Source organism: Somniosus microcephalus, chromosome 6 (genome assembly GCF_052327205.1).
Source record: "Somniosus microcephalus isolate GS21.2 chromosome 6, FLI_Smic_1.0, whole genome shotgun sequence".
NCBI lineage: Eukaryota > Metazoa > Chordata > Chondrichthyes > Squaliformes > Somniosidae > Somniosus > Somniosus microcephalus.
The window spans coordinates 125,481,633-125,546,364 of NC_140992.1; positions in this window are offsets into that span (position 1 = coordinate 125,481,633).

The following is a 64,732-nucleotide window of genomic DNA, read 5'->3' on the forward strand; positions in this document are numbered from 1 at the left end:
GTCGGTGTTTGTGTGTGTAGGTGTTTGTGTGTGTAGATGTTTGTGTGTGTAGGTGTATGTGTGTGACGGTGTGTGTGTGTGTGTGTAGGTGTTTGTGTGTGTCGGTGTTTGTGTGTGTTGGTGTTTGTGTGTGTCAGTGTCTGTGTGTGTCGGTGTTTGTGTGTGTCGGTGTTTGTGTGTGTCTGTGTTTGTGTGTGTAGGTGTTTGTGTGTGTAGCTGTTTTTGTTTGTAGGTGTTTGTGTGTGTTGGTGTTTGTGTGTGTAGGTGTTTGTGTGTGTTGGTGTAGTGTGTGTCGGTGTTTGTGTGTGTCGGTGTTTGTGTGTGCAGGTGTTTGTTTGTGTATTTGTTTGTCTGTGTCGGTGTTCATGTCTGTCGATGTTTGTGTGTGTAGGTGTTTGTGTGTGTCGGTGTTTGCGTGTGTTGGTGTTTGTGTGTGTCGGTGTCTGTGTGTGTCGGTGTTTGTGTGTGTCGGTGTTTGTGTGTGTCGGTGTTTGTGTGTGTAGCTGTATGTGTGTGTAGGTGTTTGTGTCTGTCGGTGTTTGTGTGTGTAGGTGTTTGTGTGTGTAGGTGTTTGTGTGTGTAGGTGTTTGTGTGTGTAGCTGTTTTTGTGTGTAGGTGTTTGTGTGTGTCGGTGTTTGTGTGTGTAGGTCTTTGAGTGTGTCGGAGTTTGTGTGTGTCGGTGTTTGTGTGTGTAGGTGTTTGTGTGTGTCGGTGTTTGTGTGTGTCGGTGTTGGTGTGTGTAGGTGTTTGTGTGTGTAGCTGTTTTTGTGTGTAGCTGTTTGTGTGTGTTGGTGTTTTTGTGTGTAGGTGTTTGTGTGTGTTGGTGTAGTGTGTGTCGGTGTTTGTGTGTGTCAGTGTGTGAGGGTGTAGGTGTGTGTGTGTCGGTGTGTGTGTGTGTAGGTATTTGTGTGTGTAGGTGTTTGTGTGTGCTGGTGTTTGTGTGTGTAGATGTTTGGTTGTGTAGGTGTTTGTGTGTGTCGGTGTTTGTGTGTGTCGGTGTTTGTGTGTGTAGGTGTTTGTGTGTGAAGGTGTTTCTGTCTGTCGGTGTTTGTGTGTGTAAGTGTTTGTGTGTGTAGGTGTTTGTGTGTGTACCTGTTTGTGTGTGTATGTGTTTGTGTGTGTCGGTGTTTGTGTGTGTAGGAGTTTGTGTGCATTGTTGTTTGTGTGTGTCGGTGTTTGTGTGTGTAGGTTTTTGTGTGTGTTGGTGTTTTTGTGTGTAGGTTTTTATGTGTGTCGGTGTTCATGTGTGTCGGTGTTTGCGTGTGTAGGTGTTTGTGTGTGTCGGTGTTTGTGTGTGTTTGTGTTTGTGTGTGTCGGTGTCTGTGTGTGTCAGTGTTTGTGTGTGTCGGTGTTTGTGTGTGTTGGTTTTTGTGTGTGTAGGTGTTTGTGTGTGTCGGTGTTTGTGTGTGTCGGTGTTTGTGTGTGTCGGTGTTTGTATGTGTCGGTGTTTGTGTGTGTCGGTGTTTGTGTGTGTCGGTGCTTGTGTGTGTAGTTGTTTGTGTGTGTCGGTGTTTGTGTGTGTTGGTGTTTGTGTGTGTCGGTGTTTGTGTGTGTAGGATTTTGTGTGTGTAGGTGTTTGTGTGTGTAGGTGATTGTGTGTGTAGGTGTTTGTGTATGTTGGTGTTTTTGTGTGTTGGTGTTTTTGTGTGTCGGTGTTTGTGTGTGTTGGTGTTTGTGTGTGTCGTTGTTTGTGTGTGTCGGTGTTTGTGTGTGTCGCTGTTTGTGTATGTAGGTGTTCGTGTGTGTCGGTGTTTGTGTGTGTCGGTATTAGTGTGTGTTGGTTTTTGTGTGTGTAGCTGTTTGTGTGTGTAGGTGTTTGTGTCTGTCGGTGTTTGTGTGTGTCGGTGTTTGTGTGTGTAGGTGTTTGTGTGTGTCGGTGTTTGTGTGTGTAGTTGTTTGTGTGTGTCGGTGTTTGTGTGTGTCGGTGCTTGTGTGTGTAGTTGTTTGTGTGTGTCGGTGTTTGTGTGTGTTGGTGTTTGTGTGTGTCGGTGTTTGTGTGTGTAGGATTTTGTGTGTGTAGGTGTTTGTGTGTGTAGGTGATTGTGTGTGTAGGTGTTTGTGTATGTTGGTGTTTTTGTGTGTTGGTGTTTTTGTGTGTCGGTGTTTGTGTGTGTTGGTGTTTGTGTGTGTCGCTGTTTGTGTATGTAGGTGTTCGTGTGTGTCGGTGTTTGTGTGTGTCGGTATTTGTGTGTGTTTGTGTTTGTGTGTGTCGGTGTTTGTGTGTGTAGGTGTTCATGAGTGTTGGTGTCTGTGTGTGTTGGTTTTTTGTGTGTCGGTGTTTTTGTGTGTAGTTGTCCATGTGTGTAGGTGTTTGTGTGTGTCGGTGTTTGTGTGTGTAGGTGTTTGTGTGTGTAGATGTTTGTGTGTGTAGGTGTATGTGTGTGTCGGTGTGTGTGTGTCTGCAGGTGTTTGTATGTGTCAGTGTGTGAGGGTGTAGGTGTGTGTGTGTCGGTGTGTGTGTGTGTAGGTATTTGTGTGGGTAGGTGTTTGTGTGTGTCGGTGTTTGTGTGTGTAGGTGTTTGTTTGTGTATGTGTTTGTGTGTGCCGGTGTTTGTGTGTGTCGGTGTTTGTGTGTGTAGCTGTTTGTGTGTGTAGGTGTTTGTGTCGGTCGGTGTTTGTGTGTGTAGGTGTTGGTGTGTGTAGGTGTGTGAGGGTGTAGGTGTGTGTGTGTCGGTGTGTGTGTGCGTAGGTATTTGTGTGTGTAGGTGTTTGTGTGTGTCGGTGTTTGTGTGTGTTGGTGTTTGTGTGTGTCGTTGTTTGTGTGTGTCGGTGTTTGTGTGTGTCGGTGTTGGTGTGTGTAGGTGTTTGTGTGTGTTGCTGTTTGTGTGTGTAGGTGTTCGTGTGTGTCGGTGTTGGTGTGTGTAGGTGTTTGTGTGTGTTGGTGTAGTGTGTGTCGGTGTTTGTGTGTGTCAGTGTGTGAGGGTGTAGGTGTGTGTGTGTCGGTGTGTGTGTGTGTAGGTATTTGTGTGTGTAGGTGTTTGTGTGTGCTGGTGTTTGTGTGTGTAGGTGTATGTGTGTGTCGGTGTGTGTGTGTGTGTGTAGGTGTTTGTATGTGTCAGTGTGTGAGGGTGTAGGTGTGTGTGTGTCGGTGTGTGTGTGTGTAGGTATTTGTGTGTGTAGGTGTTTGTGTGTGTCGGTGTTTGTGTGTGTAGGTGTTTGTTTGTGTATGTGTTTGTGTGTGTCGGTGTTTGTGTGTGTCGGAGTTTGTGTGTGTCAGTGTTTGTGCGTGTCAGTGCTTGTGTGTTTAGTTGTTTGTGTGTGTTGGTGTTTGTGTGTGTTGGTGTTTGTGTGTGTCGGTGTTTCTGCGTGTAGGTGTTTGTGTGTGTAGGTGTTTGTTTGTGTAGGTGATTGTGTGTGTAGGTGTTTGTGTATGTTGGTGTTTGTGTGTGTTGGTGTTTTTGTGTGTCGTTGTTTGTGTGTGTCGGTGTTAGTGTGTGTCGGTGTTTGTGTGTGTCAGTGTGTGAGGGTGTAGGTGTGTGTGTGTCGGTGTGTGTGTGTGTAGGTATTTGTGTGTGTAGGTGTTTGTGTGTGCTGGTGTTTGTGTGTGTAGGTGTATGTGTGTGTCGGTGTGTGTGTGTGTGTGTAGGTGTTTGTATGTGTCAGTGTGTGAGGGTGTAGGTGTGTGTGTGTCGGTGTGTGTGTGTGTAGGTATTTGTGTGTGTAGGTGTTTGTGTGTATCGGTGTTTGTGTGTGTAGGTGTTTGTTTGTGTATGTGTTTGTGTGTGTCGGTGTTTGTGTGTGTCGGAGTTTGTGTGTGTCGGTGTTTGTGCGTGTCAGTGCTTGTGTGTGTAGTTGTTTGTGTGTGTTGGTGTTTGTGTGTGTTGGTGTTTGTGTGTGTCGGTGTTTCTGTGTGTAGGTGTTTGTGTGTGTAGGTGTTTGTTTGTGTAGGTGATTGTGTGTGTAGGTGTTTGTGTATGTTGGTGTTTGTGTGTGTTGGTGTTTTTGTGTGTCGTTGTTTGTGTGTGTCGGTGTTAGTGTGTGTCGGTGTTTGTGTGTGTTGGTTTTTGTGTGTGTCGGTGTTTGTGTGTGTAGTTGTTCATGTGTGTAGGTGTTTGTGTGTGTCGGTGTTTGTGTGTGTAGGTGTTTGTGTGTGTAGACGTTTGTGTGTGTAGGTGTATATGTGTGACGGTGTGTGTGTGTGTGTAGGTGTTTGTATGTGTCAGTGTGTGAGGGTGTAGGTGTTTGTGTGTGTCGGTGTGTGTGTGTAGGTATTTGTTTGTGTAGGTGTTTGTGTGTGTCGGTGTTTGTGTGTGTAGGTGTTTGTTTGTGCATGTGTTTGTGTGTGTCGGTGTTTGTGTGTGTCGGTGTTAGTGTGTGTAGCTGTTTGTGTGTGTAGGTGTTTGTGTCTGTCGGTGTTTGTGTGTGTAGGTGTTTGTGTGTGTAGGTGTTTGTGTGTGTAGGTGTTTGTGTGTGTCGGTGTTTGTGTGTGTCGGTGGTTGTGTGTGTAGGTGTTTGTGTGTGTCGGTGTTTGTGTGTGTCGGTGTTTGTGTGTGTTGGTGTTTGTGTGTGTCGGTGCTTGTGTGTGTAGTTGTTTGTGTGTGTCGGTGTTTGTGTGTGTTGTTGTTTGTGTGTGTCGGTGTTTGTGTGTGTAGGATTTTGTGTGTGTAGGTGTTTGTGTGTGTAGGTGATTGTGTGTGTAGGTGTTTGTGTATGTCGGTGTTTGTGTGTGTCGGTGTTTGTGTGTGTAGGTGTTTGTGTGTGTCGGTGTTTGTGTGTGTCGGTGTTTGTGTGTGTCGGTGTTTGTGTGTGTCGGTGCTTGTGTGTGTAGTTGTTTGTGTGTGTCGGTGTTTGTGTGTGTTGGTGTTTGTGTGTGTCGGTGTTTGTGTGTGTAGGATTTTGTGTGTGTAGGTGTTTGTGTGTGTAGGTGATTGTGTGTGTAGGTGTTTGTGTATGTTGGTGTTTTTGTGTGTTGGTGTTTTTGTGTGTCGGTGTTTGTGTGTGTTGGTGTTTGTGTGTGTCGTTGTTTGTGTGTGTCGGTGTTTGTGTGTGTCGGTGTTTGTGTGTGTAGGTGTTTGTGTGTGTCGCTGTTTGTGTATGTAGGTGTTCGTGTGTGTCGGTGTTTGTGTGTGTCGGTATTTGTGTGTGTTTGTGTTTGTGTGTGTCGGTGTTTGTGTGTGTAGGTGTTCATGAGTGTTGGTGTCTGTGTGTGTTGGTTTTTTGTGTGTCGGTGTTTGTGTGTGTAGTTGTCCATGTGTGTAGGTGTTTGTGTGTGTCGGTGTTTGTGTGTGTAGGTGTTTGTGTGTGTAGATGTTTGTGTGTGTAGGTGTATGTGTGTGTCGGTGTGTGTGTGTCTGCAGGTGTTTGTATGTGTCAGTGTGTGAGGGTGTAGGTGTGTGTGTGTCGGTGTGTGTGTGTGTAGGTATTTGTGTGGGTAGGTGTTTGTGTGTGTCGGTGTTTGTGTGTGTAGGTGTTTGTTTGTGTATGTGTTTGTGTGTGCCGGTGTTTGTGTGTGTCGGTGTTTGTGTGTGTAGCTGTTTGTGTGTGTAGGTGTTTGTGTCGGTCGGTGTTTGTGTGTGTAGGTGTTGGTGTGTGTAGGTGTGTGAGGGTGTAGGTGTGTGTGTGTCGGTGTGTGTGTGCGTAGGTATTTGTGTGTGTAGGTGTTTGTGTGTGTCGGTGTTTGTGTGTGTTGGTGTTTGTGTGTGTCGTTGTTTGTGTGTGTCGGTGTTTGTGTGTGTCGGTGTTGGTGTGTGTAGGTGTTTGTGTGTGTTGCTGTTTGTGTGTGTAGGTGTTCGTGTGTGTCGGTGTTGGTGTGTGTAGGTGTTTGTGTGTGTTGGTGTAGTGTGTGTCGGTGTTTGTGTGTGTCAGTGTGTGAGGGTGTAGGTGTGTGTGTGTCGGTGTGTGTGTGTGTAGGTATTTGTGTGTGTAGGTGTTTGTGTGTGCTGGTGTTTGTGTGTGTAGGTGTATGTGTGTGTCGGTGTGTGTGTGTGTGTGTAGGTGTTTGTATGTGTCAGTGTGTGAGGGTGTAGGTGTGTGTGTGTCGGTGTGTGTGTGTGTAGGTATTTGTGTGTGTAGGTGTTTGTGTGTGTCGGTGTTTGTGTGTGTAGGTGTTTGTTTGTGTATGTGTTTGTGTGTGTCGGTGTTTGTGTGTGTCGGAGTTTGTGTGTGTCAGTGTTTGTGCGTGTCAGTGCTTGTGTGTTTAGTTGTTTGTGTGTGTTGGTGTTTGTGTGTGTTGGTGTTTGTGTGTGTCGGTGTTTCTGCGTGTAGGTGTTTGTGTGTGTAGGTGTTTGTTTGTGTAGGTGATTGTGTGTGTAGGTGTTTGTGTATGTTGGTGTTTGTGTGTGTTGGTGTTTTTGTGTGTCGTTGTTTGTGTGTGTCGGTGTTAGTGTGTGTCGGTGTTTGTGTGTGTCAGTGTGTGAGGGTGTAGGTGTGTGTGTGTCGGTGTGTGTGTGTGTAGGTATTTGTGTGTGTAGGTGTTTGTGTGTGCTGGTGTTTGTGTGTGTAGGTGTATGTGTGTGTCGGTGTGTGTGTGTGTGTGTAGGTGTTTGTATGTGTCAGTGTGTGAGGGTGTAGGTGTGTGTGTGTCGGTGTGTGTGTGTGTAGGTATTTGTGTGTGTAGGTGTTTGTGTGTATCGGTGTTTGTGTGTGTAGGTGTTTGTTTGTGTATGTGTTTGTGTGTGTCGGTGTTTGTGTGTGTCGGAGTTTGTGTGTGTCGGTGTTTGTGCGTGTCAGTGCTTGTGTGTGTAGTTGTTTGTGTGTGTTGGTGTTTGTGTGTGTTGGTGTTTGTGTGTGTCGGTGTTTCTGTGTGTAGGTGTTTGTGTGTGTAGGTGTTTGTTTGTGTAGGTGATTGTGTGTGTAGGTGTTTGTGTATGTTGGTGTTTGTGTGTGTTGGTGTTTTTGTGTGTCGTTGTTTGTGTGTGTCGGTGTTAGTGTGTGTCGGTGTTTGTGTGTGTTGGTTTTTGTGTGTGTCGGTGTTTGTGTGTGTAGTTGTTCATGTGTGTAGGTGTTTGTGTGTGTCGGTGTTTGTGTGTGTAGGTGTTTGTGTGTGTAGACGTTTGTGTGTGTAGGTGTATATGTGTGACGGTGTGTGTGTGTGTGTAGGTGTTTGTATGTGTCAGTGTGTGAGGGTGTAGGTGTTTGTGTGTGTCGGTGTGTGTGTGTAGGTATTTGTTTGTGTAGGTGTTTGTGTGTGTCGGTGTTTGTGTGTGTAGGTGTTTGTTTGTGCATGTGTTTGTGTGTGTCGGTGTTTGTGTGTGTCGGTGTTAGTGTGTGTAGCTGTTTGTGTGTGTAGGTGTTTGTGTCTGTCGGTGTTTGTGTGTGTAGGTGTTTGTGTGTGTAGGTGTTTGTGTGTGTAGGTGTTTGTGTGTGTCGGTGTTTGTGTGTGTCGGTGGTTGTGTGTGTAGGTGTTTGTGTGTGTCGGTGTTTGTGTGTGTCGGTGTTTGTGTGTGTTGGTGTTTGTGTGTGTCGGTGCTTGTGTGTGTAGTTGTTTGTGTGTGTCGGTGTTTGTGTGTGTTGTTGTTTGTGTGTGTCGGTGTTTGTGTGTGTAGGATTTTGTGTGTGTAGGTGTTTGTGTGTGTAGGTGATTGTGTGTGTAGGTGTTTGTGTATGTCGGTGTTTGTGTGTGTCGGTGTTTGTGTGTGTAGGTGTTTGTGTGTGTCGGTGTTTGTGTGTGTCGGTGTTTGTGTGTGTCGGTGTTTGTGTGTGTCGGTGCTTGTGTGTGTAGTTGTTTGTGTGTGTCGGTGTTTGTGTGTGTTGGTGTTTGTGTGTGTCGGTGTTTGTGTGTGTAGGATTTTGTGTGTGTAGGTGTTTGTGTGTGTAGGTGATTGTGTGTGTAGGTGTTTGTGTATGTTGGTGTTTTTGTGTGTTGGTGTTTTTGTGTGTCGGTGTTTGTGTGTGTTGGTGTTTGTGTGTGTCGTTGTTTGTGTGTGTCGGTGTTTGTGTGTGTCGGTGTTTGTGTGTGTAGGTGTTTGTGTGTGTCGCTGTTTGTGTATGTAGGTGTTCGTGTGTGTCGGTGTTTGTGTGTGTCGGTATTTGTGTGTGTTTGTGTTTGTGTGTGTCGGTGTTTGTGTGTGTAGGTGTTCATGAGTGTTGGTGTCTGTGTGTGTTGGTTTTTTGTGTGTCGGTGTTTGTGTGTGTAGTTGTCCATGTGTGTAGGTGTTTGTGTGTGTCGGTGTTTGTGTGTGTAGGTGTTTGTGTGTGTAGATGTTTGTGTGTGTAGGTGTATGTGTGTGTCGGTGTGTGTGTGTGTGCAGGTGTTTGTATGTGTCAGTGTGTGAGGGTGTAGGTGTGTGTGTGTCGGTGTGTGTGTGTGTAGGTATTTGTGTGGGTAGGTGTTTGTGTGTGTCGGTGTTTGTGTGTGTAGGTGTTTGTTTGTGTATGTGTTTGTGCGTGCCGGTGTTTGTGTGTGTCGGTGTTTGTGTGTGTAGCAGTTTGTGTGTGTAGGTGTTTGTGTCTGTCGGTGTTTGTGTGTGTAGGTGTTGGTGTGTGTAGGTGTGTGAGGGTGTAGGTGTGTGTGTGTCGGTGTGTGTGTGCGTAGGTATTTGTGTGTGTAGGTGTTTGTGTGTGTCGGTGTTTGTGTGTGTTGGTGTTTGTGTGTGTCGTTGTTTGTGTGTGTCGGTGTTTGTGTGTGTCGGTGTTGGTGTGTGTAGGTGTTTGTGTGTGTTGCTGTTTGTGTGTGTAGGTGTTCGTGTGTGTCGGTGTTGGTGTGTGTAGGTGTTTGTGTGTGTTGGTGTAGTGTGTGTCGGTGTTTGTGTGTGTCAGTGTGTGAGGGTGTAGGTGTGTGTGTGTCGGTGTGTGTGTGTGTAGGTATTTGTGTGTGTAGGTGTTTGTGTGTGCTGGTGTTTGTGTGTGTAGGTGTATGTGTGTGTCGGTGTGTGTGTGTGTGTGTAGGTGTTTGTATGTGTCAGTGTGTGAGGATGCAGGTGTGTGTGTGTCGGTGTGTGTGTGTGTAGGTATTTGTGTGTGTAGGTGTTTGTGTGTGTCGGTGTTTGTGTGTGTAGGTGTTTGTTTGTGTATGTGTTTGTGTGTGTCGGTGTTTGTGTGTGTCGGAGTTTGTGTGTGTCGGTGTTTGTGTGTGTCGGTGTTTGTGCATGTCGGTGTTGGTGTGTGTTGGTGTTTGTGTGTGTCGGTGTTTGTGTGTGTCGGTGTTTGTGCGTGTCGGTGTTTGTGTGTGTTGGTGTTGGTGTGTGTCGGTGTTTGTGTGTGTAGGTGATTGTGTGTCTAGTTGTTTGTGTGTGTTGGTGTTTGTGTGTGTCGGTGATTGTGTGTGTTGGTGTTTGTGTGTGTCTGTGTTTGTGAGTGTTGGTGTTTGTGTGTGTCGGTGTTTGTGTGTATAGGTGTTTGTGTGTGTCGCTGTTTGTGTGTGTAGGTGTTCGTGTGTGTCGGTGTTTGTGTGTGTCGGTGTTTGTGTGTGTAGGTGTTTGTGTGTGTCGGTGTTTGTGTGTGTAGGAGTTTGTGAGTGTCGGTGTTTGTGTGTGTCGGTGTTTGTGTGTGTCGGTGTTTGTGTGTGTCGGTGTTTGTGTGTGTTGGTGTTTGTGTGTGTCGTTGTTTGTGTGTGTCGGTGTTTGTGTGTGTCGGTGTTTGTGTGTGTCGGTGTTTGTGTATGTTGGTGTTTGTGTGTGTTGGTGTTTGTGTCTGTCGGTGTTTGTGTGTGTTGGTGTTTGTGTGTGTCGGTGTTTGTGTGTGTCGGTGCTTGTGTGTGTCAGTGTTTGTGTGTGTCGGTGTTTGTGTGTGTCGGTGTTTGTGTGTGTAGGTGTTTGTGTGTGTAGGTGTTTGTGAGTGTCGGTGTTTGTGTGTGTTGGTGTTTGTGTGTGTAGGTGTTTGTGTGTGTCGGTGTTTGTGTGTGTCAGCGTTTGTGTGTGTCGGTGTTTTTGTGTGTAGGTGTTTGTGTGTGTAGGTGTTTGTGTATGTAGTTGTTTGTGTGTGTCGGTGTTTGTGTGTGTAGGTGTTTGTTTGTGTTTGTGTTTGTGTGTGTCGGTGTTTGTGTGTGTCGGTGTTTGTGTGTGTAGCTGTTTGTGTGTGTAGGTGTTTCTGTCTGTCGGTGTTTGTGTGTGTAGGTGTTTGTGTGTGTAGGTGTATGTGTGTGTAGCTGTTTTTGTGTGTAGGTGTTTGTGTGTGTCGGTGTTTGTGTGTGTAGGTGTTTGTGTGTGTTGGTGTAGTGTGTGTCGGTGTTTGTGTGTGTAGATGTTTGTGTCTGTCGGTGTTTCTGTGTGTCGGTGTTTGTGTGTGTCGGTGTTCGTGTGTGCTGGTGTTTGTGTGTGTAGGTATTTGTGTGTGTCGGTGTTTGTGTGTGTTGGTGTTTATGTGTGTCGGTGTTTGTCTGTGTCGGTGTTTGTGCATGTCGGTGTTTGTGTGTGTTGGTGTTTGTGTGTGTCGGTGTTTGTGTGTGTCGGAGTTTGTGCGTGTCGGTGTTTGTGTGTGTAGGTGATTGTGTGTCTAGTTGTTTGTGTGTGTTGGTGTTTGTGTGTGTCGGTGATTGTGTGTGTTGGTGTTTGTGTGTGTCTGTGTTTGTGTGTGTTGGTGTTTGTGTGTTTCGGTGTTTGTGTGTATAGGTGTTTGTGTGTGTCGCTGTTTGTGTGTGTAGGTGTTCGTGTGTGTCGGTGTTTGTGTGTGTCGGTGTTTGTGTGTGTAGGTGTTTGTGTGTGTCGGTGTTTGTGTGTGTAGGTGTTTGTGAGTGTCGGTGTTTGTGTGTGTCGGTGTTTGTGTGTGTCGGTGTTTGTGTGTGTCGGTGTTTGTGTGTGTTGGTGTTTGTGTGTGTCGTTGTTTGTGTGTATAGGTGTTTGTGTGTGTCGGTGTTTGTGTGTGTCGGTGTTTGTGTATGTTGGTGTTTGTGTGTGTTGGTGTTTGTGTCTGTCGGTGTTTGTGTGTGTTGGTGTTTGTGTGTGTCGGTGTTTGTGTGTGTCGGTGTTTGTGTGTGTCAGTGTTTGTGTGTGTCGGTGTTTGTGTGTGTCGCTGTTTGTGTGTGTAGGTGTTTGTGTGTGTCGGTGTTTGTGTGTGTAGGTGTTTCTGTGTGTCGGTGTTTGTGTGTGTGTAGGTGTTTGTGTGTGTCAGTGTGTGAAGTTGTACGTGTGTGTGTGTCGGTGTGTGTGTGTGTGTAGGTATTTGTCTGTGTAGGTGTTTGTGTGTGTCGGTGTATGTGTGTGTAGGTGTTTGTTTGTGTCGGTGTTTGTGTGTGTCGGTATTTGTGTGTGTCGGTGTTTGTGTATGCAGCTGTTTGTGTGTGTAGGTGTTTCTGTGTGTAGGTGTTTGTGTGTGTCGGTGTTCGTGTGTGTCAGTGTTTGTGTGTGTAGCTGTTTGTGTGTGTCGATGTTTGTGTGTGTTGGTGTTTGTGTGTGTCGGTGTTTGTGTGTGTCGGTGTTTGTGTGTGTCGGTGTTTGTGTGTGTTGGTATGTTTGTGTGTCGATGTTTGTGTGTGTCGGTGTTTGTGCGTGTCAGTGTTTGTGTGTCTGGGTGTTTGTGTGTGTCGCTGCTTGTGTGTGTAGGTGATTGTGTGTGTAGGTTGTTGTGTGTGTTGGTGTTTGTGTGTGTCGGTGTTTGTGTGTGTCGGTGTTTGTTTGTGTCGGTGTTTGTGTGTGTTGGTGTTTGTGTGTGTCGGTGTTTGTGTGTATAGGTGTTTGTGTGTGTCGGTGTTTGTGTGTGTAGGTTATTGTTTGTGTAGGTGATTGTGTGTGTCGGTGTTTGTGTGTGTCGGTGTTTGTGTGTGTCGGTGTTTGTGCGTGTCGGTGTTTGTGTGTGTTGGTGTTTGTGTGTGTCGCTGTTTGTGTGTGTAGGTGATTGTGTGTGTAGGTATTTGTGTGTGTTGGTGTTTGTGTTTGTCGGTGTTTGTGTGTGTCGGTGTTTGTGTGTGTCGGTGTTTGTGTGTGTTGGTGTTTGTGTGTGTCGTTGTTGGTGTGTATAGGTGTTTGTGTGTGTCGGTGTTTGTGTGTGTCGGGTATTGTTTGTGTAGGTGTATGTGTGTGTCAGTGTTTGTCTGTGTAGGTGTTTGTGTCTGTCGGTGTTTGTGTGTGTTGGTGTTTGTGTGTGTCGGTGTTTGTGTGTGTCAGTGTTTGTGTGTGTCGGTGTTTGTGTGTGTTTGTGTTTGTGTATGGCGGTGTTTGTGAGTGTCGGTGTTTGTGCGTGTCGGTGTTTGTGTGTGTTGGTGTTTGTGTGTGTCGGTGTTTATGTGTGTAGGTGATTGTGTGTGTAGGTGTATGTGTGTGTTGGTGTTTGTGTGTGTCGGTGTTTGTGTGTGTTGGTGTTTGTGTGTGTCGGTGTTTGTGTGTGTTGGTGTTTGTGTTTGTCGGTGTTTGTGTGTGTAGGTGTTTGTGTGGGTCGCTGTTTGTGTGTGTAGGTGTTCGGGTGTGTCGGTGTTTGTATATGTCGATGTTGGTGTGTGTAGGTGTTTGTGTGTGTTGGTGTTTGTGTGTGTAGGTGTTTGTGTGTGTAGGTGTTTGGGTGTGTCGGTGTTTGTGTGTGTTGGTGTTTGTATGTGTAGGTGTTTGTGTGTGTCGGTGTTTGTGTGTGTCAGCGTTTGTGTGTGTCGGTGTTTTTGTGTGTTTGTGTTTGTGTGTGTAGGTGTTTGTGTGTGTAGTTGTTAGTGTGTGTCGGTGCTTGTGTGTGTCGGTGTTTGTGTGTGTTGGTGTTTCTGTGTGTCGCTGTTTGTGTGTGCAGGTGTTTGTGCATGTAGGTGATCGTGTGTGTACGTGTTTGAGTGTGTCGGTGTTTGTGTGTGTCGGTGTTTGTGTGTGTCGGTGTTTGTGTGTGTCGGTGTTTGTGCGTTCGGTGTTTGTGTGTGTCGGTGTTTGTGTGTGTAGGTGTTTGTGTGTGTCGGTGTTTGTGTGTCAGTGTTTGTGTGTATCGGAGTTTGTGTGTGTCGGTGCTTCTGTGTGTAGGTGTTTGTGTGTGTCGGTGTTTGTGTGTGTTGGTGTTTGTGTGTGTCGGTGTTTGTGTGTGTCGGTGTTTGTGTGTGTAGGTGTTTGTGTGTGTAGGTGTTTGTGTGTGTAGGTGTTTGTGTATGTTGGTGTTTGTGTGTCTTGGTGTTTGTGTGTGTCGGTGTTTGTGTGTGTTGGTGTTTGTGTGTGTCAGTGTTTGTGTGTGTAGGTGTTTGTGTGTGTCGGTGATTGTGTGTGTAGGTGTTTGTGTGTGTTGGTGTTTGTGTGTGTCGGTGTTTGTGTGTGTCGGTGTTCGTGTGTGTAGGTGTTTGTGTGTTTAGATGTTTGTGTGTGTAGGTGTATGTGTGTGTCGGTGTGTGAGTGTGTGTAGGTGTTTGTATGTGTCAGTGTGTGAGGGTGTAGGTGTGTGTGTGTCGGTGTGTGTGTGTGTAGGTATTTGTGTGTGTTGGTGTTTGTGTGTGTCAGTGTTTGTGTGTGTAGGTGTTTTTTTGTGTTTGTGTTTGTGTGTGTCGGTGTTTGTGTGTGTCGGTGTTTGTGTGTGTCGCTGTTTGTGTGTGTAGATGTTCGTGTGTGTCGGTGTTTGTGTGTGTCGGTGTTTGTGAGTGTAGGTGTTTGTGTGTGTCGGTGTTTGTGTGTGTAGGTGTTCGTGTGTGTCGGTGTTTGTGTGTGTCGGTGTTTGTGTGTGTAGGTGTTTGTGTGTGTAGGTGTTTTTGAGTGTCGGTGTTTGTGTGTGTTGGTGTTTGTGTGTGTTGGTGTTTGTGTGTGTCGGTGTTTGTGTGTGTCAGCGTTTGTGTGTGTCGGTGTTTTTGTGTGTAGGTGTTTGTGTGTGTAGGTGTTTGTGTATGTAGTTGTTTGTGTGTATCGGTGTTTGTGTGTGTAGGTGTTTGTTTGTGTTTGTGTTTGTGTGTGTCGGTGTTTGTGTGTGTCGGTGTTTGTGTGTGTAGCTGTTTTTGTGTGTAGGTGTTTGTGTGTGTCGGTGTTTGTGTGTGTAGGTGTTTGTGTGTGTTGGTGTAGTGTGTGTCGGTGTTTGTGTGTGTAGATGTTTGTGTGTGTCGGTGTTTCTGTGTGTCGGTGTTTGTGTGTGTCGGTGTTCATGTGTGCTGGTGTTTGTGTGTGTAGGTATTTGTGTGTGTCGGTGTTTGTGTGTGTTGGTGTTTGTGTGTGTCGGTGTTTGTGTGTGTCGATGTTTGTGCATGTCGGTGTTTGTGTGTGTTGGTGTTTGTGTGTGTCGGTGTTTGTGTGTGTCGGTGTTTGTGCGTGTCGGTGTTTGTGTGTGTTGGTGTTGGTGTGTGTCGGTGTTTGTGTGTGTAGGTGATTGTGTGTCTAGTTGTTTGTGTGTGTTGGTGTTTGTGTGTGTCGGTGATTGTGTGTGTTGGTGTTTGTGTGTGTCTGTGTTTGTGTGTGTCGGTGTTTCTGTGTGTCGGTGTTTGTGTGTATAGGTGTTTGTGTGTGTCGCTGTTTGTGTGTGTAGGTGTTCGTGTGTGTCGGTGTTTGTGTGTGTCGGTGTTTGTGTGTGTAGGTGTTTGTGTGTGTCGGTGTTTGTGTGTGTAGGAGTTTGTGAGTGTCGGTGTTTGTGTGTGTCGGTGTTTGTGTGTGTCGGTGTTTGTGTGTGTCGGTGTTTGTGTGTGTTGGTGTTTGTGTGTGTCGTTGTTTGTGTGTGTCGGTGTTTGTGTGTGTCGGTGTTTGTGTGTGTCGGTGTTTGTGTATGTTGGTGTTTGTGTGTGTTGGTGTTTGTGTCTGTCGGTGTTTGTGTGTGTTGGTGTTTGTGTGTGTCGGTGTTTGTGTGTGTCGGTGCTTGTGTGTGTCAGTGTTTGTGTGTGTCGGTGTTTGTGTGTGTCGGTGTTTGTGTGTGTAGGTGTTTGTGTGTGTAGGTGTTTGTGAGTGTCGGTGTTTGTGTGTGTTGGTGTTTGTGTGTGTAGGTGTTTGTGTGTGTCGGTGTTTGTGTGTGTCAGCGTTTGTGTGTGTCGGTGTTTTTGTGTGTAGGTGTTTGTGTGTGTAGGTGTTTGTGTATGTAGTTGTTTGTGTGTGTCGGTGTTTGTGTGTGTAGGTGTTTGTTTGTGTTTGTGTCTGTGTGTGTCGGTGTTTGTGTGTGTCGGTGTTTGTGTGTGTAGCTGTTTGTGTGTGTAGGTGTTTGTGTGTGTAGGTGATTGTGTGTGTAGGTGTTTGTGTATGTTGGTGTTTTTGTGTGTTGGTGTTTTTGTGTGTCGGTGTTTGTGTGTGTTGGTGTTTGTGTGTGTCGTTGTTTGTGTGTGTCGGTGTTTGTGTGTGTCGGTGTTTGTGTGTGTAGGTGTTTGTGTGTGTCGCTGTTTGTGTATGTAGGTGTTCGTGTGTGTCGGTGTTTGTGTGTGTCGGTATTTGTGTGTGTTTGTGTTTGTGTGTGTCGGTGTTTGTGTGTGTAGGTGTTCATGAGTGTTGGTGTCTGTGTGTGTTGGTTTTTTGTGTGTCGGTGTTTGTGTGTGTAGTTGTCCATGTGTGTAGGTGTTTGTGTGTGTCGGTGTTTGTGTGTGTAGGTGTTTGTGTGTGTAGATGTTTGTGTGTGTAGGTGTATGTGTGTGTCGGTGTGTGTGTGTGTGCAGGTGTTTGTATGTGTCAGTGTGTGAGGGTGTAGGTGTGTGTGTGTCGGTGTGTGTGTGTGTAGGTATTTGTGTGGGTAGGTGTTTGTGTGTGTCGGTGTTTGTGTGTGTAGGTGTTTGTTTGTGTATGTGTTTGTGCGTGCCGGTGTTTGTGTGTGTCGGTGTTTGTGTGTGTAGCAGTTTGTGTGTGTAGGTGTTTGTGTCTGTCGGTGTTTGTGTGTGTAGGTGTTGGTGTGTGTAGGTGTGTGAGGGTGTAGGTGTGTGTGTGTCGGTGTGTGTGTGCGTAGGTATTTGTGTGTGTAGGTGTTTGTGTGTGTCGGTGTTTGTGTGTGTTGGTGTTTGTGTGTGTCGTTGTTTGTGTGTGTCGGTGTTTGTGTGTGTCGGTGTTGGTGTGTGTAGGTGTTTGTGTGTGTTGCTGTTTGTGTGTGTAGGTGTTCGTGTGTGTCGGTGTTGGTGTGTGTAGGTGTTTGTGTGTGTTGGTGTAGTGTGTGTCGGTGTTTGTGTGTGTCAGTGTGTGAGGGTGTAGGTGTGTGTGTGTCGGTGTGTGTGTGTGTAGGTATTTGTGTGTGTAGGTGTTTGTGTGTGCTGCTGTTTGTGTGTGTAGGTGTATGTGTGTGTCGGTGTGTGTGTGTGTGTGTAGGTGTTTGTATGTGTCAGTGTGTGAGGATGTAGGTGTGTGTGTGTCGGTGTGTGTGTGTGTAGGTATTTGTGTGTGTAGGTGTTTGTGTGTGTCGGTGTTTGTGTGTGTAGGTGTTTGTTTGTGTATGTGTTTGTGTGTGTCGGTGTTTGTGTGTGTCGGAGTTTGTGTGTGTCGGTGTTTGTGTGTGTCGGTGTTTGTGCATGTCGGTGTTGGTGTGTGTTGGTGTTTGTGTGTGTCGGTGTTTGTGTGTGTCGGTGTTTGTGCGTGTCGGTGTTTGTGTGTGTTGGTGTTGGTGTGTGTCGGTGTTTGTGTGTGTAGGTGATTGTGTGTCTAGTTGTTTGTGTGTGTTGGTGTTTGTGTGTGTCGGTGATTGTGTGTGTTGGTGTTTGTGTGTGTCTGTGTTTGTGAGTGTTGGTGTTTGTGTGTGTCGGTGTTTGTGTGTATAGGTGTTTGTGTGTGTCGCTGTTTGTGTGTGTAGGTGTTCGTGTGTGTCGGTGTTTGTGTGTGTCGGTGTTTGTGTGTGTAGGTGTTTGTGTGTGTCGGTGTTTGTGTGTGTAGGAGTTTGTGAGTGTCGGTGTTTGTGTGTGTCGGTGTTTGTGTGTGTCGGTGTTTGTGTGTGTCGGTGTTTGTGTGTGTTGGTGTTTGTGTGTGTCGTTGTTTGTGTGTGTCGGTGTTTGTGTGTGTCGGTGTTTGTGTGTGTCGGTGTTTGTGTATGTTGGTGTTTGTGTGTGTTGGTGTTTGTGTCTGTCGGTGTTTGTGTGTGTTGGTGTTTGTGTGTGTCGGTGTTTGTGTGTGTCGGTGCTTGTGTGTGTCAGTGTTTGTGTGTGTCGGTGTTTGTGTGTGTCGGTGTTTGTGTGTGTAGGTGTTTGTGTGTGTAGGTGTTTGTGAGTGTCGGTGTTTGTGTGTGTTGGTGTTTGTGTGTGTAGGTGTTTGTGTGTGTCGGTGTTTGTGTGTGTCAGTGTTTGTGTGTGTCGGTGTTTTTGTGTGTAGGTGTTTGTGTGTGTAGGTGTTTGTGTATGTAGTTGTTTGTGTGTGTCGGTGTTTGTGTGTGTAGGTGTTTGTTTGTGTTTGTGTTTGTGTGTGTCGGTGTTTGTGTGTGTCGGTGTTTGTGTGTGTAGCTGTTTGTGTGTGTAGGTGTTTCTGTCTGTCGGTGTTTGTGTGTGTAGGTGTTTGTGTGTGTAGGTGTATGTGTGTGTAGCTGTTTTTGTGTGTAGGTGTTTGTGTGTGTCGGTGTTTGTGTGTGTAGGTGTTTGTGTGTGTTGGTGTAGTGTGTGTCGGTGTTTGTGTGTGTAGATGTTTGTGTCTGTCGGTGTTTCTGTGTGTCGGTGTTTGTGTGTGTCGGTGTTCGTGTGTGCTGGTGTTTGTGTGTGTAGGTATTTGTGTGTGTCGGTGTTTGTGTGTGTTGGTGTTTATGTGTGTCGGTGTTTGTCTGTGTCGGTGTTTGTGCATGTCGGTGTTTGTGTGTGTTGGTGTTTGTGTGTGTCGGTGTTTGTGTGTGTCGGAGTTTGTGCGTGTCGGTGTTTGTGTGTGTAGGTGATTGTGTGTCTAGTTGTTTGTGTGTGTTGGTGTTTGTGTGTGTCGGTGATTGTGTGTGTTGGTGTTTGTGTGTGTCTGTGTTTGTGTGTGTTGGTGTTTGTGTGTTTCGGTGTTTGTGTGTATAGGTGTTTGTGTGTGTCGCTGTTTGTGTGTGTAGGTGTTCGTGTGTGTCGGTGTTTGTGTGTGTCGGTGTTTGTGTGTGTAGGTGTTTGTGTGTGTCGGTGTTTGTGTGTGTAGGTGTTTGTGAGTGTCGGTGTTTGTGTGTGTCGGTGTTTGTGTGTGTCGGTGTTTGTGTGTGTCGGTGTTTGTGTGTGTTGGTGTTTGTGTGTGTCGTTGTTTGTGTGTATAGGTGTTTGTGTGTGTCGGTGTTTGTGTGTGTCGGTGTTTGTGTATGTTGGTGTTTGTGTGTGTTGGTGTTTGTGTCTGTCGGTGTTTGTGTGTGTTGGTGTTTGTGTGTGTCGGTGTTTGTGTGTGTCGGTGTTTGTGTGTGTCAGTGTTTGTGTGTGTCGGTGTTTGTGTGTGTCGCTGTTTGTGTGTGTAGGTGTTTGTGTGTGTCGGTGTTTGTGTGTGTAGGTGTTTCTGTGTGTCGGTGTTTGTGTGTGTGTAGGTGTTTGTGTGTGTCAGTGTGTGAAGTTGTACGTGTGTGTGTGTCGGTGTGTGTGTGTGTAGGTATTTGTCTGTGTAGGTGTTTGTGTGTGTCGGTGTATGTGTGTGTAGGTGTTTGTTTGTGTCGGTGTTTGTGTGTGTCGGTATTTGTGTGTGTCGGTGTTTGTGTATGCAGCTGTTTGTGTGTGTAGGTGTTTCTGTGTGTAGGTGTTTGTGTGTGTCGGTGTTCGTGTGTGTCAGTGTTTGTGTGTGTAGCTGTTTGTGTGTGTCGATGTTTGTGTGTGTTGGTGTTTGTGTGTGTCGGTGTTTGTGTGTGTCGGTGTTTGTGTGTGTCGGTGTTTGTGTGTGTTGGTATGTTTGTGTGTCGATGTTTGTGTGTGTCGGTGTTTGTGCGTGTCAGTGTTTGTGTGTGTGGGTGTTTGTGTGTGTCGCTGCTTGTGTGTGTAGGTGATTGTGTGTGTAGGTTGTTGTGTGTGTTGGTGTTTGTGTGTGTCGGTGTTTGTGTGTGTCGGTGTTTGTTTGTGTCGGTGTTTGTGTGTGTTGGTGTTTGTGTGTGTCGGTGTTTGTGTGTATAGGTGTTTGTGTGTGTCGGTGTTTGTGTGTGTAGGTTATTGTTTGTGTAGGTGATTGTGTGTGTCGGTGTTTGTGTGTGTCGGTGTTTGTGTGTGTCGGTGTTTGTGCGTGTCGGTGTTTGTGTGTGTTGGTGTTTGTGTGTGTCGCTGTTTGTGTGTGTAGGTGATTGTGTGTGTAGGTATTTGTGTGTGTTGGTGTTTGTGTTTGTCGGTGTTTGTGTGTGTCGGTGTTTGTGTGTGTCGGTGTTTGTGTGTGTTGGTGTTTGTGTGTGTCGTTGTTGGTGTGTATAGGTGTTTGTGTGTGTCGGTGTTTGTGTGTGTCGGGTATTGTTTGTGTAGGTGTATGTGTGTGTCAGTGTTTGTCTGTGTAGGTGTTTGTGTCTGTCGGTGTTTGTGTGTGTTGGTGTTTGTGTGTGTCGGTGTTTGTGTGTGTCAGTGTTTGTGTGTGTCGGTGTTTGTGTGTGTTTGTGTTTGTGTATGGCGGTGTTTGTGAGTGTCGGTGTTTGTGCGTGTCGGTGTTTGTGTGTGTTGGTGTTTGTGTGTGTCGGTGTTTATGTGTGTAGGTGATTGTGTGTGTAGGTGTATGTGTGTGTTGGTGTTTGTGTGTGTCGGTGTTTGTGTGTGTTGGTGTTTGTGTGTGTCGGTGTTTGTGTGTGTTGGTGTTTGTGTTTGTCGGTGTTTGTGTGTGTAGGTGTTTGTGTGGGTCGCTGTTTGTGTGTGTAGGTGTTCGGGTGTGTCGGTGTTTGTATATGTCGATGTTGGTGTGTGTAGGTGTTTGTGTGTGTTGGTGTTTGTGTGTGTAGGTGTTTGTGTGTGTAGGTGTTTGGGTGTGTCGGTGTTTGTGTGTGTTGGTGTTTGTATGTGTAGGTGTTTGTGTGTGTCGGTGTTTGTGTGTGTCAGCGTTTGTGTGTGTCGGTGTTTTTGTGTGTTTGTGTTTGTGTGTGTAGGTGTTTGTGTGTGTAGTTGTTAGTGTGTGTCGGTGCTTGTGTGTGTCGGTGTTTGTGTGTGTTGGTGTTTCTGTGTGTCGCTGTTTGTGTGTGCAGGTGTTTGTGCATGTAGGTGATCGTGTGTGTACGTGTTTGAGTGTGTCGGTGTTTGTGTGTGTCGGTGTTTGTGTGTGTCGGTGTTTGTGTGTGTCGGTGTTTGTGCGTTCGGTGTTTGTGTGTGTCGGTGTTTGTGTGTGTAGGTGTTTGTGTGTGTCGGTGTTTGTGTGTCAGTGTTTGTGTGTATCGGAGTTTGTGTGTGTCGGTGCTTCTGTGTGTAGGTGTTTGTGTGTGTCGGTGTTTGTGTGTGTTGGTGTTTGTGTGTGTCGGTGTTTGTGTGTGTCGGTGTTTGTGTGTGTAGGTGTTTGTGTGTGTAGGTGTTTGTGTGTGTAGGTGTTTGTGTATGTTGGTGTTTGTGTGTCTTGGTGTTTGTGTGTGTCGGTGTTTGTGTGTGTTGGTGTTTGTGTGTGTCAGTGTTTGTGTGTGTAGGTGTTTGTGTGTGTCGGTGATTGTGTGTGTAGGTGTTTGTGTGTGTTGGTGTTTGTGTGTGTCGGTGTTTGTGTGTGTCGGTGTTCGTGTGTGTAGGTGTTTGTGTGTTTAGATGTTTGTGTGTGTAGGTGTATGTGTGTGTCGGTGTGTGAGTGTGTGTAGGTGTTTGTATGTGTCAGTGTGTGAGGGTGTAGGTGTGTGTGTGTCGGTGTGTGTGTGTGTAGGTATTTGTGTGTGTTGGTGTTTGTGTGTGTCAGTGTTTGTGTGTGTAGGTGTTTTTTTGTGTTTGTGTTTGTGTGTGTCGGTGTTTGTGTGTGTCGGTGTTTGTGTGTGTCGCTGTTTGTGTGTGTAGATGTTCGTGTGTGTCGGTGTTTGTGTGTGTCGGTGTTTGTGAGTGTAGGTGTTTGTGTGTGTCGGTGTTTGTGTGTGTAGGTGTTCGTGTGTGTCGGTGTTTGTGTGTGTCGGTGTTTGTGTGTGTAGGTGTTTGTGTGTGTAGGTGTTTGTGAGTGTCGGTGTTTGTGTGTGTTGGTGTTTGTGTGTGTTGGTGTTTGTGTGTGTCGGTGTTTGTGTGTGTCAGCGTTTGTGTGTGTCGGTGTTTTTGTGTGTAGGTGTTTGTGTGTGTAGGTGTTTGTGTATGTAGTTGTTTGTGTGTATCGGTGTTTGTGTGTGTAGGTGTTTGTTTGTGTTTGTGTTTGTGTGTGTCGGTGTTTGTGTGTGTCGGTGTTTGTGTGTGTAGCTGTTTTTGTGTGTAGGTGTTTGTGTGTGTCGGTGTTTGTGTGTGTAGGTGTTTGTGTGTGTTGGTGTAGTGTGTGTCGGTGTTTGTGTGTGTAGATGTTTGTGTGTGTCGGTGTTTCTGTGTGTCGGTGTTTGTGTGTGTCGGTGTTCATGTGTGCTGGTGTTTGTGTGTGTAGGTATTTGTGTGTGTCGGTGTTTGTGTGTGTTGGTGTTTGTGTGTGTCGGTGTTTGTGTGTGTCGATGTTTGTGCATGTCGGTGTTTGTGTGTGTTGGTGTTTGTGTGTGTCGGTGTTTGTGTGTGTCGGTGTTTGTGCGTGTCGGTGTTTGTGTGTGTTGGTGTTGGTGTGTGTCGGTGTTTGTGTGTGTAGGTGATTGTGTGTCTAGTTGTTTGTGTGTGTTGGTGTTTGTGTGTGTCGGTGATTGTGTGTGTTGGTGTTTGTGTGTCTGTGTTTGTGTGTGTCGGTGTTTCTGTGTGTCGGTGTTTGTGTGTATAGGTGTTTGTGTGTGTCGCTGTTTGTGTGTGTAGGTGTTCGTGTGTGTCGGTGTTTGTGTGTGTCGGTGTTTGTGTGTGTAGGTGTTTGTGTGTGTCGGTGTTTGTGTGTGTAGGAGTTTGTGAGTGTCGGTGTTTGTGTGTGTCGGTGTTTGTGTGTGTCGGTGTTTGTGTGTGTCGGTGTTTGTGTGTGTTGGTGTTTGTGTGTGTCGTTGTTTGTGTGTGTCGGTGTTTGTGTGTGTCGGTGTTTGTGTGTGTCGGTGTTTGTGTATGTTGGTGTTTGTGTGTGTTGGTGTTTGTGTCTGTCGGTGTTTGTGTGTGTTGGTGTTTGTGTGTGTCGGTGTTTGTGTGTGTCGGTGCTTGTGTGTGTCAGTGTTTGTGTGTGTCGGTGTTTGTGTGTGTCGGTGTTTGTGTGTGTAGGTGTTTGTGTGTGTAGGTGTTTGTGAGTGTCGGTGTTTGTGTGTGTTGGTGTTTGTGTGTGTAGGTGTTTGTGTGTGTCGGTGTTTGTGTGTGTCAGCGTTTGTGTGTGTCGGTGTTTTTGTGTGTAGGTGTTTGTGTGTGTAGGTGTTTGTGTATGTAGTTGTTTGTGTGTGTCGGTGTTTGTGTGTGTAGGTGTTTGTTTGTGTTTGTGTCTGTGTGTGTCGGTGTTTGTGTGTGTCGGTGTTTGTGTGTGTAGCTGTTTGTGTGTGTAGGTGTTTCTGTCTGTCGGTGTTTGTGTCTGTAGGTGTTTGTGTGTGTAGGTGTATGTGTGTGTAGCTGTTTTTGTGTGTAGGTGTTTGTGTGTGTCGGTGTTTGTGTGTGTAGGTGTTTGTGTGTGTTGGTGTAGTGTGTGTCGGTGTTTGTGTGTGTAGATGTTTGTGTGTGTCGGTGTTTCTGTGTGTCGGTGTTTGTGTGTGTCGGTGTTCGTGTGTGCTGGTGTTTGTGTGTGTAGGTATTTGTGTGTGTCGGTGTTTGTGTGTGTTGGTGTTTATGTGTGTCGGTGTTTGTCTGTGTCGGTGTTTGTGCATGTCGGTGTTTGTGTGTGTTGGTGTTTGTGTGTGTCGGTGTTTGTGTGTGTCGGTGTTTGTGCGTGTCGGTGTTTGTGTGTGTAGGTGATTGTGTGTCTAGTTGTTTGTGTGTGTTGGTGTTTGTGTGTGTCGGTGATTGTGTGTGTTGGTGTTTGTGTGTGTCTGTGTTTGTGTGTGTTGGTGTTTGTGTGTTTCGGTGTTTGTGTGTATAGGTGTTTGTGTGTGTCGCTGTTTGTGTGTGTAGGTGTTTGTGCGTGTCAGTGTTTGTGTGTGTGGGTGTTTGTGTGTGTCGCTGCTTGTGTGTGTAGGTGATTGTGTGTGTAGGTTGTTGTGTGTGTTGGTGTTTGTGTGTGTCGGTGTTTGTGTGTGTCGGTGTTTGTTTGTGTCGGTGTTTGTGTGTGTTGGTGTTTGTGTGTGTCGGTGTTTGTGTGTATAGGTGTTTGTGTGTGTCGGTGTTTGTGTGTGTAGGTTATTGTTTGTGTAGGTGATTGTGTGTGTCGGTGTTTGTGTGTGTCGGTGTTTGTGTGTGTCGGTGTTTGTGCGTGTCGGTGTTTGTGTGTGTTGGTGTTTGTGTGTGTCGCTGTTTGTGTGTGTAGGTGATTGTGTGTGTAGGTATTTGTGTGTGTTGGTGTTTGTGTTTGTCGGTGTTTGTGTGTGTCGGTGTTTGTGTGTGTCGGTGTTTGTGTGTGTTGGTGTTTGTGTGTGTCGTTGTTGGTGTGTATAGGTGTTTGTGTGTGTCGGTGTTTGTGTGTGTCGGGTATTGTTTGTGTAGGTGTATGTGTGTGTCAGTGTTTGTCTGTGTAGGTGTTTGTGTCTGTCGGTGTTTGTGTGTGTTGGTGTTTGTGTGTGTCGGTGTTTGTGTGTGTCAGTGTTTGTGTGTGTCGGTGTTTGTGTGTGTTTGTGTTTGTGTATGGCGGTGTTTGTGAGTGTCGGTGTTTGTGCGTGTCGGTGTTTGTGTGTGTTGGTGTTTGTGTGTGTCGGTGTTTATGTGTGTAGGTGATTGTGTGTGTAGGTGTATGTGTGTGTTGGTGTTTGTGTGTGTCGGTGTTTGTGTGTGTTGGTGTTTGTGTGTGTCGGTGTTTGTGTGTGTTGGTGTTTGTGTTTGTCGGTGTTTGTGTGTGTAGGTGTTTGTGTGGGTCGCTGTTTGTGTGTGTAGGTGTTCGGGTGTGTCGGTGTTTGTATATGTCGATGTTGGTGTGTGTAGGTGTTTGTGTGTGTTGGTGTTTGTGTGTGTAGGTGTTTGTGTGTGTAGGTGTTTGGGTGTGTCGGTGTTTGTGTGTGTTGGTGTTTGTATGTGTAGGTGTTTGTGTGTGTCGGTGTTTGTGTGTGTCAGCGTTTGTGTGTGTCGGTGTTTTTGTGTGTTTGTGTTTGTGTGTGTAGGTGTTTGTGTGTGTAGTTGTTAGTGTGTGTCGGTGCTTGTGTGTGTCGGTGTTTGTGTGTGTTGGTGTTTCTGTGTGTCGCTGTTTGTGTGTGCAGGTGTTTGTGCATGTAGGTGATCGTGTGTGTACGTGTTTGAGTGTGTCGGTGTTTGTGTGTGTCGGTGTTTGTGTGTGTCGGTGTTTGTGTGTGTCGGTGTTTGTGCGTTCGGTGTTTGTGTGTGTCGGTGTTTGTGTGTGTAGGTGTTTGTGTGTGTCGGTGTTTGTGTGTCAGTGTTTGTGTGTATCGGAGTTTGTGTGTGTCGGTGCTTCTGTGTGTAGGTGTTTGTGTGTGTCGGTGTTTGTGTGTGTTGGTGTTTGTGTGTGTCGGTGTTTGTGTGTGTCGGTGTTTGTGTGTGTAGGTGTTTGTGTGTGTAGGTGTTTGTGTGTGTAGGTGTTTGTGTATGTTGGTGTTTGTGTGTCTTGGTGTTTGTGTGTGTCGGTGTTTGTGTGTGTTGGTGTTTGTGTGTGTCAGTGTTTGTGTGTGTAGGTGTTTGTGTGTGTCGGTGATTGTGTGTGTAGGTGTTTGTGTGTGTTGGTGTTTGTGTGTGTCGGTGTTTGTGTGTGTCGGTGTTCGTGTGTGTAGGTGTTTGTGTGTTTAGATGTTTGTGTGTGTAGGTGTATGTGTGTGTCGGTGTGTGAGTGTGTGTAGGTGTTTGTATGTGTCAGTGTGTGAGGGTGTAGGTGTGTGTGTGTCGGTGTGTGTGTGTGTAGGTATTTGTGTGTGTTGGTGTTTGTGTGTGTCAGTGTTTGTGTGTGTAGGTGTTTTTTTGTGTTTGTGTTTGTGTGTGTCGGTGTTTGTGTGTGTCGGTGTTTGTGTGTGTCGCTGTTTGTGTGTGTAGATGTTCGTGTGTGTCGGTGTTTGTGTGTGTCGGTGTTTGTGAGTGTAGGTGTTTGTGTGTGTCGGTGTTTGTGTGTGTAGGTGTTCGTGTGTGTCGGTGTTTGTGTGTGTCGGTGTTTGTGTGTGTAGGTGTTTGTGTGTGTAGGTGTTTGTGAGTGTCGGTGTTTGTGTGTGTTGGTGTTTGTGTGTGTTGGTGTTTGTGTGTGTCGGTGTTTGTGTGTGTCAGCGTTTGTGTGTGTCGGTGTTTTTGTGTGTAGGTGTTTGTGTGTGTAGGTGTTTGTGTATGTAGTTGTTTGTGTGTATCGGTGTTTGTGTGTGTAGGTGTTTGTTTGTGTTTGTGTTTGTGTGTGTCGGTGTTTGTGTGTGTCGGTGTTTGTGTGTGTAGCTGTTTTTGTGTGTAGGTGTTTGTGTGTGTCGGTGTTTGTGTGTGTAGGTGTTTGTGTGTGTTGGTGTAGTGTGTGTCGGTGTTTGTGTGTGTAGATGTTTGTGTGTGTCGGTGTTTCTGTGTGTCGGTGTTTGTGTGTGTCGGTGTTCATGTGTGCTGGTGTTTGTGTGTGTAGGTATTTGTGTGTGTCGGTGTTTGTGTGTGTTGGTGTTTGTGTGTGTCGGTGTTTGTGTGTGTCGATGTTTGTGCATGTCGGTGTTTGTGTGTGTTGGTGTTTGTGTGTGTCGGTGTTTGTGTGTGTCGGTGTTTGTGCGTGTCGGTGTTTGTGTGTGTTGGTGTTGGTGTGTGTCGGTGTTTGTGTGTGTAGGTGATTGTGTGTCTAGTTGTTTGTGTGTGTTGGTGTTTGTGTGTGTCGGTGATTGTGTGTGTTGGTGTTTGTGTGTGTCTGTGTTTGTGTGTGTCGGTGTTTCTGTGTGTCGGTGTTTGTGTGTATAGGTGTTTGTGTGTGTCGCTGTTTGTGTGTGTAGGTGTTCGTGTGTGTCGGTGTTTGTGTGTGTCGGTGTTTGTGTGTGTAGGTGTTTGTGTGTGTCGGTGTTTGTGTGTGTAGGAGTTTGTGAGTGTCGGTGTTTGTGTGTGTCGGTGTTTGTGTGTGTCGGTGTTTGTGTGTGTCGGTGTTTGTGTGTGTTGGTGTTTGTGTGTGTCGTTGTTTGTGTGTGTCGGTGTTTGTGTGTGTCGGTGTTTGTGTGTGTCGGTGTTTGTGTATGTTGGTGTTTGTGTGTGTTGGTGTTTGTGTCTGTCGGTGTTTGTGTGTGTTGGTGTTTGTGTGTGTCGGTGTTTGTGTGTGTCGGTGCTTGTGTGTGTCAGTGTTTGTGTGTGTCGGTGTTTGTGTGTGTCGGTGTTTGTGTGTGTAGGTGTTTGTGTGTGTAGGTGTTTGTGAGTGTCGGTGTTTGTGTGTGTTGGTGTTTGTGTGTGTAGGTGTTTGTGTGTGTCGGTGTTTGTGTGTGTCAGCGTTTGTGTGTGTCGGTGTTTTTGTGTGTAGGTGTTTGTGTGTGTAGGTGTTTGTGTATGTAGTTGTTTGTGTGTGTCGGTGTTTGTGTGTGTAGGTGTTTGTTTGTGTTTGTGTCTGTGTGTGTCGGTGTTTGTGTGTGTCGGTGTTTGTGTGTGTAGCTGTTTGTGTGTGTAGGTGTTTCTGTCTGTCGGTGTTTGTGTCTGTAGGTGTTTGTGTGTGTAGGTGTATGTGTGTGTAGCTGTTTTTGTGTGTAGGTGTTTGTGTGTGTCGGTGTTTGTGTGTGTAGGTGTTTGTGTGTGTTGGTGTAGTGTGTGTCGGTGTTTGTGTGTGTAGATGTTTGTGTGTGTCGGTGTTTCTGTGTGTCGGTGTTTGTGTGTGTCGGTGTTCGTGTGTGCTGGTGTTTGTGTGTGTAGGTATTTGTGTGTGTCGGTGTTTGTGTGTGTTGGTGTTTATGTGTGTCGGTGTTTGTCTGTGTCGGTGTTTGTGCATGTCGGTGTTTGTGTGTGTTGGTGTTTGTGTGTGTCGGTGTTTGTGTGTGTCGGTGTTTGTGCGTGTCGGTGTTTGTGTGTGTAGGTGATTGTGTGTCTAGTTGTTTGTGTGTGTTGGTGTTTGTGTGTGTCGGTGATTGTGTGTGTTGGTGTTTGTGTGTGTCTGTGTTTGTGTGTGTTGGTGTTTGTGTGTTTCGGTGTTTGTGTGTATAGGTGTTTGTGTGTGTCGCTGTTTGTGTGTGTAGGTGTTCGTGTCTGTCGGTGTTTGTGTGTGTCGGTGTTTGTGTGTGTAGGTGTTTGTGTGTGTCGGTGTTTGTGTGTGTCGGTGTTTGTGTGTGTCGGTGTTTGTGTGTGTAGGTGTTTGTGTGTGTCGGTGTTTGTGTATGCAGCTGTTTGTGTGTGTAGGTGTTTCTGTGTGTAGGTGTTTGTGTGTGTCGGTGTTCGTGTGTGTCAGTGTTTGTGTGTGTAGCTGTTTGTGTGTGTCGATGTTTGTGTGTGTTGGTGTTTGTGTGTGTCGGTGTTTGTGTGTGTCGGTGTTTGTGTGTGTCGGTGTTTGTGTGTGTTGGTATGTTTGTGTGTCGATGTTTGTGTGTGTCGGTGTTTGTGCGTGTCGGTGTTTGTGTGTGTGGGTGTTTGTGTGTGTCGCTGCTTGTGTGTGTAGGTGATTGTGTGTGTAGGTTGTTGTGTGTGTTGGTGTTTGTGTGTGTCGGTGTTTGTGTGTGTCGGTGTTTGTTTGTGTCGGTGTTTGTGTGTGTTGGTGTTTGTGTGTGTCGGTGTTTGTGTGTATAGGTGTTTGTGTGTGTCGGTGTTTGTGTGTGTAGGTTATTGTTTGTGTAGGTGATTGTGTGTGTCGGTGTTTGTGTGTGTCGGTGTTTGTGTGTGTCGGTGTTTGTGCGTGTCGGTGTTTGTGTGTGTTGGTGTTTGTGTGTGTCGCTGTTTGTGTGTGTAGGTGATTGTGTGTGTAGGTATTTGTGTGTGTTGGTGTTTGTGTTTGTCGGTGTTTGTGTGTGTCGGTGTTTGTGTGTGTCGGTGTTTGTGTGTGTTGGTGTTTGTGTGTGTCGTTGTTGGTGTGTATAGGTGTTTGTGTGTGTCGGTGTTTGTGTGTGTCGGGTATTGTTTGTGTAGGTGTATGTGTGTGTCAGTGTTTGTCTGTGTAGGTGTTTGTGTCTGTCGGTGTTTGTGTGTGTTGGTGTTTGTGTGTGTCGGTGTTTGTGTGTGTCAGTGTTTGTGTGTGTCGGTGTTTGTGTGTGTTTGTGTTTGTGTATGGCGGTGTTTGTGAGTGTCGGTGTTTGTGCGTGTCGGTGTTTGTGTGTGTTGGTGTTTGTGTGTGTCGGTGTTTATGTGTGTAGGTGATTGTGTGTGTAGGTGTATGTGTGTGTTGGTGTTTGTGTGTGTCGGTGTTTGTGTGTGTTGGTGTTTGTGTGTGTCGGTGTTTGTGTGTGTTGGTGTTTGTGTTTGTCGGTGTTTGTGTGTGTAGGTGTTTGTGTGGGTCGCTGTTTGTGTGTGTAGGTGTTCGGGTGTGTCGGTGTTTGTATATGTCGATGTTGGTGTGTGTAGGTGTTTGTGTGTGTTGGTGTTTGTGTGTGTAGGTGTTTGTGTGTGTAGGTGTTTGGGTGTGTCGGTGTTTGTGTGTGTTGGTGTTTGTATGTGTAGGTGTTTGTGTGTGTCGGTGTTTGTGTGTGTCAGCGTTTGTGTGTGTCGGTGTTTTTGTGTGTTTGTGTTTGTGTGTGTAGGTGTTTGTGTGTGTAGTTGTTAGTGTGTGTCGGTGCTTGTGTGTGTCGGTGTTTGTGTGTGTTGGTGTTTCTGTGTGTCGCTGTTTGTGTGTGCAGGTGTTTGTGCATGTAGGTGATCGTGTGTGTACGTGTTTGAGTGTGTCGGTGTTTGTGTGTGTCGGTGTTTGTGTGTGTCGGTGTTTGTGTGTGTCGGTGTTTGTGCGTTCGGTGTTTGTGTGTGTCGGTGTTTGTGTGTGTAGGTGTTTGTGTGTGTCGGTGTTTGTGTGTCAGTGTTTGTGTGTATCGGAGTTTGTGTGTGTCGGTGCTTCTGTGTGTAGGTGTTTGTGTGTGTCGGTGTTTGTGTGTGTTGGTGTTTGTGTGTGTCGGTGTTTGTGTGTGTCGGTGTTTGTGTGTGTAGGTGTTTGTGTGTGTAGGTGTTTGTGTGTGTAGGTGTTTGTGTATGTTGGTGTTTGTGTGTCTTGGTGTTTGTGTGTGTCGGTGTTTGTGTGTGTTGGTGTTTGTGTGTGTCAGTGTTTGTGTGTGTAGGTGTTTGTGTGTGTCGGTGATTGTGTGTGTAGGTGTTTGTGTGTGTTGGTGTTTGTGTGTGTCGGTGTTTGTGTGTGTCGGTGTTCGTGTGTGTAGGTGTTTGTGTGTTTAGATGTTTGTGTGTGTAGGTGTATGTGTGTGTCGGTGTGTGAGTGTGTGTAGGTGTTTGTATGTGTCAGTGTGTGAGGGTGTAGGTGTGTGTGTGTCGGTGTGTGTGTGTGTAGGTATTTGTGTGTGTTGGTGTTTGTGTGTGTCAGTGTTTGTGTGTGTAGGTGTTTTTTTGTGTTTGTGTTTGTGTGTGTCGGTGTTTGTGTGTGTCGGTGTTTGTGTGTGTCGCTGTTTGTGTGTGTAGATGTTCGTGTGTGTCGGTGTTTGTGTGTGTCGGTGTTTGTGAGTGTAGGTGTTTGTGTGTGTCGGTGTTTGTGTGTGTAGGTGTTCGTGTGTGTCGGTGTTTGTGTGTGTCGGTGTTTGTGTGTGTAGGTGTTTGTGTGTGTAGGTGTTTTTGAGTGTCGGTGTTTGTGTGTGTTGGTGTTTGTGTGTGTTGGTGTTTGTGTGTGTCGGTGTTTGTGTGTGTCAGCGTTTGTGTGTGTCGGTGTTTTTGTGTGTAGGTGTTTGTGTGTGTCGGTGTTTGTGTGTGTAGGTGTTTGTTTGTGTTTGTGTCTGTGTGTGTCGGTGTTTGTGTGTGTCGGTGTTTGTGTGTGTAGCTGTTTGTGTGTGTAGGTGTTTCTGTCTGTCGGTGTTTGTGTCTGTAGGTGTTTGTGTGTGTAGGTGTATGTGTGTGTAGCTGTTTTTGTGTGTAGGTGTTTGTGTGTGTCGGTGTTTGTGTGTGTAGGTGTTTGTGTGTGTTGGTGTAGTGTGTGTCGGTGTTTGTGTGTGTAGATGTTTGTGTGTGTCGGTGTTTCTGTGTGTCGGTGTTTGTGTGTGTCGGTGTTCGTGTGTGCTGGTGTTTGTGTGTGTAGGTATTTGTGTGTGTCGGTGTTTGTGTGTGTTGGTGTTTATGTGTGTCGGTGTTTGTCTGTGTCGGTGTTTGTGCATGTCGGTGTTTGTGTGTGTTGGTGTTTGTGTGTGTCGGTGTTTGTGTGTGTCGGTGTTTGTGCGTGTCGGTGTTTGTGTGTGTAGGTGATTGTGTGTCTAGTTGTTTGTGTGTGTTGGTGTTTGTGTGTGTCGGTGATTGTGTGTGTTGGTGTTTGTGTGTGTCTGTGTTTGTGTGTGTTGGTGTTTGTGTGTTTCGGTGTTTGTGTGTATAGGTGTTTGTGTGTGTCGCTGTTTGTGTGTGTAGGTGTTCGTGTCTGTCGGTGTTTGTGTGTGTCGGTGTTTGTGTGTGTAGGTGTTTGTGTGTGTCGGTGTTTGTGTGTGTCGGTGTTTGTGTGTGTCGGTGTTTGTGTGTGTAGGTGTTTGTGTGTGTCGGTGTTTGTGTATGCAGCTGTTTGTGTGTGTAGGTGTTTCTGTGTGTAGGTGTTTGTGTGTGTCGGTGTTCGTGTGTGTCAGTGTTTGTGTGTGTAGCTGTTTGTGTGTGTCGATGTTTGTGTGTGTCGGTGTTTGTGTGTGTCGGTGTTTGTGTGTGTTGGTATGTTTGTGTGTCGATGTTTGTGTGTGTCGGTGTTTGTGCGTGTCGGTGTTTGTGTGTGTGGGTGTTTGTGAGTGTCGCTGCTTGTGTGTGTAGGTGATTGTGTGTGTAGGTTGTTGTGTGTGTTGGTGTTTGTGTGTGTCGGTGTTTGTGTGTGTCGGTGTTTGTTTGTGTCGGTGTTTGTGTGTGTTGGTGTTTGTGTGTGTCGGTGTTTGTGTGTATAGGTGTTTGTGTGTGTCGGTGTTTGTGTGTGTAGGTTATTGTTTGTGTAGGTGATTGTGTGTGTCGGTGTTTGTGTGTGTCGGTGTTTGTGTGTGTCGGTGTTTGTGCGTGTCGGTGTTTGTGTGTGTTGGTGTTTGTGTGTGTCGCTGTTTGTGTGTGTAGGTGATTGTGTGTGTAGGTATTTGTGTGTGTTGGTGTTTGTGTTTGTCGGTGTTTGTGTGTGTCGGTGTTTGTGTGTGTCGGTGTTTGTGTGTGTTGGTGTTTGTGTGTGTCGTTGTTGGTGTGTATAGGTGTTTGTGTGTGTCGGTGTTTGTGTGTGTCGGGTATTGTTTGTGTAGGTGTATGTGTGTGTCAGTGTTTGTCTGTGTAGGTGTTTGTGTCTGTCGGTGTTTGTGTGTGTTGGTGTTTGTGTGTGTCGGTGTTTGTGTGTGTCAGTGTTTGTGTGTGTCGGTGTTTGTGTGTGTTTGTGTTTGTGTATGGCGGTGTTTGTGAGTGTCGGTGTTTGTGCGTGTCGGTGTTTGTGTGTGTTGGTGTTTGTGTGTGTCGGTGTTTATGTGTGTAGGTGATTGTGTGTGTAGGTGTATGTGTGTGTTGGTGTTTGTGTGTGTCGGTGTTTGTGTGTGTTGGTGTTTGTGTGTGTCGGTGTTTGTGTGTGTTGGTGTTTGTGTTTGTCGGTGTTTGTGTGTGTAGGTGTTTGTGTGGGTCGCTGTTTGTGTGTGTAGGTGTTCGGGTGTGTCGGTGTTTGTATATGTCGATGTTGGTGTGTGTAGGTGTTTGTGTGTGTTGGTGTTTGTGTGTGTAGGTGTTTGTGTGTGTAGGTGTTTGGGTGTGTCGGTGTTTGTGTGTGTTGGTGTTTGTATGTGTAGGTGTTTGTGTGTGTCGGTGTTTGTGTGTGTCAGCGTTTGTGTGTGTCGGTGTTTTTGTGTGTTTGTGTTTGTGTGTGTAGGTGTTTGTGTGTGTAGTTGTTAGTGTGTGTCGGTGCTTGTGTGTGTCGGTGTTTGTGTGTGTTGGTGTTTCTGTGTGTCGCTGTTTGTGTGTGCAGGTGTTTGTGCATGTAGGTGATCGTGTGTGTACGTGTTTGAGTGTGTCGGTGTTTGTGTGTGTCGGTGTTTGTGTGTGTCGGTGTTTGTGTGTGTCGGTGTTTGTGCGTTCGGTGTTTGTGTGTGTCGGTGTTTGTGTGTGTAGGTGTTTGTGTGTGTCGGTGTTTGTGTGTCAGTGTTTGTGTGTATCGGAGTTTGTGTGTGTCGGTGCTTCTGTGTGTAGGTGTTTGTGTGTGTCGGTGTTTGTGTGTGTTGGTGTTTGTGTGTGTCGGTGTTTGTGTGTGTCGGTGTTTGTGTGTGTAGGTGTTTGTGTGTGTAGGTGTTTGTGTGTGTAGGTGTTTGTGTATGTTGGTGTTTGTGTGTCTTGGTGTTTGTGTGTGTCGGTGTTTGTGTGTGTTGGTGTTTGTGTGTGTCAGTGTTTGTGTGTGTAGGTGTTTGTGTGTGTCGGTGATTGTGTGTGTAGGTGTTTGTGTGTGTTGGTGTTTGTGTGTGTCGGTGTTTGTGTGTGTCGGTGTTCGTGTGTGTAGGTGTTTGTGTGTTTAGATGTTTGTGTGTGTAGGTGTATGTGTGTGTCGGTGTGTGAGTGTGTGTAGGTGTTTGTATGTGTCAGTGTGTGAGGGTGTAGGTGTGTGTGTGTCGGTGTGTGTGTGTGTAGGTATTTGTGTGTGTTGGTGTTTGTGTGTGTCAGTGTTTGTGTGTGTAGGTGTTTTTTTGTGTTTGTGTTTGTGTGTGTCGGTGTTTGTGTGTGTCGGTGTTTGTGTGTGTCGCTGTTTGTGTGTGTAGATGTTCGTGTGTGTCGGTGTTTGTGTGTGTCGGTGTTTGTGAGTGTAGGTGTTTGTGTGTGTCGGTGTTTGTGTGTGTAGGTGTTCGTGTGTGTCGGTGTTTGTGTGTGTCGGTGTTTGTGTGTGTAGGTGTTTGTGTGTGTAGGTGTTTGTGAGTGTCGGTGTTTGTGTGTGTTGGTGTTTGTGTGTGTCGGTGTTTGTGTGTGTCAGCGTTTGTGTGTGTCGGTGTTTTTGTGTGTAGGTGTTTGTGTGTGTAGGTGTTTGTGTATGTAGTTGTTTGTGTGTATCGGTGTTTGTGTGTGTAGGTGTTTGTTTGTGTTTGTGTTTGTGTGTGTCGGTGTTTGTGTGTGTCGGTGTTTGTGTGTGTAGCTGTTTTTGTGTGTAGGTGTTTGTGTGTGTCGGTGTTTGTGTGTGTAGGTGTTTGTGTGTGTTGGTGTAGTGTGTGTCGGTGTTTGTGTGTGTAGATGTTTGTGTGTGTCGGTGTTTCTGTGTGTCGGTGTTTGTGTGTGTCGGTGTTCATGTGTGCTGGTGTTTGTGTGTGTAGGTATTTGTGTGTGTCGGTGTTTGTGTGTGTTGGTGTTTGTGTGTGTCGGTGTTTGTGTGTGTCGATGTTTGTGCATGTCGGTGTTTGTGTGTGTTGGTGTTTGTGTGTGTCGGTGTTTGTGTGTGTCGGTGTTTGTGCGTGTCGGTGTTTGTGTGTGTTGGTGTTGGTGTGTGTCGGTGTTTGTGTGTGTAGGTGATTGTGTGTCTAGTTGTTTGTGTGTGTTGGTGTTTGTGTGTGTCGGTGATTGTGTGTGTTGGTGTTTGTGTGTGTCTGTGTTTGTGTGTGTCGGTGTTTCTGTGTGTCGGTGTTTGTGTGTATAGGTGTTTGTGTGTGTCGCTGTTTGTGTGTGTAGGTGTTCGTGTGTGTCGGTGTTTGTGTGTGTCGGTGTTTGTGTGTGTAGGTGTTTGTGTGTGTCGGTGTTTGTGTGTGTAGGAGTTTGTGAGTGTCGGTGTTTGTGTGTGTCGGTGTTTGTGTGTGTCGGTGTTTGTGTGTGTCGGTGTTTGTGTGTGTTGGTGTTTGTGTGTGTCGTTGTTTGTGTGTGTCGGTGTTTGTGTGTGTCGGTGTTTGTGTGTGTCGGTGTTTGTGTATGTTGGTGTTTGTGTGTGTTGGTGTTTGTGTCTGTCGGTGTTTGTGTGTGTTGGTGTTTGTGTGTGTCGGTGTTTGTGTGTGTCGGTGCTTGTGTGTGTCAGTGTTTGTGTGTGTCGGTGTTTGTGTGTGTCGGTGTTTGTGTGTGTAGGTGTTTGTGTGTGTAGGTGTTTGTGAGTGTCGGTGTTTGTGTGTGTTGGTGTTTGTGTGTGTAGGTGTTTGTGTGTGTCGGTGTTTGTGTGTGTCAGCGTTTGTGTGTGTCGGTGTTTTTGTGTGTAGGTGTTTGTGTGTGTAGGTGTTTGTGTATGTAGTTGTTTGTGTGTGTCGGTGTTTGTGTGTGTAGGTGTTTGTTTGTGTTTGTGTTTGTGTGTGTCGGTGTTTGTGTGTGTCGGTGTTTGTGTGTGTAGCTGTTTGTGTGTGTAGGTGTTTCTGTCTGTCGGTGTTTGTGTGTGTAGGTGTTTGTGTGTGTAGGTGTATGTGTGTGTAGCTGTTTTTGTGTGTAGGTGTTTGTGTGTGTCGGTGTTTGTGTGTGTAGGTGTTTGTGTGTGTTGGTGTAGTGTGTGTCGGTGTTTGTGTGTGTAGATGTTTGTGTGTGTCGGTGTTTCTGTGTGTCGGTGTTTGTGTGTGTCGGTGTTCGTGTGTGCTGGTGTTTGTGTGTGTAGGTATTTGTGTGTGTCGGTGTTTGTGTGTGTTGGTGTTTATGTGTGTCGGTGTTTGTCTGTGTCGGTGTTTGTGCATGTCGGTGTTTGTGTGTGTTGGTGTTTGTGTGTGTCGGTGTTTGTGTGTGTCGGTGTTTGTGCGTGTCGGTGTTTGTGTGTGTAGGTGATTGTGTGTCTAGTTGTTTGTGTGTGTTGGTGTTTGTGTGTGTCGGTGATTGTGTGTGTTGGTGTTTGTGTGTGTCTGTGTTTGTGTGTGTTGGTGTTTGTGTGTTTCGGTGTTTGTGTGTATAGGTGTTTGTGTGTGTCGCTGTTTGTGTGTGTAGGTGTTCGTGTGTGTCGGTGTTTGTGTGTGTCGGTGTTTGTGTGTGTAGGTGTTTGTGTGTGTCGGTGTTTGTGTGTGTAGGTGTTTGTGAGTGTCGGTGTTTGTGTGTATCGGTGTTTGTGTGTGTCGGTGTTTGTGTGTGTCGGTGTTTGTGTGTGTTGGTGTTTGTGTGTGTCGTTGTTTGTGTGTATAGGTGTTTGTGTGTGTCGGTGTTTGTGTGTGTCGGTGTTTGTGTATGTTGGTGTTTGTGTGTGTTGGTGTTTGTGTCTGTCGGTGTTTGTGTGTGTTGGTGTTTGTGTGTGTCGGTGTTTGTGTGTGTCGGTGTTTGTGTGTGTCAGTGTTTGTGTGTGTCGGTGTTTGTGTGTGTCGCTGTTTGTGTGTGTAGGTGTTTGTGTGTGTCGGTGTTTGTGTGTGTAGGTGTTTCTGTGTGTCGGTGTTTGTGTGTGTGTAGGTGTTTGTGTGTGTCAGTGTGTGAAGTTGTACGTGTGTGTGTGTCGGTGTGTGTGTGTGTGTAGGTATTTGTCTGTGTAGGTGTTTGTGTGTGTCGGTGTATGTGTGTGTAGGTGTTTGTTTGTGTCGGTGTTTGTGTGTGTCGGTATTTGTGTGTGTCGGTGTTTGTGTGTGTAGGTGTTTGTGTGTGTAGGTGTTTGTGTCTGTCGGTGTTGGTGTGTGTACGTGTTTGTGTGTGTATGTGTTTGTGTATGCAGCTGTTTGTGTGTGTAGGTGTTTCTGTGTGTAGGTGTTTGTGTGTGTCGGTGTTCGTGTGTGTCGGTGTTTGTGTGTGTAGCTGTTTGTGTGTGTCGATGTTTGTGTGTGTTGGTGTTTGTGTGTGTCGGTGTTTGTGTGTGTCGGTGTTTGTGTGTGTCGGTGTTTGTGTGTGTTGGTATGTTTGTGTGTCGATGTTTGTGTGTGTCGGTGTTTGTGCGTGTCGGTGTTTGTGTGTGTGGGTGTTTGTGTGTGTCGCTGCTTGTGTGTGTAGGTGATTGTGTGTGTAGGTTGTTGTGTGTGTTGGTGTTTGTGTGTGTCGGTGTTTGTGTGTGTCGGTGTTTGTTTGTGTCGGTGTTTGTGTGTGTTGGTGTTTGTGTGTGTCGGTGTTTGTGTGTATAGGTGTTTGTGTGTGTCGGTGTTTGTGTGTGTAGGTTATTGTTTGTGTAGGTGATTGTGTGTGTCGGTGTTTGTGTGTGTCGGTGTTTGTGTGTGTCGGTGTTTGTGCGTGTCGGTGTTTGTGTGTGTTGGTGTTTGTGTGTGTCGCTGTTTGTGTGTGTAGGTGATTGTGTGTGTAGGTATTTGTGTGTGTTGGTGTTTGTGTTTGTCGGTGTTTGTGTGTGTCGGTGTTTGTGTGTGTCGGTGTTTGTGTGTGTTGGTGTTTGTGTGTGTCGTTGTTGGTGTGTATAGGTGTTTGTGTGTGTCGGTGTTTGTGTGTGTCGGGTATTGTTTGTGTAGGTGTATGTGTGTGTCAGTGTTTGTCTGTGTAGGTGTTTGTGTCTGTCGGTGTTTGTGTGTGTTGGTGTTTGTGTGTGTCGGTGTTTGTGTGTGTCAGTGTTTGTGTGTGTCGGTGTTTGTGTGTGTTTGTGTTTGTGTATGGCGGTGTTTGTGAGTGTCGGTGTTTGTGCGTGTCGGTGTTTGTGTGTGTTGGTGTTTGTGTGTGTCGGTGTTTATGTGTGTAGGTGATTGTGTGTGTAGGTGTATGTGTGTGTTGGTGTTTGTGTGTGTCGGTGTTTGTGTGTGTTGGTGTTTGTGTGTGTCGGTGTTTGTGTGTGTTGGTGTTCGTGTTTGTCGGTGTTTGTGTGTGTAGGTGTTTGTGTGGGTCGCTGTTTGTGTGTGTAGGTGTTCGGGTGTGTCGGTGTTTGTATATGTCGATGTTGGTGTGTGTAGGTGTTTGTGTGTGTTGGTGTTTGTGTGTGTAGGTGTTTGTGTGTGTAGGTGTTTGGGTGTGTCGGTGTTTGTGTGTGTTGGTGTTTGTATGTGTAGGTGTTTGTGTGTGTCGGTGTTTGTGTGTGTCAGCGTTTGTGTGTGTCGGTGTTTTTGTGTGTTTGTGTTTGTGTGTGTAGGTGTTTGTGTGTGTAGTTGTTAGTGTGTGTCGGTGCTTGTGTGTGTCGGTGTTTGTGTGTGTCGGTGTTTCTGTGTGTCGCTGTTTGTGTGTGCAGGTGTTTGTGCATGTAGGTGATCGTGTGTGTACGTGTTTGAGTGTGTCGGTGTTTGTGTGTGTCGGTGTTTGTGTGTGTCGGTGTTTGTGTGTGTCGGTGTTTGTGTGTTCGGTGTTTGTGTGTGTCGGTGTTTGTGTGTGTAGGTGTTTGTGTGTGTCGGTGTTTGTGTGTCAGTGTTTGTGTGTATCGGAGTTTGTGTGTGTTGGTGCTTCTGTGTGTAGGTGTTTGTGTGTGTCGGTGTTTGTGTGTGTTGGTGTTTGTGTGTGTCGGTGTTTGTGTGTGTCGGTGTTTGTGTGTGTAGGTGTTTGTGTGTGTAGGTGTTTGTGTGTGTAGGTGTTTGTGTATGTTGGTGTTTGTGTGTCTTGGTGTTTGTGTGTGTCGGTGTTTGTGTGTGTTGGTGTTTGTGTGTGTCAGTGTTTGTGTGTGTAGGTGTTTGTGTGTGTCGGTGATTGTGTGTGTAGGTGTTTGTGTGTGTTGGTGTTTGTGTGTGTCGGTGTTTGTGTGTGTCGGTGTTCGTGTGTGTAGGTGTTTGTGTGTTTAGATGTTTGTGTGTGTAGGTGTATGTGTGTGTCGGTGTGTGAGTGTGTGTAGGTGTTTGTATGTGTCAGTGTGTGAGGGTGTAGGTGTGTGTGTGTCGGTGTGTGTGTGTGTAGGTATTTGTGTGTGTTGGTGTTTGTGTGTGTCAGTGTTTGTGTGTGTAGGTGTTTTTTTGTGTTTGTGTTTGTGTGTGTCGGTGTTTGTGTGTGTCGGTGTTTGTGTGTGTCGCTGTTTGTGTGTGTAGATGTTCGTGTGTGTCGGTGTTTGTGTGTGTCGGTGTTTGTGAGTGTAGGTGTTTGTGTGTGTCGGTGTTTGTGTGTGTAGGTGTTCGTGTGTGTCGGTGTTTGTGTGTGTCGGTGTTTCTGTGTGTAGGTGTTTGTGTGTGTAGGTGTTTGTGAGTGTCGGTGTTTGTGTGTGTTGGTGTTTGTGTGTGTTGGTGTTTGTGTGTGTCGGTGTTTGTGTGTGTCAGCGTTTGTGTGTGTCGGTGTTTTTGTGTGTAGGTGTTTGTGTGTGTAGGTGTTTGTGTATGTAGTTGTTTGTGTGTGTCGGTGTTTGTGTGTGTAGGTGTTTGTTTGTGTTTGTGTTTGTGTGTGTCGGTGTTTGTGTGTGTCGGTGTTTGTGTGTGTAGCTGTTTTTGTGTGTAGGTGTTTGTGTGTGTCGGTGTTTGTGTGTGTAGGTGTTTGTGTGTGTTGGTGTAGTGTGTGTCGGTGTTTGTGTGTGTAGATGTTTGTGTGTGTCGGTGTTTCTGTGTGTCGGTGTTTGTGTGTGTCGGTGTTCATGTGTGCTGGTGTTTGTGTGTGTAGGTATTTGTGTGTGTCGGTGTTTGTGTGTGTTGGTGTTTGTGTGTGTCGGTGTTTGTGTGTGTCGATGTTTGTGCATGTCGGTGTTTGTGTGTGTTGGTGTTTGTGTGTGTCGGTGTTTGTGTGTGTCGGTGTTTGTGCGTGTCGGTGTTTGTGTGTGTTGGTGTTGGTGTGTGTCGGTGTTTGTGTGTGTAGGTGATTGTGTGTCTAGTTGTTTCTGTGTGTTGGTGTTTGTGTGTGTCGGTGATTGTGTGTGTTGGTGTTTGTGTGTGTCTGTGTTTGTGTGTGTAGGTGTTTGTGTGTGTCGGTGTTTGTGTGTGTAGGTGTTTGTGAGTGTCTGTGTTTGTGTGTGTCGGTGTTTGTGTGTGTCGGTGTTTGTGTGTGTAGGTGTTTCTGTGTGTAGGTGAATGTGTGTGTCGGTGTTTGTGTGTGTCAGTGTTTGTGTGTTTCGGTGTTTGTGTGTGTCGGTGTTTGTGTGTGTAGGTGTTGTGTGTGTCGGTGATTGTGTTTTGGTGTTTGTGTGTGTCGGTGTTTGTGCGTGTCGGTGTTTGTGTGTGTTGGTGTTTGTGTGTGTCGGTGTTTGTGCATGTTGGTGTTTGTGTGTGTTGGTGTTTGTGTGTATCGGTGTTTGTGTGTGTCGGTGTTTGTGCGTGTCGGTGTTTGTGTCTGTTGTTGTTTGTGTGTGTCGGTGTTTGTGTGTGTCGGTGATTGTGTGTGTAGGTGTTTGTGTGTGTTGGTGTTTGTGTGTGTCGGTGTTTGTGTGTGTTGGTGTTTGTGTGTGTCGGTGTTTGTGTGTGTCGGTGTTCGTGTGTGTAGGTGTTTGTGTGTGTAGATGTTTGTGTGTGTAGGTGTATGTGTGTGTCGGTGTGTGAGTGTGTGTAGGGGTTTGTATGTGTCAGTGTGTGAGTGTGTAGGTGTGTGTGTGTCGGTGTGTGTGTGTGTAGGTATTTGTGTGTGTAGGTGTTTGTGTGTGTCGGTGTTTGTGTGTGTAGGTGTTTGTTTGTGTTTGTGTTTGTGTGTGTCGGTGTTTGTGTGTGTCGGTGTTTGTGTGTGTCGCTGTTTTTGTGTGTAGGTGTTCGTGTGTGTCGGTGTTTGTGTGTGTCGGTGTTTGTGTGTGTAGGTGTTTGTGTGTGTCGGTGTTTGAGTGTGTAGGTGTTCGTGTGTGTCGGTGTTTGTGTGTGTCGGTGTTTGTGTGTGTAGGTGTTTGTGTGTGTAGGTGTTTGTGAGTGTCGGTGCTTGTGTGTGTTGGTGTTTGTGTGTGTAGGTGTTTGTGTTTGTAGCTGTTTGTGTCTGTCGGTGTTTGTGTGTGTTGGTATTTGTGTGTGTCGGTGTTTGTGTGTGTTGGTGTTTGTGTGTGTTGGTGTTTGTGTGTGTCGGTGTTTGTGCGTGTCGGTGTTTCTGCATGTCGATGTTTGTGTGTGTTGGTGTTTGTGTGTGTCGCTGTTTGTGTGTGTAGGTGATTGTGTGTGTAGGTGTTTGTGTGTGTTGGTGTTTGTGTGTGTTGGTGTTTGTGTGTGTCGGTGTTTGTTTGTGTCGGTGTTTGTGTGTGTTGGTGTTTGTGTGTGTCGGTGTTTGTGTGTATAGGTGTTTGTGTGTGTCGTTGTTTGTGTGTGTAGGTTATTGTTTGTGCAGGTGTTTGTGTGTGTCAGTGTTTGTGTGTGTAGGTGTTTGTGTCTGTCGGTGTTTGTGTGTGTACGTGTTTGTGTGTAGGTGTTTGTGTGTGTAGCTGTTTGTGTGTGTCGGAGTTTGTGTGTGTCGGTGTTCATGTGTGTAGGTGTTTGTGTGTGTAGATGTTTGTGTGTGTCGGTGTATGTGTGTGTCGGTGTTTTCGTGTGCAGGTGTTTGTGTGTGTCGGTGTTCGTGTGTGTCGGTGTTTGTGTGTGTAAGTGTTTGTGTGTGTCGGTGTTTGTGTGTGTTGGTGTTTGTGTGTGTCGGTGTTTGTGTGTGTCAGTGTTTGTGTGTGTCGGTGTTTGTGTGTGTTTGTGTTTGTGTATGGCGGTGTTTGTGTGTGTCGGTGTTTGTGCGTGTCGGTGTTTGTATGTGTTGGTGTTTGTGTGTGTCGGTGTTTGTGTGTGTTGGTGATTGTGTGTGTAGGTGTATGTGTGTGTTGGTGTTTGTGTGTGTAGGTGTTTGTGTGTGTTGATGTTAGTGTGTGTCGGTGTTTGTGTGTGTTGGTGTTTGTGTGTGTCGATGTTTGTGTGTGCAGGTGTTTGTGTGTGTCGCTGTTTGTGTGTGTAGGTGTTCGGGTGTGTCGGTGTTTGTGTTTGTCGATGTTGGTGTGTGGAGGTGTTTCTGTGTGTCGGTGTTTGTGTGTGTAGGTGTTTGTGTGTGTAGGTGTTTGTGTGTGTCGGTGTTTGTGTGTGTTGGTGTTTGTATGTGTAGGTGTTTGTGTGTGTCGGTGTTTGTGTGTGTCAGCGTTTGTGTGTGTCGGTGTTTTTGTGTGTTTGTGTTTGTGTGTGTAGGTGTTTGTGTGTGTAGTTGTTAGTGTGTGTCGGTGCTTCTGTGTGTCGGTGTTTGTGTGTGTCGGTGTTTGTGTGTGTCGGAGTTTGTGTGTGTAGCTGTTTGTGTGTGTAGGTGTTTCTGTCTGTCGGTGTTTGTGTGTGTAGGTGTTTGTGTGTGTAGGTGTATGTGTGTGTAGCTGTTTTTGTGTGTAGGTGTTTGTGTGTGTCGGTGTTTGTGTGTGTAAGTGTATGTGTGTGTTGGTGTAGTGTGTGTCGATGTTTGTATGTGTAGATGTTTGTGTGTGTCGGTGTTTCTGTGTGTCGGTGTTTCTGTGTGTCAGTGTTCGTGTGTGCTGGTGTTTGTGTGTGTAGGTATTTGTGTGTGTCGGTGTTTGTGTGTGTTGGTGTTTGTGTGTGTCGGTGTTTGTGTGTGTCGGTGTTTGTGCATGTCGGTGTTTGTGTGTGTCGGTGTTTGTGTGTCAGTGTTTGTGTGTTTCGGAGTTTGTGTGTGTCGGTGCTTCTGTGTGTAGGTGTTTGTGTGTGTCGGTGTTTGTGTGTGTCGGTGTTTTTGTGTGTTTGTGTTTGTGTGTGTCGGTGTTTTTGTGTGTTTGTGTTTGTGTGTGTAGGTGTTTGTGTGTGTAGTTGTTAGTGTGTGTCGGTGCTTCTGTGTGTCGGTGTTTGTGTGTGTCGGTGTTTGTGTGTGTCGGTGTTTGTGTGTGTCGGTGTATGTGTGTGTCGGTGCTTGTGTGTGTAGGTGTTTGTGCGTGTAGGTGATCGTGTGTGTACGTGTTTGAATGTGTCGGTGTTTGTGTGTGTCGGTGTTTGTGTGTGTCGGTGTTTGTGTGTGTCGGTGATTGTGTGTGTCGGTGTTTGTGTGTGTTGGTGTTTGTGTGTGTCGGTGTTTGTGTGTCAGTTTTTGTGTGTTTCGGAGTTTGTGTGTGTCGGTGCTTCTGTGTGTAGGTGTTTGTGTGTGTCGGTGTTTGTGTGTGTTGGTGTTTGTGTGTGTCGGTGTTTGTGTGTGTAGGTGTTTGTGTGTGTAGGTGTTTGTGTGTGTAGGTGTTTGTGTGTGTAGGTGTTTGTGTATGTTGGTGTTTGTGTGTGTTGGTGTTTGTGTGTGTCGGTGTTTGTGTGTGTTGGTGTTTGTGTGTGTCGGTGTTTGTGTGTGTTGGTGTTTGTGTGTGTCGTTGTTTGTGTATATAGGTGTTTGTGTGTGTCGTTGTTTGTGTGTGTAGGTTATTGTTTGTGTAGGTGTTTGTGTGTGTCAGTGTTTGTGTGTGTAGGTGTTTGTCTCTGTCGGTATTTGTGTGTGTACGTGTTTGTGTGTAGGTGTTTGTGTGTGTAGCTGTTTGTGTGTGTCGGAGTTTGTGTGTGTCGGTGTTCATGTGTGTAGGTGTTTGTGTGTGTAGATGTTTGTGTGTGTAGATGTATGTGTGTGTCGGTGTTTTGGTGTGCAGGTGTTTGTGTGTGTCGGTGTTCGTGTGTGTCGGTGTTTGTGTGTGTAACTGTTTGTGTGTGTCGGTGTTTGTGTGTGTTGGTGTTTGTGTGTGTCGGTGTTTGTGTGTGTCAGTGTTTGTGTGTGTCTGTGTTTGTGTGTGTTTGTGTTTGTGCATGGCGGTGTTTGTGCGTGTCGGTGTTTGTATGTGTTGGTGATTGTGTGTGTAGGTGTATGTGTGTGTTGGTGTTTGTGTGTGTCGGTGTTTGTGTGTGTTGGTGTTAGTGTGTGTCGGTGTTTGTGTGTGTTGGTGTTTGTGTGTGTCGGTGTTTGTGTGTGTAGGTGTTTGTGTGTGTCGCTGTTTGTGTGTGTAGGTGTTCGGGTGTGTCGGTGTTTGTGTTTGTCGATGTTGGTGTGTGTAGGTGTTTGTGTGTCTCGGTGTTTGTGTGTGTAGGTGTTTGTGTGTGTAGGTGTTTGTGTGTGTCGGTGTTTGTGTGTGTTGGTGTTTGTATGTGTAGTAGTTTGTGTGTGTCGGTGTTTGTGTGTGTCAGCGTTTGTGTGTGTCGGGGTCTTTGAGTGTTTGTGTTTGTGTGTGTAGGTGTTTGTGTGTGTAGTTGTTAGTGTGTGTCGGTGCTTCTGTGTGTCGGTGTTTGTGTGTGTCGGTGTTTGTGTGTGTCGGTGTTTGTGTGTGTCGGTGTATGTGTGTGTCGGTGTTTGTGTATGTAGGTGTTTGTGCGTGTAGGTGATCATGTGTGTACGTGTTTGAATGTGTCGGTGTTTGTGTGTGTCGGTGTTTGTGTGTGTCGGTGTTTGTGTGTGTCGGTGTTTGTGTGTGTCGGTGTTTGTGTGTGTCGGGGTTTTTGTGTGTCGGTGTTAGTGTGTCAGTGTTTGTGTGTTTCGGAGTTTGTGTGTGTCGGTGCTTCTGTGTGTAGGTGTTTGTGTGTGTCGGTGTTTGTGTGTGTTTGTGTTTGTGTGTGTCGGTGTTTGTGTGTGTAGGTGTTTGTGTGTGTAGGTGTTTGTATGTGTAGGTGTTTGAGTGTGTAGGTGTTTGTGTATGTTGGTGTTTGTGTGTGTTGGTGTTTGTGTGTGTCGGTGTTTGTGTGTGTTGGTGTTTGTGTGTGTTGGTGTTTGTGTGTGTCGGTGTTTGTGTGTGTCAGTGTTTGTGTGTGTAGGTGTTTGTGTGTGTCGGTGATTGTGTGTGTAGGTATTTGTGTGTGTTGGTGTTTGTGTGTGTCGGTGTTTGTGTGTGTTGGTGTTTGTGTGTGTCGGTGTTTGTGTGTGTCGGTGTTCGTGTGTGTAGGTGTTTGTGTGTGTAGATGTTTGTGTGTGAAGGTGTATGTGTGTGTCGGTGTGTGAGTGTGTGTAGGTGTTTGTATGTGTCAGTGTGTGAGGGTGTAGGTGTGTGTGTGTCGGTGTGTGTGTGTGTGTAGGTATTTGTGTGTGTAGGTGTTTGTGTGTGTAGGTGATTGTGTGTGTAGGTGTTTGTGTGTGTTGGTTTTTGTGTGTGTCGGTGTTTGTGTGTGTTGGTGTGTGTGTGTGTAGGTGTTTGTGTGTGTCAGTGTGGGAGTGTGTAGGTGTGTGTGTGTCGGTGTGTGTGTGTGTAGGTATTTTTGTGGTCGGTGTTTGTGTGTGTTGGTGTTTGTGTGTGTCGGTGTTTGTGTGTGTCGGTGTTTGTGTGTGTCGGAGTTTGTGTGTGTAGCTGTTTGTGTGTGTAGGTGTTTCTGTCTGTCGGTGTTTGTGTGTGTAGGTGTTTGTGTGTGTAGGTGTATGTGTGTGTAGCTGTTTTTGTGTGTAGGTGTTTGTGTGTGTCGGTGTTTGTGTGTGTAAGTGTATGTGTGTGTTGGTGTAGTGTGTGTCGATGTTTGTATGTGTAGATGTTTGTGTGTGTCGGTGTTTCTGTGTGTCGGTGTTTGTGTGTGTCAGTGTTCGTGTGTGCTGGTGTTTGTGTGTGTAGGTATTTGTGTGTGTCGGTGTTTGTGTGTGTTGGTGTTTGTGTGTGTCGGTGTTTGTGTGTGTCGGTGTTTGTGCATGTCGGTGTTTGTGTGTGTCGGTGTTTGTGTGTCAGTGTTTGTGTGTTTCGGAGTTTGTGTGTGTCGGTGCTTCTGTGTGTAGGTGTTTGTGTGTGTCGGTGTTTGTGTGTGTCGGTGTTTTTGTGTGTTTGTGTTTGTGTGTGTCGGTGTTTTTGTGTGTTTGTGTTTGTGTGTGTAGGTGTTTGTGTGTGTAGTTGTTAGTGTGTGTCGGTGCTTCTGTGTGTCGGTGTTTGTGTGTGTCGGCGTTTGTGTGTGTCGGTGTTTGTGTGTGTCGGTGTATGTGTGTGTCGGTGCTTGTGTGTGTAGGTGTTTGTGCGTGTAGGTGATCGTGTGTGTACGTGTTTGAATGTGTCGGTGTTTGTGTGTGTCGGTGTTTGTGTGTGTCGGTGTTTGTGTGTGTCGGTGTTTGTGTGTGTCGGTGATTGTGTGTGTCGGTGTTTGTGTGTGTTGGTGTTTGTGTGTGTCGGTGTTTGTGTGTCAGTTTTTGTGTGTTTCGGAGTTTGTGTGTGTCGGTGCTTCTGTGTGTAGGTGTTTGTGTGTGTCGGTGTTTGTGTGTGTTGGTGTTTGTGTGTGTCGGTGTTTGTGTGTGTAGGTGTTTGTGTGTGTAGGTGTTTGTGTGTGTAGGTGTTTGTGTGTGTAGGTGTTTGTGTATGTTGGTGTTTGTGTGTGTTGGTGTTTGTGTGTGTCGGTGTTTGTGTGTGTTGGTGTTTGTGTGTGTCGGTGTTTGTGTGTGTTGGTGTTTGTGTGTGTCGTTGTTTGTGTATATAGGTGTTTGTGTGTGTCGTTGTTTGTGTGTGTAGGTTATTGTTTGTGTAGGTGTTTGTGTGTGTCAGTGTTTGTGTGTGTAGGTGTTTGTCTCTGTCGGTGTTTGTGTGTGTACGTGTTTGTGTGTAGGTGTTTGTGTGTGTAGCTGTTTGTGTGTGTCGGAGTTTGTGTGTGTCGGTGTTCATGTGTGTAGGTGTTTGTGTGTGTAGATGTTTGTGTGTGTAGATGTATGTGTGTGTCGGTGTTTTGGTGTGCAGGTGTTTGTGTGTGTCGGTGTTCGTGTGTGTCGGTGTTTGTGTGTGTAACTGTTTGTGTGTGTCGGTGTTTGTGTGTGTTGGTGTTTGTGTGTGTCGGTGTTTGTGTGTGTCAGTGTTTGTGTGTGTCTGTGTTTGTGTGTGTTTGTGTTTGTGCATGGCGGTGTTTGTGCGTGTCGGTGTTTGTATGTGTTGGTGATTGTGTGTGTAGGTGTATGTGTGTGTTGGTGTTTGTGTGTGTCGGTGTTTGTGTGTGTTGGTGTTAGTGTGTGTCGGTGTTTGTGTGTGTTGGTGTTTGTGTGTGTCGGTGTTTGTGTGTGTAGGTGTTTGTGTGTGTCGCTGTTTGTGTGTGTAGGTGTTCGGGTGTGTCGGTGTTTGTGTTTGTCGATGTTGGTGTGTGTAGGTGTTTGTGTGTCTCGGTGTTTGTGAGTGTAGGTGTTTGTGTGTGTAGGTGTTTGTGTGTGTCGGTGTTTGTGTGTGTTGGTGTTTGTATGTGTAGTAGTTTGTGTGTGTCGGTGTTTGTGTGTGTCAGCGTTTGTGTGTGTCGGGGTCTTTGTGTGTTTGTGTTTGTGTGTGTAGGTGTTTGTGTGTGTAGTTGTTAGTGTGTGTCGGTGCTTCTGTGTGTCGGTGTTTGTGTGTGTCGGTGTTTGTGTGTGTCGGTGTTTGTGTGTGTCGGTGTATGTGTGTGTCGGTGTTTGTGTATGTAGGTGTTTGTGCGTGTAGGTGATTGTGTGTGTACGTGTTTGAATGTGTCGGTGTTTGTGTGTGTCGGTGTTTGTGTGTGTCGGTGTTTGTGTGTGTCGGTGTTTGTGTGTGTCGGTGTTTGTGTGTGTCGGGGTTTTTGTGTGTCGGTGTTAGTGTGTCAGTGTTTGTGTGTTTCGGAGTTTGTGTGTGTCGGTGCTTCTGTGTGTAGGTGTTTGTGTGTGTCGGTGTTTGTGTGTGTTTGTGTTTGTGTGTGTCGGTGTTTGTGTGTGTAGGTGTTTGTGTGTGTAGGTGTTTGTATGTGTAGGTGTTTGAGTGTGTAGGTGTTTGTGTATGTTGGTGTTTGTGTGTGTTGGTGTTTGTGTGTGTCGGTGTTTGTGTGTGTTGGTGTTTGTGTGTGTTGGTGTTTGTGTGTGTCGGTGTTTGTGTGTGTCAGTGTTTGTGTGTGTAGGTGTTTGTGTGTGTCGGTGATTGTGTGTGTAGGTATTTGTGTGTGTTGGTGTTTGTGTGTGTCGGTGTTTGTGTGTGTTGGTGTTTGTGTGTGTCGGTGTTTGTGTGTGTCGGTGTTCGTGTGTGTAGGTGTTTGTGTGTGTAGATGTTTGTGTGTGTAGGTGTATGTGTGTGTCGGTGTGTGAGTGTGTGTAGGTGTTTGTATGTGTCAGTGTGTGAGGGTGTAGGTGTGTGTGTGTCGGTGTGTGTGTGTGTGTGTAGGTATTTGTGTGTGTAGGTGTTTGTGTGTGTAGGTGATTGTGTGTGTAGGTGTTTGTGTGTGTTGGTTTTTGTGTGTGTCGGTGTTTGTGTGTATTGGTGTTTGTGTGTGTCGGTGTTTGTGTGTGTCGGTGTTTGTGTGTGTCAGTGTTTTTGTGTGTAGGTGTTCGTGTGTGTCGGTGTTTGTGTGTGTCGGTGTTTGTGTGTGTCGGTATATGTGTGTGTAGGTGTTCGTGTGTGTAGGTGTTTGTGTGTGTCGGTGTTTGTGTGTGCAGGTGTTTGTGTGTGTAGATGTTTGTGTGTGTAGGTGTTTGTGTGTGTTGGTGTGTGTGTGTGTAGGTGTTTGTGTGTGTCAGTGTGGGAGTGTGTAGGTGTGTGTGTGTCGGTGTGTGTGTGTGTAGGTATTTTTGTGGTCGGTGTTTGTGTGTGTTGGTGTTTGTGTGTGTAGGTGTTTGTGTGTGTAGGTGTTTGTGTGTGTCGGTGTTTGTCTGTGTAAGTGTTTGTGTGTATCGGTGTTTGTGTGTGTCGGTGTTTCTGCGTGTCGGTGTTTGTGTGTGTTGGTGTTTGTGTGTGTCGGTGTTTGTGCATGTTGGTGTTTGTGTGTTTTGGTGTTTGTGTGTATCGGTGTTTGTGTGTGTCGGTGTTTGTGCGTGTCGGTGTTTGTGTCTGTTGGTGTTTGTGTGTGTCGGTGTTTGTGTGTGTCGGTGATTGTGTGTGTAGGTGTTTGTGTGTGTTGGTGTTTGTGTGTGTCGGTGATTGTGTGTGTAGGTGTTTGTGTGTGTTGGTGTTTGTGTGTGTCGGTGTTTGTGTGTGTTGGTGTTTGTGTGTGTCGGTGTTTGTGTGTGTCGGTGTTCGTGTGTGTAGGTGTTTGTGTGTGTAGATGTTTGTGTGTGTAGTTGTATGTGTGTGTCGGTGTGTGAGTGTGTGTAGGTGTTTGTATGTGTCAGTGTGTGAGTGTGTAGGTGTGTGTGTGTCGGTGTGTGTGTGTGTAGGTATTTGTGTGTGTAGGTGTTTGTGTGTGTCGGTGTTTGTGTGTGTAGGTGTTTGTTTGTGTTTGTGTTTGTGTGTGTCGGTGTTTGTGTGTGTCGGTGTTTGTGTGTGTCGCTGTTTGTGTGTGTAGGTGTTCGTGTGTGTCGGTGTTTGTGTGTGTCGGTGTTTGTGTGTGTAGGTGTTTGTGTGTGTCGGTGTTTGTGTGTGTAGGTGTTCGTGTGTGTCGGTGTTTGTGTGTGTCGGTGTTTGTGTGTGCAGGTGTTTGTGTGTGTAGGTGTTTGTGAGTGTCGGTGCTTGTGTGTGTTGGTGTTTGTGTGTGTAGGTGTTTGTGTGTGTAGCTGTTTGTGTGTGTCGGTGTTTGTGTGTGTTGGTGCTTGTGTGTGTCAGTGTTTGTGTGTGTTGGTGTTTGTGTGTGTCGGTGTTTGTGTGTGTCGGTGTTTGTGCGTGTCGGTGTTTGTGTGTGTTGGTGTTTGTGTGTGTCGCTGTTTGTGTGTGTAGGTGATTGTGTGTGTAGGTGTTTGTGTGTGTTGGTGTTTGTGTGTGTCGGTGTTTGTGTGTGTCGGTGTTTGTTTGTGTCGGTGTTTGTGTGTGTTGGTGTTTGTGTGTGTCGGTGTTTGTGTGTATAGGTGTTTGTGTGTGTCGGTGTTTGTGTGTGTAGGTTATTGTTTGTGTCGGTGTTTGTGTGTGTTGGTGTTTGTGTGTGTCGGTGTTTGTGTGTGTCGGTGTTTGTGCGTGTCGGTGTTTGTGTGTGTTGGTGTTTGTGTGTGTCGCTGTTTGTGTGTGTAGGTGATTGTGTGTGTAGATATTTGTGTGTGTTGGTGTTTGTGTGTGTCGGTGTTTGTGTGTGTCGGTGTTTGTGTGTGTCGGTGTTTGTCTGTGTAGGTTATTGTTTGTGTAGGTGTTTGTGTGTGTCAGTGTTTGTGTGTGTAGGTGTTTGTGTCTGTCGGTGTTTGTGTGTGTACGTGTTTGTGTGTAGGTGTTTGTGTGTGTAGCTGTTTGTGTGTGTCGGAGTTTGTGTGTGTCGGTGTTCATGTGTGTAGGTGTTTGTGTGTGTAGATGTTTGTGTGTGTAGGTGTAAGTGTGTGTCAGTGTTTTTGTGTGCAGGTGTTTGTGTGTGTCGGTGTTCGTGTGTGTCGGTGTTTGTGTGTGTAAGTGTTTGTGTGTGTCGGTGTTTGTGTGTGTTGGTGTTTGTGTGTGTCGGTGTTTGTGTGTGTCAGTGTTTGTGTGTGTCGGTGTTTGTGTGTGTTTGTGTTTGTGTGTGGTGGTGTTTGTGTGTGTCGGTGTTTGTGCGTGTCGGTGTTTGTATGTGTTGGTGTTTGTGTGTGTCGGTGTTTGTGTGTGTTGGTGATTGTGTGTGTAGGTGTATGTGTGTGTTGGTGTTTGTGTGTGTCGGTGTTTGTGTGTGTTGGTGTTAGTGTGTGTCGGTGTTTGTGTGTGTTGGTGTTTGTGTGTGTCGATGTTTGTGTGTGTAGGTGTTTGTGTGTGTCGCTGTTTGTGTGTGTACGTGTTCGGGTGTGTCGGTTTTTGTGTTTGTCGATGTTGGTGTGTGTAGGTGTTTGTGTGTGTCGGTGTTTGTGTGTGTAGGTGTTTGTGTGTGTAGGTGTTTGTGTGTGTCGGTGTTTGTGTGTGTTGGTGTTTGTATGTGTAGGTGTTTGTGTGTGTCGGTGTTTGTGTGTGTCAGCGTTTGTGTGTGTCGGTGTTTTTGTGTGTTTGTGTTTGTGTGTGTAGGTGTTTGTGTGTGTAGTTGTTAGTGTGTGTCGGTGCTTCTGTGTGTCGGTGTTTTTGTGTGTCGGTGTTTGTGTGTGTCGGTGTTTGTGTGTGTAGCTGTTTTTGTGTGTAGGTGTTTGTGTGTGTCGGTGTTTGTGTGTGTAGGTGTTTGTGTGTGTTGGTGTAGTGTGTGTCGGTGTTTGTGTGTGTAGATGTTTGTGTGTGTCGGTGTTTCTGTGTGTCGGTGTTTGTGTGTGTCGGTGTTCGTGTGTGCTGGTGTTTGTGTGTGTAGGTATTTGTGTGTGTCGGTGTTTGTGTGTGTTGGTGTTTGTGTGTGTCGGTGTTTGTGTAGGTGTTTGTGTGTGTCGGTGTTTGTGTGTGCTTGTGTTTGTGTGTGTCGGTGTCTGTGTGTGTCAGTGTTTGTGTGTGTCGGTGTTTGTGTGTGTTGGTTTTTGTGTGTGTAGGTGTTTGTGTGTGTCGGTGTTTGTGTGTGTCGGTGTTTGTGTGTGTAGGTGTTTGTGTGTCGGTGTTTGTGTGTGTCGGTGTTTGTGTGTGTCGGTGCTTGTGTGTGTAGTTGTTTGTGTGTGTCGGTGTTTGTGTGTGTTGGTGTTTGTGTGTGTCGGTGTTTGTGTGTGTAGGTATTTGTGTGTGTAGGTGTTTGTGTGTGTAGGTGATTGTGTGTGTAGGTGTTTGTGTATGTTGGTGTTTTTGTGTGTTGGTGTTTTTGTGTGTCAGTGTTTGTGTGTGTTGGTGTTTGTGTGTGTCGTTGTTTGTGTGTGTCGGTGTTTCTGTGTGTCGGTGTTGTGTGTGTAGGTGTTTGTGTGTGTCGCTGTTTGTGTGTGTAGGTGTTCGTGTGTGTCGGTGTTTGTGTGTGTCAGTATTTGTGTGTGTATGTGTTTGTGTGTGTCGGTGCTTGTGTGTGTAGGTGTTCGTGTGTGTCGGTGTTTGTGTGTGTCAGTATTTGTGTGTGTATGTGTTTGTGTGTGTTGGTGTTTGTGTGTGTCGGTGTCTGTGTGTGTCGGTGTTTGTGTGTGTCGGTGTTTGTGTGTGTCGGTGTTTGTGTGTGTAACTGTATGTGTGTGTAGGTGTTTGTGTCTGTCGGTGTTTGTGTGTGTAGGTGTTTGTGTGTGTAGGTGTTTGTGTGTGTAGGTGTTTGTGTGTGTAGCTGTTTTTGTGTGTAGGTGTTTGTGTGTGTCGGTGTTTGTTGTGTAGGTGTTTGTGTGTGTCGGAGTTTGTGTGTGTCGGTGTTTGTGTGTGTAGGTGTTTGTGTGTGTCGGTGTTTGTGTGTGTCGGTGTTGGTGTGTGTAGGTGTTTGTGTGTGTAGCTGTTTTTGTGTGTAGGTGTTTGTGTGTGTCGGTGTTTGTGTGTGTAGGTGTTTGTGTGTGTTGGTGTAGTGTGTGTCGGTGTTTGTGTGTGTCAGTGTGTGAGGGTGTAGGTGTGTGTGTGTCGGTGTGTGTGTGTGTAGGTATTTGTGTGTGTAGGTGTTTGTGTGTGCTGGTGTTTGTGTGTGTAGATGTTTGTTTGTGTAGGTGTTTGTGTGTGTCGGTGTTTGTGTGTGTCGGTGTTTGTGTGTGTAGGTGTTTGTGTGTGAAGGTGTTTGTGTCTGTCGGTGTTTGTGTGTGTAAGTGTTTGTGTGTGTAGGTGTTTGTGTGTGTACCTGTTTGTGTGTGTATGTGTTTGTGTGTGTCGGTGTTTGTGTGTGTAGGAGTTTGTGTGTATTGTTGTTTGTGTGTGTCGGTGTTTGTGTGTGTAGGTTTTTGTGTGTGTTGGTGTTTTTGTGTGTAGGTTTTTATGTGTGTCGGTGTTCGTGTGTGTCGGTGTTTGCGTGTGTAGGTGTTTTTGTGTGTCGGTGTTTGTGTGTGTCGGTGTTTGTGTGTGTAGCTGTTTGTGTGTGTAGGTGTTTGTGTCTGTCGGTGTTTGTGTGTGTAGGTGTTGGTGTGTGTAGGTGTGTGAGGGTGTAGGTGTGTGTGTGTCGGTGTGTGTGTGTGTAGGTATTTGTGTGTGTAAGTGTTTGTGTGTGTCGGTGTTTGTGTGTGTTGGTGTTTGTGTGTGTCGTTGTTTGTGTGTGTCGGTGTTTGTGTGTGTCGGTGTTGGTGTGTGTAGGTGTTTGTGTGTGTTGCTGTTTGTGTGTGTAGGTGTTCGTGTGTGTCGGTGTTGGTGTGTGTAGGTGTTTGTGTGTGTTGGTGTAGTGTGTGTCGGTGTTTGTGTGTGTCAGTGTGTGAGGGTGTAGGTGTGTGTGTGTCGGTGTGTGTGTGTGTAGGTATTTGTGTGTGTAGGTGTTTGTGTGTGCTGGTGTTTGTGTGTGTAGGTGTATGTGTGTGTCGGTGTGTGTGTGTGTGTGTAGGTGTTTGTATGTGTCAGTGTGTGAGGGTGTAGGTGTGTGTGTGTCGGTGTGTGTGTGTGTAGGTATTTGTGTGTGTAGGTGTTTGTGTGTGTCGGTGTTTGTGTGTGTAGGTGTTTGTGTGTGTAGGTGTTTGTGTGTGTCGGTGTTTGTGTGTGTTGGTGTTTGTATGTGTAGGTGTTTGTGTGTGTCGGTGTTTGTGTGTGTCAGCGTTTGTGTGTGTCGGTGTTTTTGTGTGTTTGTGTTTGTGTGTGTAGGTGTTTGTGTGTGTAGTTGTTAGTGTGTGTCGGTGCTTCTGTGTGTCGGTGTTTTTGTGTGTCGGTGTTTGTGTGTGTCGGTGTTTGTGTGTGTAGCTGTTTTTGTGTGTAGGTGTTTGTGTGTGTCGGTGTTTGTGTGTGTAGGTGTTTGTGTGTGTTGGTGTAGTGTGTGTCGGTGTTTGTGTGTGTAGATGTTTGTGTGTGTCGGTGTTTCTGTGTGTCGGTGTTTGTGTGTGTCGGTGTTCGTGTGTGCTGGTGTTTGTGTGTGTAGGTATTTGTGTGTGTCGGTGTTTGTGTGTGTTGGTGTTTGTGTGTGTCGGTGTTTGTGTAGGTGTTTGTGTGTGTCGGTGTTTGTGTGTGCTTGTGTTTGTGTGTGTCGGTGTCTGTGTGTGTCAGTGTTTGTGTGTGTCGGTGTTTGTGTGTGTTGGTTTTTGTGTGTGTAGGTGTTTGTGTGTGTCGGTGTTTGTGTGTGTCGGTGTTTGTGTGTGTAGGTGTTTGTGTGTCGGTGTTTGTGTGTGTCGGTGTTTGTGTGTGTCGGTGCTTGTGTGTGTAGTTGTTTGTGTGTGTCGGTGTTTGTGTGTGTTGGTGTTTGTGTGTGTCGGTGTTTGTGTGTGTAGGTATTTGTGTGTGTAGGTGTTTGTGTGTGTAGGTGATTGTGTGTGTAGGTGTTTGTGTATGTTGGTGTTTTTGTGTGTTGGTGTTTTTGTGTGTCAGTGTTTGTGTGTGTTGGTGTTTGTGTGTGTCGTTGTTTGTGTGTGTCGGTGTTTCTGTGTGTCGGTGTTGTGTTTGTAGGTGTTTGTGTGTGTCGCTGTTTGTGTGTGTAGGTTTTCGTGTGTGTCGGTGTTTGTGTGTGTCAGTATTTGTGTGTGTATGTGTTTGTGTGTGTCGGTGTTTGTGTGTGTAGGTGTTCGTGTGTGTCGGTGTTTGTGTGTGTCAGTATTTGTGTGTGTATGTGTTTGTGTGTGTTGGTGTTTGTGTGTGTCGGTGTCTGTGTGTGTCGGTGTTTGTGTGTGTCGGTGTTTGTGTGTGTCGGTGTTTGTGTGTGTAACTGTATGTGTGTGTAGGTGTTTGTGTCTGTCGGTGTTTGTGTGTGTAGGTGTTTGTGTGTGTAGGTGTTTGTGTGTGTAGGTGTTTGTGTGTGTAGCTGTTTTTGTGTGTAGGTGTTTGTGTGTGTCGGTGTTTGTTGTGTAGGTGTTTGTGTGTGTCGGAGTTTGTGTGTGTCGGTGTTTGTGTGTGTAGGTGTTTGTGTGTGTCGGTGTTTGTGTGTGTCGGTGTTGGTGTGTGTAGGTGTTTGTGTGTGTAGCTGTTTTTGTGTGTAGGTGTTTGTGTGTGTCGGTGTTTGTGTGTGTAGGTGTTTGTGTGTGTTGGTGTAGTGTGTGTCGGTGTTTGTGTGTGTCAGTGTGTGAGGGTGTAGGTGTGTGTGTGTCGGTGTGTGTGTGTGTAGGTATTTGTGTGTGTAGGTGTTTGTGTGTGCTGGTGTTTGTGTGTGTAGATGTTTGTTTGTGTAGGTGTTTGTGTGTGTCGGTGTTTGTGTGTGTCGGTGTTTGTGTGTGTAGGTGTTTGTGTGTGAAGGTGTTTGTGTCTGTCGGTGTTTGTGTGTGTAAGTGTTTGTGTGTGTAGGTGTTTGTGTGTGTACCTGTTTGTGTGTGTATGTGTTTGTGTGTGTCGGTGTTTGTGTGTGTAGGAGTTTGTGTGTATTGTTGTTTGTGTGTGTCGGTGTTTGTGTGTGTAGGTTTTTGTGTGTGTTGGTGTTTTTGTGTGTAGGTTTTTATGTGTGTCGGTGTTCGTGTGTGTCGGTGTTTGCGTGTGTAGGTGTTTTTGTGTGTCGGTGTTTGTGTGTGTCGGTGTTTGTGTGTGTAGCTGTTTGTGTGTGTCGGTGTTTGTGTCTGTCGGTGTTTGTGTGTGTAGGTGTTGGTGTGTGTAGGTGTGTGAGGGTGTAGGTGTGTGTGTGTCGGTGTGTGTGTGTGTAGGTATTTGTGTGTGTAAGTGTTTGTGTGTGTCGGTGTTTGTGTGTGTTGGTGTTTGTGTGTGTCGTTGTTTGTGTGTGTCGGTGTTTGTGTGTGTCGGTGTTGGTGTGTGTAGGTGTTTGTGTGTGTTGCTGTTTGTGTGTGTAGGTGTTCGTGTGTGTCGGTGTTGGTGTGTGTAGGTGTTTGTGTGTGTTGGTGTAGTGTGTGTCGGTGTTTGTGTGTGTCAGTGTGTGAGGGTGTAGGTGTGTGTGTGTCGGTGTGTGTGTGTGTAGGTATTTGTGTGTGTAGGTGTTTGTGTGTGCTGGTGTTTGTGCGTGTAGGTGTATGTGTGTGTCGGTGTGTGTGTGTGTGTGTGTGTGTGTTTGTATGTGTCAGTGTGTGAGGGTGTAGGTGTGTGTGTGTCGGTGTGTGTGTGTGTAGGTATTTGTGTGTGTACGTGTTTGTGTGTGTCGGTGTTTGTGTGTGTAGGTGTTTGTTTGTGTATGTGTTTGTGTGTGTCGGTGTTTGTGTGTGTCGGAGTTTGTGTGTGTCGGTGTTTGTGTGTGTCAGTGCTTGTGTGTGTTGGTGTTTGTGTGTGTTGGTGTTTGTGTGTGTTGGTGTTTGTGTGTGTCGGTGTTTCTGTGTGTAGGTGTTTGTGTGTGTAGGTGTTTGTGTGTGTAGGTGATTGTGTGTGTAGGTGTTTGTGTATGTTGGTGTTTGTGTGTGTTAGTGTTTTTGTGTGTCGTTGTTTGTGTGTGTCTGTGTTAGTGTGTGTCGGTGTTTGTGTGTGTTGGTTTTTGTGTGTGTCGGTGTTTGTGTGTGTAGTTGTTCATGTGTGTAGGTGTTTGTGTGTGTCGGTGTTTGTGTGTGTAGGTGTTTGTGTGTGTAGATGTTTGTGTGTGTAGGTGTATGTGTGTGACGGTGTGTGTGTGTGTGTGTTGGTGTTTGTATGTGTCAGTGTGTGAGGGTGTAGGTGTTTGTGTGTGTCGGTGTGTGTGTGTGTAGGTATTTGTGTGTGTAGGTGTTTGTGTGTGTCGGTGTTTGTGTGTGTAGGTGTTTCTTTGTGTATGTGTTTGTGTGTGTCGGTGTTTGTGTGTGTCGGTGTTTGTGTGTGTAGCTGTTTGTGTGTGTAGGTGTTTGTGTCTGTCGGTGTTTGTGTGTGTAGGTGTTTGTGTGTGTAGGTGTTTGTGTGTGTAGGTGTTTGTATGTGTAGCTGTTTTTGTGTGTAGGTGTTTGTGCGTGTCGGTGTTTGTGTGTGTAGGTGTTTGTGTGTGTCGGAGTTTGTGTGTGTCGGTGTTTGTGTGTGTCGGTGTTTGTGTGTGTCGGTGTTTGTGTGTGAAGGTGTTTGTGTGTGTTGGTGTAGTATGTGTCGGTGTTTGTGTGTGTCAGAGTGTGAGGGTGTAGGTGTGTGTGTGTCGGTGTGTGTGTGTGTAGGTATTTGTGTGTGTAGGTGTTTGTGTGTGCTGGTGTTTGTGTGTGTAGGTGTTTGTTTGTGTAGGTGTTTGTGTGTGTCGGTGTTTGTGTGTGTCGGTGTTTGTGTGTGTAGGTGTTTGTGTGTGTAGGTGTTTGTGTGTGTCGGTGTTTGTGTGTGTAAGTGTTTGTGTGTGTAGGTGTTTGTGTGTGTACCTGTTTGTGTGTGTATGTGTTTGTTTGTGTCGGTGTTTGTGTGTGTAGGTGTTTGTGTGTATTGGTGTTTGTGTGTGTCGGTGTTTGTGTGTGTAGGTTTTTGTGTGTGTTGGTGTTTTTGTGTGTCGGTGTTTGTGTGGGTCGGTGTTCATGTGTGTCGGTGTTTGCGTGTGTAGTTGTTTGTGTGTGTCGGTGTTTGTGTGTGTTTGTGTTTGTGTGTGTCGGTGTCTGTGTGTGTCAGTGTTTGTGTGTGTCGGTGTTTGTGTGTGTTGGTTTTTGTGTGTGTAGGTGTTTGTGTGTGTCGGTGTTTGTGTGTGTCGGTGTTTGTGTGTGTAGGTGTTTGTGTGTGTCGGTGATTGTGTGTGTCGGTGTTTGTGTGTGTAGGTGTTTGTGTGTGTCGGTGTTTGTGTGTGTCGGTGTTTGTGTGTGTCGGTGCATGTGTGTGTAGTTGTTTGTGTGTGTCGGTGTTTGTGTGTGTTGGTGTTTGTGTGTGTCGGTGTTTGTGTGTGTAGGTATTTGTGTGTGTAGGTGTTTGTGTGTGTAGGTGATTGTGTGTGTAGGTGTTTGTGTATGTTGGTGTTTTTGTGTGTTGGTGTTTTTGTGTGTCGGTGTTTGTGTGTGTTGGTGTTTGTGTGTGTCGTTGTTTGTGTGTGTCGGTGTTTGTGTGTGTCGGTGTTGTGTGTGTAGGTGTTTGTGTGTGTCGCTGTTTATGTGTGTAGGTGTTCGTGTGTGTCGGTGTTTGTGTGTGTCAGTATTTGTGTGTGTATGTGTTTGTGTGTGTCGGTGTTTGTGTGTGTAGGTGTTCGTGTGTGTCGGTGTCTGTGTGTGTTGGTTTTTGTGTGTGTCGGTGTTTGTGTGTGTAGTTGTCCATGTGTGTAGGTGTTTGTGTTTGACAGTGTTTGTGTGTGTAGGTGTTTGTGTGTGTAGGTGTTTGTGTGTGTAGGTGTATGTGTGTGTCGGTGTGTGTGTCTGTGTAGGTGTTTGTATGTGTCAGTGTGTGAGGGTGTAGGTGTGTGCGTGTCGGTGTGTGTGTGTGTAGGTATTTGTGTGTGTAGGTGTTTGTGTGTGTCGGTGTTTGTGTGTGTCGGTGTTTGTGTGTGTAGCTGTTTGTGTGTGTAGGTGTTTGTGTCTGTCGGTGTTTGTGTGTGTAGTTGTTGGTGTGTGTAGGTGTTTGTGTGTGTAGCTGTTTTTGTGTGTAGGTGTTTGTGTGTGTCGGTGTTTGTGTGTGTCGGTGTTTGTGTGTGTTGGTTTTTGTGTGTTTCGGTGTTTGTGTGTGTCGTTGTTTGTGTGTGTCGGTGTTTGTGTGTGTCGGTGTTTGTCTGTGTAGCTGTTTGTGCATGTAGGTGTTTGTGTCTGTCGGTGTTTGTGTGTGTAGGTGTTTGTGTGTGTTGGTGTTTGTGTGTGTAGCTGTTTATGTGTGTTGGTGTTTGTGTCTGTCGGTGTTTGTGTGTGTAGGTGTTTGTGTGTGTCGGTGTTTTTGTGTGTCGGTGTTTGTGTGTGTCGGTGTTTGTGTGTGTCGGTGTTTGTGTGTGTAGGTGTTTGTGTGTGTCGGTGTTTGTGTGTGTAAGTGTTTGTGTGTGTAGGTGTTTGTGTGTGTACCTGTTTGTGTGTGTAGGTGTTTGTGTGTGTCGGTGTTTCTGTGTGTAGGAGTTTGTGTGTATTGGTGTTTGTGTGTGTCGGTGTTTTTGTGTGTAGGTGTTTGTGTGTGTCGTTGTTTTTGTGTGTAGGTGTTTGTGTGTGTCGGTGTTCATGTGTGTCGGTGTTTGTGTGTGTAGGTGTTTGTGTGTGTCGGTGTTTGTGTGTGTCGGTGTTTGTGTGTGTCGGTGTCTGTGTGTGTCGGTGTTTGTGCGTGTCGGTGTTTGTGTGTGTTGGTTTTTGTGTGTGTCAGTTTTTGTGTGTGTCGGTGTTTGTGTGTGTCGGTGTTTGTGTGTGTAGGTGTATGTGTGTGTCGGTGTGTGTGTGTGTGTGTGTAGGTGTTTGTATGTGTCAGTGTGTGAGGGTGTAGGTGTGTGTGTGTCGGTGTGTGTGTGTGTAGGTATTTGTGTGTGTACGTGTTTGTGTGTGTCGGTGTTTGTGTGTGTAGGTGTTTGTTTGTGTATGTGTTTGTGTGTGTCGGTGTTTGTGTGTGTCGGAGTTTGTGTGTGTCGGTGTTTGTGTGTGTCAGTGCTTGTGTGTGTTGGTGTTTGTGTGTGTTGGTGTTTGTGTGTGTTGGTGTTTGTGTGTGTCGGTGTTTCTGTGTGTAGGTGTTTGTGTGTGTAGGTGTTTGTGTGTGTAGGTGATTGTGTGTGTAGGTGTTTGTGTATGTTGGTGTTTGTGTGTGTTAGTGTTTTTGTGTGTCGTTGTTTGTGTGTGTCTGTGTTAGTGTGTGTCGGTGTTTGTGTGTGTTGGTTTTTGTGTGTGTCGGTGTTTGTGTGTGTAGTTGTTCATGTGTGTAGGTGTTTGTGTGTGTCGGTGTTTGTGTGTGTAGGTGTTTGTGTGTGTAGATGTTTGTGTGTGTAGGTGTATGTGTGTGACGGTGTGTGTGTGTGTGTGTAGGTGTTTGTATGTGTCAGTGTGTGAGGGTGTAGGTGTTTGTGTGTGTCGGTGTGTGTGTGTGTAGGTATTTGTGTGTGTAGGTGTTTGTGTGTGTCGGTGTTTGTGTGTGTAGGTGTTTGTTTGTGTATGTGTTTGTGTGTGTCGGTGTTTGTGTGTGTCGGTGTTTGTGTGTGTAGCTGTTTGTGTGTGTAGGTGTTTGTGTCTGTCGGTGTTTGTGTGTGTAGGTGTTTGTGTGTGTAGGTGTTTGTGTGTGTAGGTGTTTGTATGTGTAGCTGTTTTTGTGTGTAGGTGTTTGTGCGTGTCGGTGTTTGTGTGTGTAGGTGTTTGTGTGTGTCGGAGTTTGTGTGTGTCGGTGTTTGTGTGTGTCGGTGTTTGTGTGTGTCGGTGTTTGTGTGTGTAGCTGTTTTTGTGTGTAGGTGTTTGTGTGTGTCGGTGTTTGTGTGTGAAGGTGTTTGTGTGTGTTGGTGTAGTATGTGTCGGTGTTTGTGTGTGTCAGAGTGTGAGGGTGTAGGTGTGTGTGTGTCGGTGTGTGTGTGTGTAGGTATTTGTGTGTGTAGGTGTTTGTGTGTGCTGGTGTTTGTGTGTGTAGGTGTTTGTTTGTGTAGGTGTTTGTGTGTGTCGGTGTTTGTGTGTGTCGGTGTTTGTGTGTGTAGGTGTTTGTGTGTGTAGGTGTTTGTGTGTGTCGGTGTTTGTGTGTGTAAGTGCTTGTGTGTGTAGGTGTTTGTGTGTGTACCTGTTTGTGTGTGTATGTGTTTGTTTGTGTCGGTGTTTGTGTGTGTAGGAGTTTGTGTGTATTGGTGTTTGTGTGTGTCGGTGTTTGTGTGTGTAGGTTTTTGTGTGTGTTGGTGTTTTTGTGTGTCGGTGTTTGTGTGGGTCGGTGTTCATGTGTGTCGGTGTTTGCGTGTGTAGTTGTTTGTGTGTGTCGGTGTTTGTGTGTGTTTGTGTTTGTGTGTGTCGGTGTCTGTGTGTGTCAGTGTTTGTGTGTGTCGGTGTTTGTGTGTGTTGGTTTTTGTGTGTGTAGGTGTTTGTGTGTGTCGGTGTTTGTGTGTGTCGGTGCTTGTGTGTGTAGGTGTTTGTGTGCGTCGGTGATTGTGTGTGTCGGTGTTTGTGTGTGTAGGTGTTTGTGTGTGTCGGTGTTTGTGTGTGTCGGTGTTTGTGTGTGTCGGTGCATGTGTGTGTAGTTGTTTGTGTGTGTCGGTGTTTGTGTGTGTTGGTGTTTGTGTGTGTCGGTGTTTGTGTGTGTAGGTATTTGTGTGTGTAGGTGTTTGTGTGTGTAGGTGATTGTGTGTGTAGGTGTTTGTGTATGTTGGTGTTTTTGTGTGTTGGTGTTTTTGTGTGTCGGTGTTTGTGTGTGTTGGTGTTTGTGTGTGTCGTTGTTTGTGTGTGTCGGTGTTTGTGTGTGTCGGTGTTGTGTGTGTAGGTGTTTGTGTGTGTCGCTGTTTATGTGTGTAGGTGTTCGTGTGTGTCGGTGTTTGTGTGTGTCAGTATTTGTGTGTGTATGTGTTTGTGTGTGTCGGTGTTTGTGTGTGTAGGTGTTCGTGTGTGTCGGTGTCTGTGTGTGTTGGTTTTTGTGTGTGTCGGTGTTTGTGTGTGTAGTTGTCCATGTGTGTAGGTGTTTGTGTTTGACAGTGTTTGTGTGTGTAGGTGTTTGTGTGTGTAGGTGTTTGTGTGTGTAGGTGTATGTGTGTGTCGGTGTGTGTGTCTGTGTAGGTGTTTGTATGTGTCAGTGTGTGAGGGTGTAGGTGTGTGCGTGTCGGTGTGTGTGTGTGTAGGTATTTGTGTGTGTAGGTGTTTGTGTGTGTCGGTGTTTGTGTGTGTCGGTGTTTGTGTGTGTAGCTGTTTGTGTGTGTAGGTGTTTGTGTCTGTCGGTGTTTGTGTGTGTAGTTGTTGGTGTGTGTAGGTGTTTGTGTGTGTAGCTGTTTTTGTGTGTAGGTGTTTGTGTGTGTCGGTGTTTGTGTGTGTCGGTGTTTGTGTGTGTTGGTTTTTGTGTGTTTCGGTGTTTGTGTGTGTCGTTGTTTGTGTGTGTCGGTGTTTGTGTGTGTCGGTGTTTGTCTGTGTAGCTGTTTGTGCATGTAGGTGTTTGTGTCTGTCGGTGTTTGTGTGTGTAGGTGTTTGTGTGTGTTGGTGTTTGTGTGTGTAGCTGTTTATGTGTGTTGGTGTTTGTGTCTGTCGGTGTTTGTGTGTGTAGGTGTTTGTGTGTGTCGGTGTTTTTGTGTGTCGGTGTTTGTGTGTGTCGGTGTTTGTGTGTGTCGGTGTTTGTGTGTGTAGGTGTTTGTGTGTGTCGGTGTTTGTGTGTGTAAGTGTTTGTGTGTGTAGGTGTTTGTGTGTGTACCTGTTTGTGTGTGTAGGTGTTTGTGTGTGTCGGTGTTTCTGTGTGTAGGAGTTTGTGTGTATTGGTGTTTGTGTGTGTCGGTGTTTTTGTGTGTAGGTGTTTGTGTGTGTCGTTGTTTTTGTGTGTAGGTGTTTGTGTGTGTCGGTGTTCATGTGTGTCGGTGTTTGTGTGTGTAGGTGTTTGTGTGTGTCGGTGTTTGTGTGTGTTGGTGTTTGTGTGTGTCGGTGTCTGTGTGTGTCGGTGTTTGTGCGTGTCGGTGTTTGTGTGTGTTGGTTTTTGTGTGTGTCAGTTTTTGTGTGTGTCGGTGTTTGTGTGTGTCGGTGTTTGTGTGTATAGGTGTTTGTGTGTGTCGGTGTTTGTGTGTGTCGGTGTTTGTGTGTGTAGGTGTTTGTGTGTGTCGGTGTTTGTGTGTGTCGGTGTTTCTATGTGTCGGTGTTTGTGTGTGTCAGTGCTTGTGTGTGTAGTTGTTTGTGTGTGTCAGTGTTTGTGTGTGTTGGTGTTTGTGTGTGTCGGTGTTTGTGTGTGTAGGTGTTTGTGTGTGTAGGTGTTTGTGTGTGTAGCTGATTGTGTGTGCAGGTGTTTGTGTATGTTGGTGTTTGTGTGTGTTGGTGTTTTTGTGTGTCGGTGTTTGTGTGTGTCGGTGTTCATGTGTGTCGGTGTTTGCGTGTGTAGGTGTTTGTGTGTGTCGGTGTTTGTGTGTGCTTGTGTTTGTGTGTGTCGGTGTCTGTGTGTGTCAGTGTTTGTGTGTGTCGGTGTTTGTGTGTGTTGGTTTTTGTGCGTGCAGGTGTTTGTGTGTGTCGGTGTTTGTGTGTGTCGGTGTTTGTGTGTGTAGGTGTTTGTGTGTGTCGGTGATTGTGTGTGTCGGTGTTTGTGTGTGTAGGTGATTGCGTGTGTCGGTGTTTGTGCGTGTCGGTGTTTGTGTGCGTCGGTGTTTGTGTGTGTCGGTGCTTGTGTGTGTAGTTGTTTGTGTGTGTCGGTGTTTGTGTGTGTTGGTGTTTGTGTGTGTCGGTGTTTGTGTGTGTAGGTATTTGTGTGTGTAGGTGTTTGTGTGTGTAGGTGATTGTGTGTGTAGGTGTTTGTGTATGTTGGTGTTTTTGTGTGTTGGTGTTTTTGTGTGTCGGTGTTTGTGTGTGTTGGTGTTTGTGTGTGTCGTTGTTTGTGTGTGTCGGTGTTTGTGTGTGTCGGTGTTGTGTGTGCAGGTGTTTGTGTGTATCGCTGTTTGTGTGTGTAGGTGTTCGTGTGTGTCGGTGTTTGTGTGTGTCAGTATTTGTGTGTGTATGTGTTTGTGTGTGTCGGTGTTTGTGTGTGTAGGTGTTCGTGTGTGTCGGTGTCTGTGTGTGTTGGTTTTTGTGTGTGTCGGTGTTTGTGTGTGTAGTTGTCCATGTGTGTAGGTGTTTGTGTTTGTCGGTGTTTGTGTGTGTAGGTGTTTGTGTGTGTAGATGTTTGTGTGTGTAGGTGTATGTGTGTGTCGGTGTGTGTGTGTGTGTAGGTGTTTGTATGTTTTAGTGTGTGAGGGTGTAGGTGTGTGTGTGTCGGTGTGTGTGTGTGTAGGTATTTGTGTGTGTAGGTGTTTGTGTGTGTCGGTGTTTGTGTGTGTTGGTGTTTGTGTGTGTAGCTGTTTGTGTGTGTAGGTGTTTGTGTCTGTCGGTGTTTGTGTGTGTAGGTGTTGGTGTGTGTAGGTGTTTGTGTGTTTAGCTGTTTTTGTGTGTAGGTGTTTGTGTGTGTCGGTGTTTGTGTGTGTCGGTGTTTGTGTGTGTTGGTTTTTGTGTGTGTCGGTGTTTGTGTGTGTCGGTGTTTGTGTGTGTCGGTGTTTGTGTGTGTAGGTGTTTGTGTGTGTCGGTGTTTGTGTGTGTCGGTGTTTGTGTGTGTCGGTGTTTGTCTGTGTAGCTGTTTGTGCATGTAGGTGTTTGTGTCTGTCGGTGTTTATGTGTGTAGGTGTTTGTGTGTGTTGGTGTTTGTGTGTGTAGCTGTTTTTGTGTGTAGGTGTTTGTGTGTGTCGGTGTTTGTGTGTGTAGGTGTTTGTGTGTGTCGGTCTTTTTGTGTGTCGGTGTTTGTGTGTGTCGGTGTTTGTGTGTGTCGGTGTTTGTGTGTGTAGGTGTTTGTGTGTGTCGGTTTTTGTGTGAGTAAGTGTTTTTGTGTGTAGGTGTTTGTGTGTGTACCTGTTTGTGTGTGTAGGTGTTTGTGTGTGTCGGTGTTTGTGTGTGTAGGAGTTTGTGTGTATTGGTGTTTGTGTGTGTCGGTGTTTGTGTGTGTAGGTGTTTGTGTGTGTCGGTGTTTTTGTGTGTAAGTGTTTGTGTGTGTCGGTGTTCATGTGTGTCGGTGTTTGTGTGTGTAGGTGTTTGTGTGTGTCGGTGCTTGTGTGTGTTGGTGTTTGTCTGTGTCGGTGTCTGTGTGTGTCGGTGTTTGTGTGTGTCGGTGTTTGTGTGTGTTGGTTTTTGTGTGTGTCTGTTTTTGTGTGTGTCGGTGTTTGTGTGTGTCGGTGTTTGTGTGTATAGGTGTTTGTGTGTGTCGGTGTTTGTGTGTGTCGGTGTTTGTGTGTGTGGGTGTTTGTGTGTGTTGGTGTTTGTGTGTGTCGGTGTTTCTGTGTGTCGGTGTTTGTGTGTGTCAGTGCTTGTGTGTGTAGTTGTTTGTGTGTGTCAGTGTTTGTGTGTGTCGGTGTTTGTGTGTGTAGGTGTTTGTGTGTGTAGGTGTTTGTGTGTGTAGGTGATTGTGTGTGTAGGTCTTTTTGTGTGTCGGTGTTTGTGTGTGTTGGTGTTTGTGTGTGTCGTTGTTTTGGTGTGTCGGTGTTAGTGTGTATCAGTGTTTGTGTGTGTAGGTGTTTGTGTGTGTCGCGGTTTTTGTGTGTAGGTGTTCGTGTGTGTCGGTGTTTGTGCGTGTCGGTATTTGTGTGTGTATGTGTTTGTGTGTGTCGGTGTTTGTGTGTGTAGGTGTTCGTGAGTGTTGGTGTTTGTGTGTGTTGGCTTTTGTGTGTGTCGGTGTTTGTGTGTGTAGTTGTTCATGTGTGTAGGTGTTTGTGTGTGTCGGTGTTTGTGTGTGTAGGTGTTTGTGCGTGTACATGTTTGTGTGTGTAGGTGTATGTGTGTGTCGGTGTGTGTGTGTGTGTGTAGGTGTTTGTATGTGTCAGTGTGTGAGGGTGTAGGTGTGTGTGTGTCGGTGTGTGTGTGTAGGCATTTGTGTGTGTAGGTGTTTGTGTGTGTCGGTGTTTGTGTGTGTAGGTGTTTGTTTGTTTTTATGTGTTTGTCTGTGTCGGTGTTCATGTGTGTCGGTGTTTGTGTGTGTAGGTGTTTGTGTGCGTCGGTGTTTGTGTGTGTTGGTGTTTGTGTGTGTCGGTGTCAGTGTGTGTCGGTGTTTGTGTGTGTCGGTGTTTGTGTGTGTTGGTGTTTGTGTGTGTAGCTGTATGTGTGTGTAGGTGTTTGTGTGTGTAGGTGTTTGTGTGTGTAGGTGTTTGTGTGTGTAGGTATTTGTGTGTGTAGCTGTTTTTGTGTGTAGGTGTTTGTGTGTGTCGGTGTTTGTGTGTGTAGGTCTTTGTGTGTGTCGGAGTTTGTGTGTGTCGGTGTTTGTGTGTGTAGGTGTTTGTGTGTGTCAGTGTTTGTGTGTGTCGGTGTTGGTGTGTGTAGGTGTTTGTGTGTGTAGCTGTTTTTGTGTGTAGGTGTTTGTGTGTGTCGGTGTTTGTGTGTGTAGGTGTTTGTGTGTGTTGGTGTAGTGTGTGTCGGTGTTTGTGTGTGTCAGTGTGTGAGGGTGTAGGTGTGTGTGTGTCGGTGTGTGTGTGTGTAGGTATTTGTGTGTGTAGGTGTTTGTGTGTGCTGATGTTTGTGTGTATAGATGTTTGTTTGTGTAGGTGTTTGTGTGTGTCAGTGTTTGTGTGTGTCGGTGTTTATGTGTGTAGGTGTTTGTGTGTGAAGGTGTTTGTGTCTGTCGGTGTTTGTGTGTGTAAGTGTTTGTGTGTGTAGGTGTTTGTGTGTGTACCTGTTTGTGTGTGTATGTGTTTGTGTGTGTCGGTGTTTGTGTGTGTAGGAGTTTGTGTGTATTGTTGATTGTGTGTGTCGGTGTTTGTGTGTGTAGGATTTTGTGTGTGTTGGTGTTTTTGTGTGTATCTTTTTATGTGTGTCGGTGTTCATGTGTGTCGGTGTTTGCGTGTGTAGGTGTTTGTGTGTGTCGGTGTTTGTGTGTGTTTGTGTTTGTGTGTGTCGGTGTCTGTGTGTGTCAGTGTTTGTGTGTGTAGGTGTTTGTGTGTGTCGGTGTTTGTGTGTGTCGGTGTTTGTGTGTGTAGGTGTTTGTGTGTGTCGGTGTTTGTGTGTGTCGGTGTTTGTGTGTGTAGGTGTTTGTGTGTGTCGGTGTTTGTGTGTGTCGGTGTTTGTGTGTGTCGGTGTTTGTGTGTGTCGGTGCTTGTGTGTGTAGTTGTTTGTGTGTGTCGGTGTTTGTGTGTGTTGGTGTTTGTGTGTGTCGGTGTTTGTGTGTGTAGGATTTTGTGTGTGTAGGTGTTTGTGTGTGTAGGTGATTGTGTGTGTAGGTGTTTGTGTATGTTGGTGTTTTTGTGTGTTGGTGTTTTTGTGTGTCGGTGTTTGTGTGTGTTGGTGTTTGTGTGTGTCCTTGTTTGTGTGTGTCGGTGTTTGTGTGTGTCGGTGTTT